Genomic DNA, 72,089 nt, shown 5'->3' with positions numbered 1-72,089 from the left:
TTACGTTTTATATACTGGTCATCCTTTCTTGCATTAACACACTGGAATTCCCTAACATTATCAGCCAACTTAGTACCCAACGATCAACATTTCCCCATTTCATCATTTGCTGGTTAAATATTTTAAATACGGTATTTCCCCCAAATTTCATGTATCCTATTAATAAAGTAAGTAAAAGATTTTCAGGGATAATTTGATGAGGTTCTCCTTTGCACATTTGTTTCATTTATTTATTCATTTGTCAAAGGAAGGCTCCCTCTGCTGTAGAATGACCTCCTGCTCTCTCCTCTTGCTTTCCTCTGTCAGCTCTTAGCTTGCACACACTGATTACGCCAGAATCCCATTCTGCTAAGTGGCGTGCTTTCTCATGGCTGACTATGTTAACAGCTTTATTTATTTTTCTGGAACTGGGGATTAAGTCCAGAGCCTCCTGAGTGTTTGAGAAGCGCTCTGCTCCTCACCAACTCCTCAGCACTGACCAGTTTTCAGAGAACTTAATGGCTGGGAAGACAGACTATGCCTCACAGCTTCCTCTGTCTTTCCAATAAAAGAAGCTTGGATTTAATTGCACAAAATTCAGAAGAGAGAAACAAAATGTCCAGTTTTCCTCCTGGTATGAGTAAACAAGAACTCTTAGGTACGGAATATTAATATAAGGGGTTTGCTACCCAGGGCCTGGAGGAATACTAGGACAAACCACATAAAGAAATAGCAGGAATTAGCTACAATTAATTGCAAATAAATGGAAGAGATTAGGATAACAGAGACTCAAGCAGGCACAGACCATGAGGCAGGACACTGCCCAGCTGCCACTGATGTCCTTGAGCAGAAGCAGGAAGTAGAAAAGATCGAGTGATGAAGACAGCTACAGTGCTGGGCATTGAGGGCAGAGGAGAGTAAACAGGAGGGCAGAAGTTCCTCCTACTTTCTAGACTCCTTCTCGAGTCTTCCCGTGGCTGACCCTAATGGGTAGTTACTAGCCAGGAAGGCCTAGCTAAGTAAGTCACAGAATTTCAGTGCAGTTCCCCAAAGCCCATTGTTGAAGGACTAATCTGAAGCTCATTGAAAGATAAAGAAAAATCTAACGCACTCTCGAAGAAACAATTGGCAATGTATATTAATTGTATTATTTGAATTTCATGTCAAATTAAGGTAAGACATGTAGGGTTAGTGGTACATGGATAAATGAGCCTCAAATACAATCCATTAGCTAGTTTTTAATTCAATTTTGATCATTGATTTTGGACAAATCTCTTAAAATTACCTAAACTTCCTATGACTCATTGTATTGATTTATTTGATGACTGAGAACATAGTCTAAGCTTCATTAGTTTATTTGATTCCATGATTTTCAGATGAGCAATTGAACACATTTTGGTTTTAGAGCCACGTAATATGTCAGGAGCCAATTTCCCCCTAAAATCATTACAGGAACCATCACCCTGGGGAGTCTGCAGAGAACCCCACACCCCTAATTGTGTTAAGAATGGTTCTATTGACAGAGCCTACCCCACACCCAAATTGGCTGTTAATGAGAGCTTTCTGTTAGGGGAACCCGCCCCACATTCCAAACTATCTAGGGAACTAGGTGTGTCAACTTCCAGGCCTACTGTGACTTGACCGAAGATAACCTCCTGCCTACTTGACCAACGAGGACCATGTGACCAACGTGAACCACGAGGCAAGAGCCCAGAACCCTGTGCCCATCCCCCAACTCCTTACCCTATAAAAAGCTGTATCTCGTCCCTAATAAACGGAGGCTTTGACAAACTTTGCATGGCCTTCTTTCTGTCTCCTAGCCCATATCTTCCAGGTAGTGCCTCTCCGTGACCCTGGAATAACTGAACTGCCAGGCGGGCTACTAACCCTAGACTAAGTAGCCCGCCAAGGCAATCGACAGTAATATGCTTTAGAATTTACGTGAAGAAACTTAGGAAACAATCAAGGGTGTAAAGTAATGTTAGATCAATCTGTTTGCTTCTGGGCACCTAAGCTAAGAGGACAGATTGCCTTTAGTTGTTGCACAGTATAGGAACTATGGCTTCAGTAGGGTTGTTCTCATAGTACATGGTAGGAGGAAGCAGAATTGTTCTTTGTCTTGTGCAAAATTATTGCAGTTTTACGGAAGTGGGAGAAACTGTAATTACTCTTTCCGAGAATCAGAAGAACATTGTGAGGTATTGTTTTCACGGTGCTTCTCTCCATGAGAGTTCTGATATCGCTGGGAAAATAAAGAGCAGTCATTATAGAACTCAGTACTGACATTGCTGAATAATCAGTCTAGGACATACATAGCAGGCTGCGTGTTGAGTCCATTTGCATCTGGAACTCTTGACATTATTCTGCAATGTTCACATAAAAACCAAAATGAAATTAACAAAAAATACTCATCTCTGAAACAAAATAAAACAAAGTAAAGGAGTAAAAATATTGGAAGTTGTGACTATGAACACAGAACAGAAAGACATGGAGGCTTACACTAAACTCCAAGACTGGGATTCTGGAATTTATTAAGCAGAACAATGCACAGAGCATTTGGAAGCAATCTGTGTGCTATATTATGCATTCGCGAACGAGTTGTTTGGATTTTGTGGCTACTTTTGGTCACTGCACTTTTTAAAAGATGTAGACAAACTGAAATTGATCATGGGAGGATGAGAACAATGAATGAGAGGTTAGATAATCGAGGCCTGGAGGATGTTTAAAGTCTCCTGGACAGAGAGAAGCCCTGAGGAACAGTCTGGGTGCTAAGATTGGATGCAGGAAGCATCTTTCCAATATTAGAATCAATTAATACTTCCCCTGCTGGCAATGGTACCTAGAATAAAAATGAGCTTAATAAAAGAACATTTTATTTTTTTTTGATTTTGCCTTTCTTTGTTCTGAGACGGAAATACTATAAAGAATGTGATCCTTGAGGGGACAAATCTCTCTAGAAATTGGAAAGTAGTTGCCCAGGTCTTTCTGAAGACAGTATTTATTCTCCTTAGCAGCAAAAAGACTGCACAGACATCTTACGTGTTTGGCTGATATTAAAAACCAGATACTTAGTCAATCATCTCTTACCAGGATAAGCAATATACTGCAAGGAAAAGGTAACCAGAACTCTCAGACTCTCGTGAAATCCAAGAAAATCTCTCTAAATCTCTACATAGGTCTATAAACAGTGGTTCTAGTCTGCTAAGATACTGCTAGAAAATCTTGAAAGAGTACTCACAGAGTCTGGGCCATGGCTGCCAATGGCTGAGGGACATAATGACAAGTAGCTAGACTGTGTAATCCCTGCAATGGGATTTCAAAATGCCATCCTTCTTGGGAGGTGCAAGGCTCCCTCACTTCTACTACGGTGAATGTCCAGTTGTCAACAGAGACACCATGTGGTAAGGAGAAGCAATGGCAGCCAAGATAGTGAAACCAGCTGCTCCACCTATAGGACACAGAGGGGCTTCAGAAAATGGAGTTTTTCTTGTAATCAGGGTATTTTGTACTGAAATAGAGATATAATTACATTACAGCCCAAATTGGAAGAGTAGCCATGGCGAGGAGCCACTGTATTAAGAGTACATCTTAAAGATAAAAGGGCTAGCTTAAATTCAATTTGAAAACATAATAATTTACAAATTACTCATAAAAAAGCATTCTAATATGCCTAGATTAGGTCGAAGTGCCTCATTTTCAACTCCCATGGATCTAGAAATTTCTACTTAGAATATTTTTTTTAATCAGAATTGAAATTTGGGATTTCTTGCTGGAAACTTGGTCTCCCCTTCAAAATGGGAATTCCACAGGAACACACATTTCTCACCCTGTTTTTTTTAGAGTAAACTCATGCTAAAAGGATTTCATAGACATATTCAATAATTATCCAGGGACCAAAGGCCAATCTTTATCCCTTTTAACAAGAAAAATTAAATAGTGTTTAAATACCTGCTCACAATAAAACCTTATCCCCTGATAATATTACTGGCACATCTTGACAAACATTCAGAGAATTAATATAAATAAGAACTTATTCTGGTTAAACATAGTTCTGTCAGGAAACAAAAAGAGAGGTATCAGGAATGGAAACTGTAGAATGGCTGTTGTCCTGCTAGTCCAACAATGGCCGTCTACCAATGGAAGGTCCAAAGATCCAGTAACTGTTCAGTCCTTGAGACTGGATATCTCTGGTGCTCTTCAGTACACATTGGAATTTTGGGCAAGGAGGCGTTTCTGCCTGTGGAGGAATGAACCTTGCCAGCATGAGTGACAAGCAGGCAGAGAGAGCAAAATTCATTTTTCCATACTTGTTATGTAGACTGCCAGCAGAAGGTGTGGCCCAGATTCAAGGTGGATTATCCCACCTCAATAAGATCTAATTCAAGGTGGGTCTTCCCACCTCAAAAAGATCTAAGTTAAAGGTGGACCTTTCCACTTCAAAAGATTCCAATTCAAAGTGGGTCTTACCACTTTCAACTGATTTAATTAAGAAAAAAAAACCATTCACTCACCAATTTACCCAGTATCTTGGGTTTTAGTTAATTCCAGATGTAGTCAGCTTCACAACCAAGAACAGCAGGCATGATTCCTATTTTTACTAGGTTAATATTCAAATCTTGATTCCAAATCCTAGTAAGGAAATTACAAAGGAAGTTACAGACCACTCTTGGGCATAAATTCAATTCAGTATGTTTTTACAATTATATAAATTCCAGTACCAGAGGAGGTCTTTCCATATGCAAAGTTGGTTTAACCTTTATAAGAATAATTTATCATTGCAGTCTACTACCTGAAGGGAAAATGGGGGGATGAGGAAAAGGACATAGTTAGCTTGACAAGACTTAGAAAAATGATTTGAGCAAATCAATATTTATCCATGGTAAAAATTCCAAATTACTAGGAATAAAGAAAAACATATCCACCTACAACCAGACAGATCTATATAAAATTAGCCTGTAAGATTTACAGACACATGCATAAAGCCACAGAAAAGTTTAAAGTTATGAAAAATTAAAAACTTTCTCTTAAAACTATTAAGTAATAATTAATTTATTAATTGAAATTTAAAAATTCACTTTCAATGTACCACTCAATACTTTGCTTGAAAGTATTGAAGCTATAGTTAGTAAAATAGACAAGAAAAATGATACAGTAATCAGAAAGAATGGAAATAAAACTATTATTCATAAATATAATGATCATATGGCCAGAAAACATCAAGAACTTATTTACTATTATAGTCAAATGGTGAATTTCTCAAGTGTTTTGAATACATGTTCAATATCTAGAAATCATTTGCATTCCAGAAACAGAACAACTAAATTAATATGGAAAAATAATAAATGTTATGTCATCATCAATAAATGTCAAGTATGTTTAATACAATGTATGAAAGAATGTACACTAAGTAAGTACAGGTATGATGTATGTTTATTGTATGGTACAGGGATTGAAGACACAATACTGAAAAAAAGGGGCCAATTTTCTCCTAAGTTTGTCTAGGTCCTATGCAACCTCTATAGAAATCCCCAAGATTCTATTTTCAGTCTTAAATTAAAACTGATAGTAGGGTGTAGTAATGTACACCTTTTATCTCAGCATTTGGGCGGCGGAGGCAGGAGGATAGAAAAACATCTGTGATTTCGAGGTCAGGCTGGTCTACATTGTGAGTTCTGGGACCATGTACAGGGATTTTGACTCCAAAAAAATGAGTCATTTTAAAGCCTGTGCAGATGAGTTTAATGATCACAAAAGCAGGACTGATGAAGATAAATAAAAGTAGAAACTAGACCCTACTAAATACCAAAAACTGTTGTAAAGACACAGCAATGAAATCAATGCAACACCCGTGCAAAGACAGCCCGGATGGGGCCTTGGAAGAGGACAGTTCTAAAATCCCTGTCTCCTCCCCTTAGTGGATGGTAGTGAACGTTCTGGGGCACATGCAACCCATTTACCCTTCAAAAGGGAAAGCTTTTTCTCCCTTCTGGCAAAGCTGCTTGAAGCTGACCTGCAAGTCTCCTCCTTTTTTACCGGGACACAAGTGTGGTTTTAAGTTAACCTACATTCATCACAGGGAGAGGAAGATGCAGCCACTCACTTGCTCTGGATAACTCTAGGGCCAAGGCATCTGTTATCTGACGGAGTAGCAGGCTACTGCAAAGGCAGCCAGGTAGTATTCCCATTTGCACCCGCAGGGCTAGATGTGATGATCCTCAGTAGAGCAAAGTAGCAGATGACTGTGTGGCCATTGGCTTCAGCTGTGCCGTTCTTTCCCATTCTCGCCTACAGGAGGGTCATAAACCTCCTGCAACTAATTAGAATCATCAGAATACTCATAAACATTGATAGTCCTGTCGTTGTTCTGTGTAACTTTCTTGTACTGTTTCCATGATCCAGCTGAAGAAGATCTGCACCTATGGGTGCCCCACAGAACAGAATTCACACTGCTCAATTGCCTTGATGCCACTATCTTAATTAGAATGCATGCCAGAGGTGGCCAGTGCTTGCAGGCCTTGGTACCATCCATATATTCCAATAAAAGTCACAAACAGTTATATTTTCCAGCATCAAGAGGTACTTCATACTTAGAAGTGAGAGAAAGACTACTGTTTCCCTTATCTTCTATTATAAGCCAGGACAATTCTAGACAAATCCATTTGTATTAAGGAGACACTATGTGTTAAACTTGAAAATGATTATGACTATCTTTTCTTTACCATTGTGTTCCCAAGTAACACAATAATCTACTGTATGAGTAGGACACACAGGGTTCTTTAGAAAAATGCTATGTTCTTTAGATGTAGTTGGTGATTTTTATCCTTAAGCTAGCAAATGTATCAGTTGTTTTTTTTTAAAAAAAAAACAAAACAGTGAGGAGTTTAGGAGACATCTCAGATGGTTCAACATCACGTGCACATGCAGCCTAAAGCTTCTATTGCAGGGCCCTGGACTAACCAATGCCTTTTGAAGAGCTACTCCTAGCCTGATATATTAATATGTGTTAGCATTCTAGACAAGCACTGGAGCATTGTAAGTGATTATGTGATTAAAAACCACACATGGTCATCTAGATTCTTCCAAATTGGCCATGAAATGAAGTCCGTTATGTCTGCCAACAATCCTCTTGCATCAGAACTGGTACATCTTGCAGATCAAGTCTGAGCTTATCAGAAAGCCCAAGCTTGTCATTGAGGGTTACTCTAGCTAGCTTGAATGGTCAACTTGACCCAGCCTGGAGTTGCCTGGGAAGGGAGTCAACACTGAGTGATTATCCTGGTCAGTTTGGTCTGTGAGATAGATGACTATTGGAGATTAATTTATTTAGGATAACCCAGACCACTTCAGGTAGTAACATTCCCTATGGTGATGGTCCTAGACAAAAAAAAAAAAACAACTTTCTTCCTGTAAATTGCTTTTAGTGATAGTGTTTATCACAAAAGAGAATGAAGGTAGAACAACGATGAAGCTCAAAGACCACGTTATCTATTACTTCCATACACTTCTCTCTGCTCACACTCACTGCTAAATTGACGCTTCAGACAAAGAAAAATTTCAAGGTTCTTCTGGAGTGGGCTGACTGTGTTAGAGGCACCCTGTGTAGATAAAGGTTCTGGGGACAGGGACAGTCCTCCCTTACTGCTGTAAGTCTTTCACCATTCCCACCCTGGTTTCTTGCTTTCACCCATCTCTCCCTTTAGGCAACAGACACCTCTGCTCTGACAATTGCCCTTCATCAATTCTCTCTGTCACTTCCATGACAATGCAGTTTATTTCTTTATCTATAGAAATTATTTTATTCCTTCTTATTTTATTATCTTTTTATTATTTAAAAAATATCTAAACTCTATTTTCATCATATTCTTTCACTCTCCCCAAACTTTTCAGGTCCCCTCCCTACACACACATTTTCTTTCTCAAAAAACAAGCAACAACCCGATACAACAACAAAAATCTCCAAAGCCAAGAAAATGAAATAATCAGCTCCCAAAACCAACCAAATTGTAATCATAAAAGTACAGAAAAAGCTGTGAAATCATTATATTTCAGTTAACTACTCCTGAACATGGGGCTTGCCCTGAGTGACTGATATGCCCCGTGCCACTGCTGTGGGAGCTCCATCAGTTTAGTCAATGACTTACCACGGGCATGGTTTTCTCTGGAGACATGATGGGATAAGACAGAGGAGAAGAGTCTCATCAGCTCCCTTGGGTGGTCGGAGTTAGAGCAAGCCTTGCGTTGGTATTCATCGCCCTTGGAGGAACGAGAAGACAACAGTAGCTGGATTAGTGCAGGGTTTACTTTGTTCTGTATTTGTGAATTTGTTTAGCCATTACACCTCTTAATAAATTGTTGGATAGTCTTCTGTGGGTTATCCCTTCGTCACTCAACTGGAGAAAACTGATATTCCCTCTTACAACAAGTATAAGTGATTATTTAGTTGTAACCTTTACCCTAGGTTTTAATTTATTGATTAATCAATTCATTCACTTTTTTTTTTCCAAGACAGGGTTTCTCTATGTAGCCTTGGCTGTCCTGGAGCTCACTCTTTAGAGCAGAGTCTGTGGCCTCAGACTCACAGGTATCTGTCTGCCCCTGCCTCCTGAGTGCTGGGATTAAAGGTGTGTGCCACTACCACCCAGCTCATTGACTTTTAAAATATAACAAAATGAAATACAATAAGATAAAAGAAACACACACATACAAAGACTCTATCACATTGAAGTGAAGTTGGACAAGAACAAAAAGTGATCAGGAGAAGGCAGAAGAATCAGAGACCCACTTGTTTGCACACTCAGCAACCCCATGAAGACACTAACCTGGAAGTCATAACACACACGCCTAGGGCCTGGTGCAGACCCATGCAGGCCTAGGCATGCTGCTTCAGGCTCTGAGTTCCTAAGAGCTGTGCATATTGACTCAGCAGGGATTGTTCTCTTGGTGTCCTCTCGCCCCTCTGGCTCTTCCACTCTTTCTGCTTCCTCTTATGCAGGGTTCTCTGCGCCCTGAAGGGAGAGATTGGATGGGGGCATCACATTCAAGGCTCACTATTTCAAGGTCATTTACTCTCTGGCTGTGAGTCTCTATAATTTTTCCCATCTGCTGCAAGATGAAGCTTCTCTGGTGATGGCGGAGATCCTTTCCAGCTGGCACTTGCTTTATTGGTCTTCGTCATTCTGACAGGTGTAAGATGAAATCTTAAAGTAGTTTTGATTTGCGTTTCCCTGATGGCTAAGGATGCTGAACATTTCTTTGAGTGTTTCTCAGCCACTCGGGTTTCTTCTCTGGAGAATTCTCTGTTGAATCTTGCGCCACATTTTTAATTGGGTTATTTGTTTTCATGATATCTATTTTCTTGAGCTCTTTATATATTTTGTATACTAGCCCTCTCTGAGATGTGTAGTTGGTAAAAATCTTTTCCCATTCTATAGACTGCTTCTTTGAATGACATTATCCTTTGTAGACAGAAGCATCTCAGTCCCATAAGGTCACATTTATTAATTGTTGACCTTAGACCCTTTGCTGATGGTGGTCTCTTCGGAAAGTCTCCTCCTGTACCGATGAGTTCAAGGCTATTACCCCCTTTCTCTTCTCTGGGTTTCAGTAGGTTTGGTGTCATGCTGAGTGCTTTGATCCTTTTTGAGTAGAGTTTTAGGCAGGTGATAAATATGAGTCTGTTTGGATTCTTCTGCAAGCCGATATCCAGCTTTACCAACACAATTTGTTGAAGATGTTGTTGTTCTAGTGTGAATTCCTAGGATCTTGATTAAAAAAATAAGGTGTAAATAGGTGGGTGGTGTCCGTGTGTCGCCTGGTGATAAAATCTTTTGTGGTCCTTAAGGGGGTGTGCCCACAAGGTGTTCCAGGTGAAATGTTTTTCTGGATTAAAGCTTGTGTCAAGTTGACCCCAAAACAGCCAATACATGGATACTGAGATCTGCTTAGTTGGTCCTTTCGATGGGGCAACAAGTGAGGTGTGGCCACAGCAGAAAGTCTGCTCTAGTGATGAGGATGAGGCTGCAGGGTTTGACTTGGAGGAATGGAGGGAGAGGTGAAGATCTTCAATGAACCGACTTCTTCCCTGTTCAGGGTGGCCTGTAGGATCCCAGGGAGTTCCTGCTGGAGCTGAGTGGTGGGGTAAAGTTAGGAGAGGGAGGTTAAGAGGGTAAGATTTCTGCAGTTCGCTCTATATCAGGGGAGGGGAAAGGGAGGCCTCCACAGGTTGTCTGCTGCAGAGTTTCAGATGAGACGCTGGAGATTGGACCTGGAAGGATGAAGGGAAATGGAAGGTCTGCATTTAGCTTCCCTGCTTCTCTGGCCAGAGTGCTCTGTGGGTTCCCAGGCTGGGCTAAGCAAGGAGTGGAGGAGGGGGACTAGAAGGGGAAGATCTGCAAACTAGGGGAGATCTCAGAGGGGTCCTGCCACAAGGCCCCATTGTCTTTAATTTTATGCATTGCATCTGTTTAAATGACTCAGACTGTGGGATTTTGTTACACCAGCAATAGGAAACTAACTTCTTACCAAAACGTTCCAACCCCTCCATAGCTGGTATTGTTTGCCCTGTAAGTGCCAGACAGTCATGTGGAAAGGAGAAGAAAGTACTAGCAAAGAGGGCTGACTCAGACACAGAGTTTCAAAGTTAAAAGACTTCCTATCCATTCTTTTTATCTTTAGGTCAATAGTAATTAACTTATTAATTTATTGTTAGTTTTAAACAAAAACTATAAAACATGAATTTTATAAAATGAACTGAGTATAAAAACGTACCCTTTTCTTGACTCTTTGGGTTATCCCCCATAGGTGGTAAAAGTGAAAATATAAACCAAGTTTATCTTTTACTTATTTCAAAAAGGAATTTATACAATGAAAAATGTTACCCCAGTAATGACTTCCTTGCAGAATGTAATATGTCTGCCATATGTTTCCTACCTATTAACACTGCACATTATTCTTTTGGCTGTTTTCATTATTCTTTCTTGGCCCAACTGCCCAGCCTTCTTTAATTCAGTAGTGAAGAGAAATACTCAAGAACTCTTTTGTTTTTAATTTCACAAATAGAGAAAGTATTTTGATGAGTAGGACAAATTATCTTCCAGGGACTGTTTGCTAACAGAGATAAAGAAGTAAAAGAATAAACAACTAAGACAGCTGCTGACAGGGAAAGGAATGTGCAGACTCACAGTTACTGAAATGAGAAATGCTATGCAGCGTTAATATGGGCGGGGTAGCCTGGGTCTCAGAGAAAATGTTTCTTAGTGAAATTTCAGGATAACGTTTTCTCTGTGTAAGAACTAGCAAAGTATGTTCTCCACAATTTTCATGATTACAAGGGTCTGCAGGGAAGGATAGGTTTGTCTTGTTGGAACGGAAGGAAGCTAGGGGACCAGAGTACAACCCGTGAAGTAGCAGGTGGCACATAATGCTTTGGGAAATGGAACTGGTAACGGTGCTTTTCTTTTTTTTTTTTAACTGAAATAATAAAACGTGGAGTATGGAAAATTTAGAAACATACTGAGAGAATCCTATTCCTCACTTGGAATCCTGTCTGTATTTACAATCAGAAAGGGCAAGGAGTCACTTGTTATACCACTCTGGAACTCTAAGAGAATTCTAGACTGTAGTGGAGATTTGGGTCCAGGAAACTGTGTTCTTCTGAAGACAAGGGAAAGGTGGCATAAATGTTACTGCACTCACCGGTAGCTGTGGGAAAGGTTATGTCCCCCAACCCCAAATTTCTGATGTTCCAATTCTTCCCCACTCTGTGTGATGGCACCAGAAAGTTGGCCTTTGGACAGTGGCTAGGTCATGATGGTAAAGGCCCTGTGGTAAACCTGTAATCAGAAAAACCAGCTGAGATGATATTCTCTCAGTCCTTTAGGGAGGCAGGGAAGAAAGCCATCTGGAAACCAGGAAGAAGGACTTCAGACATTACAGCAGCTGGAACTCTGACCTTGGGCTTCACAGCTTTGAGACTGCAGAGAAGAAATTGTTAAAGCTACCCAGGGTATGGGATTTTCCTATAGCTACCCACGGTATGGGATTTTGCTATAGCAGCCTGAACTAAGACATCCACATCTGGTTGGATGCTGAAGTGACCAAAGACAAGGATCTGTCAGTGAGGTTTGCTGAAGTTCCAGCTAAGAACAGAAAGGACCCAAAGCTCTTAAGGGCTGAAAGCATATTCTACTCCTCCCACTCTTCACCTGGACTTTGGAAGCTCAGTTCAGTGCTCTGATTCAGGTATCTGCCTCTAGTTCCATCAGTTGCTGGATGGAGGTTCTATGGTGACATTTAAGATATCCATTAGTCTGACTACAGTGCAAAGCCAGTTCTGGCACCATCTCCTCCATTACTTAGGGTCTTAGCTGGGGTCATCCTTGTGGATTCCTGGGAATTCTCTAGTGCCAGGTTTCTTGCTAGCCCCATAATGGCTCCCTCAGTCAAAATATCTCCTGCCTTGCTCTCATCTCTGTCCTTCCTCCATCTCGACTATCCCATTCCCTCAAGTTCTCCTCCTCTCTCCCCTTCTCCTTTCATCTCCCCCTTCTACCCTCCCTATTGCTCCCACCCCCATGCTCCTAATTTTGTCAGGTAATCTTGTCTATTTCCTTTTTCCAGATGGATCTATGTATATTTTTCATAGGGTTCACCTTGTTACTTAGCTTCTCTAGGTTCAATGTCCTTTACTTTACAACTAGTATCCACTTATGATGGGAACACCCACGGAAACAGTTTACCTGAGCTAATGGGAGTTCACCAAGTCCAACCAGACAAGGAAGGAAAAAGGTCCAAGCTAATCCCTCTGAATGTGGGCGACAGTTGTACGGCAACAGAAGAGGATTCTAGAGAACAGAAGTGATAAAATGAATAATCAACATGAAAGAAATCACCAAGGAGAACTTTATTCAAGTGATTAAAACATTACCGTAATAGAATAGCTGTCCTTTTCATAAGCCTGTAAGGAAAATGGCCATATTTTGAGACAGTTTAAGGTGTGCTATTTCATTTAGTGCAGAATTTAAAGGGAGCAACCGTGACCGAGCAGTGGCAATAATGACGGCTGGGAAGCAGACTGCTTTGTGAAGTGAAGGTGGAGGGACCATGCCTGTCTCATGATGTGTTGCAGGCCAGCACAAACAGCAGCGGACACATCTGTACTTCCACACACACAGTGCTGGGCTATGCTCCCTTGGGTTAAAGTCAAGTTAGGCTTTCCATGAATTATTAGCAGGTGGGCATGGTGGCACGGGTATAAACTGCCAGTAGCAGCCTGACCAACGCTGGACCATCGGGAGTTTGAAGCCAGCCCACATAGGGAGAGTCTGTTTCAACACACACACACACACACACACACACACACACACACACACACACACACACACACACACACACCCCAAACCTTATCTTTCATCCAAGAGTCTACATCCCACACAAAGATGCTTCCTAACTGTGGAAATGAAAGCAAGCGAAGTTTAGTGCCCAAACTAAGCATCCCATGTTAAGAGCGGGGTTCCCTGAGCGCTATACTGCTGTCATGATTCTGTCTAGATGAAGCCTGCATAGAAAGGTCACACTTCCGAAATTGGAATTATCATTCTGACAAGGAGCAGCCTGCAGAAGAGGCAGGCGATGGAACCACAGGAACCCCGTCCAGTTTGGTTCAGGAGGGCCAACTGCTGTCCCACCTTAGGTAGCTTTAACACATGCTGACCCTTGAGTCCTGCCACCGGCTTTGCCTCCTTTTCCCCCAAATGTCTCATCCTGGGGCCCCTGAGGTTCCCTCTGACCCGCCCCGCGGTGCCCCGCCAAGGACCTCGGTGTCTTTCCTGCCGCCCTCCCCTCGGTGCGGAGTCTGGTCCCTCCCGACCGCGACCCGCTCCTCCGCCCGCGGTCCCCGCAGATGTCCGCGGCGCGCCACGGCGCACGCTCGGGGGCGGAGCAGGCGCGTCAGGCTCGGCGGCAGCGGCGCGGGCGGCGGGGACCGGCGGGGACGCAGCTGCCTCTGCCCCCGCCACCAGCGCCGCCGTCACCTCGGCGGAGGGCTGCGGGGCGCCTACGGTAAGGCCTGGCGGCGAGGTCCCCGCGCTGCGGGCTCCAGGTCTGCGCACTGCGGCGGGGCCCGAGCAAGGATCCAAGGCGGGCTCGGAGGACGATGCGGAGTCCAGTGCCCGCGGGGCACGGGCCCATGGCCCGGCATGGGGACACGCGGCGGCCAGGGCCCAGGGGTTCTTTGGGGAGGCATCCCCTGGCCCTGCATTGGCCGCTCTGGAAAGCCACCTAGAGTTGGGGACAGGGGCACAGGAGCCTGGCTGTGGTGGCCGGCACCGCTCAGGGAGGGCAGGGGGCTCCAGCCGAGGGGGACAGCCCTACTGCGGTGCTGGGACTCTTCCCTGGGGGTGGTAGTGGATGCGGATGAAGAACCTAATAATATGCTCTTTGAGCCTGCGGTAGGGTGTAGAGGATAAATAACGGGTAAATCTGGGAGGGACATAGGCAATGCAGATACAAGAGTGGGATGGGAACGGGGTGTTTGGGTCTCGGGTTTTATGGCCTGAAAATGAAACCCGGAGAAGTGGTTTTAACTATGTGGCTACCAATAAATGCTTGATGGTTTGCTTTTTACGTATTGGAGTATGGCAGGAATAGTCTCTTCTGGGCACAGGCAGTGATATTCAAATGTAGGTAGGAAGATTATCTGTAGAGTTTGAGCCCACTTCCAGTTTTGTTTCCTCGCTATTACCCAGAATAATCTTTTTGTTGAGGAGTGTTACCCCAGTTCTCACATCAATGGGAAAACTAACAAGCCCACTTATAGTAGTGCATACATTTTCAGAGTAAAAAGCAGCATGTGGGTTTAATGATACAGAAAAAGCAATGGATGTAAAGTGTGAAACTCTTTCATGCTAATCGTCCTTTATCTCCATCAGTTGCCTAATACATTAAATTAAATACTGTGGTTATTTTTGAAAAAAAAATTCATTCAAAAATTTACACAATGTAGATTTAAAAAAAAATACATCAAATGTACTAGCCAGAGAGAATTATCCAAACAGTGTGTTAAACATCCTTACAGGTATCTGTCTGAACCTATTTTTGAATATTCTCTAATTTAATATCAAACTTTAATTTCATATAACCCCAGAGTTAGAAAGTGTAGTTTGTATCTTATTGAAATCTTGTTTTCTTCCTATGTTTGTCTGAAGTGAGTTTTACTGTGACATTCAAAAGGGTTTATTGCTATGTAAAGGAAACTTACACGTTCCATGATGTAGGGTTTGAGATACAAATACATTTACTTGCAGGGTCGCCGTGGGGACGCCCCTTAAAGAGAAGCCACAGGCTTGTTGCACGCTTCTTAGTGTGAATGTCTTCTTGTTTTCTCTTCTAGATTGAGCTGCCGACCCTTCCATTCTCAAGATGAGGCTTTCCTTGGCAATCTCCTTTTTTATTTTCCTGTCCTTGTGGGTTGAAGAAGCTTGTTCAAAAGAAAAATCGTCCAAGAAGGGGAAGGGGAAAAAGAAGCAGTATCTGTGCCCGTCGTACGTTCCTCAAGTCTTATATCCTTCTGCAGAGCCGTGTTGCTGCTGTTTGTAGAAAGTCAGACTACTAAAATGCCCGACCTTGACACTTTTCACTTCCAGCCGTGACCCATTGTGTCCTGATAGCAAAACACAGGGTAGACAGAGGTTTGGAGCGCGACGGTCCCTTCCTAGTGGTGAAGGCGGCTTTATTCATGCATCTTTACATATCATTCACTAAAGTGAAACAAGTTAGTATAGCTTTCTTAGGCCAGATATGCAAGTTTAATTGGATACTAAGAGTCCGTGTTTTGAGAAAACACTAGTACAAAAAGTAGATTTAAAAACAACCTAACAGGAAAATTCATTAAGAAACAGATAAACTACGATCTCGAAATCTATTACATTTGTATTGGTATACCACGATGGAAGCAAATTTATTTGCATGGTAGATTAGAGTTCTTTTTCAATATTTGTAAGGAATTTAGTGTATCCCTCCAAAAGTGTGTTATAAAATATAGAATGACTTATAAAAACAAAATCTAGCTACAATCTCTCCAAAGTCAAGGTTTATCAGCTAGGGATCTTTTCTGGGAAGGGTTAATGTTACTGGCCAATAAAAGTTGAAAATAACCATCAGATGAATGCTCTATAATGTTTTCTACATATTATAATGTGTTTTAGGCAATAATACAGCATTTGTAATTACTTGGCTGTGATAGGCCGTTTTTTTAATTACGATGGTTGAGATGTCATATTGACCACAGATATTTTATTTCAGCATCATAACCTGATGAATCGTGAACCATTGCAGTTTTATAGATGTCTGTAAGAAACACCAAATGTCTTAGGAAGAAATTTTCGCCAGTCAAGGACTTTCGACTTGATCCATTGCAGTTGATGCTTGTACAGACGTGAGAGACGGAAAGTCTGAAATCATGCCACGGAGAGTAATGTCTATCATTGACGAAGTTTCATGTCATGTCAAGAGGCATCTCCTATTGACCATTGACATCCTACTTATTTAACCGTATTATGTCAGGGTCAAATTATGGGGTGATAGACATAAAGGACAGCCTTGAGTTATATGCATGCTTCTCCTTGGCCTCTGTACCCTTGGGTATCTGCTGAGTGATGAAGGGCCAGGCTAAGGTTTACCCTCCACTTGCTGACATCAGGATTCCTCCATGATATGACTCTTGTACCTAATCAGGAGATTAACCTTTGAGGGAGTAGATAATGTTGGGCCTTCGTCTCCTTATGAGAAAGATGCATTTTCAAGTTCTAAATATTCCCTGTTAATACTAGCAAAGTTAATCTTTGCTAGTTTCTGCCATAGCCTTCAATTTTTTATTTTATTTTTATAATTTTGAGACTAACTTTTGCTGATGGTTATCCTTTAAATGTCTAGCTCACCTGTGCGCAAGTAGGGCAGGGATGATGACTCAGCAGGTGAAGGTGTGATCATAAGGACCTGAGCTTGCTCCCTGGAACCCTAGGGTGGAAGGAGAGGACCAATTTCCAAAGGGGTACCCCTCATCTACATGCATGCTGTGACAGGTGCACACACACATGATCATAACGATAAATTATATATATATGTGTATATATATTTTTTTTTCAAGGAAACGTGCCCTAGAAAATTACAGTTCTATATTTTTGGGTTGAATGTTTTTTCTTATGAATAAGTATCTCTTGGCGTAGGAATACAATTCTATAATCCCAGCAGATGATAGGAGGATTGGGAGTTCAAAGCCATTCCGGTCTACATAGCGAGACCTCGTTTAAAAAACAAACAAAGCTGAAGTAAAATAAATAGAAAATCTGAGTTAAGAACAAGCGCTTAGGAAATTCAGGAGTCATTTCTCTGGCTGGAGTTTGGTCCGCTATTTGAAAGTTCTCTAAAATCTTAGGCCAGAATCTCAGCCATAGTCGTGTACTGTAAAATAATCTAACTCAGCAATTTGTAGTTTAGAAATCTAAATTGTTTCTTTTGTGTAAATTTGTTAGGTGTTTTGCTCAGCAGAGTTAGAGTTAGGGATCTTAGAAGGTGAGGATAGAAAATAAATATGTCTTAATGTTGTAAGATTCTTCCTGGTGAGCTGGTTTATTTAACTATTTGAGGAGTGGCATTGATAAGCGATGGGGGCTAATGTGCCTAGCAGCCTATTTGTCGTGAGCGAGAATTAAATAGTCCTGTTTTTCCATTAGAGCAGTAGTTTCTCCCACTGAAAATCCCATTCTGAGAGTATACATTTAGGATATAGGAGAGGCACTGGGAGGTATCTCAATGTGATTCTCTCTTCTGCCTGTGAGATTTCCCCAAACTCCTGTGTACAACTAAGGTCACTCACTGTTACTTCCTAGGTCTTCATTTCTCGTTCAGAGCTGTGTAGAGCGTCATACCCTCTGCATCACGTTACAAAGCTCAGCTCAACCTGCTAGGACATGCGCTCAGAACTCTTCCATGCTTTTCCTCACATGGTTCCCCTTTGTTGGCAAATGGCCCCAACACCTCCTTTTCCATCCTAGGATTACTCTCGACCTACCCTTTTTTAGTTTCCCCAATTCAACAGTCACCAAGACCGAGAAGCTCAGCAGCTCTTCTCTCCTGTGTCTGGAGAGTCTTCATTTTCACTCCCAGAGATATTGAGTTATTTTCCCTAAAATCTCTCATCCATCTTGTTCTAATCATTCCACTTCTCGTTTTGTTTAGTTCTTGCTTTTATTTTTTTTTCTTGACCATTCCTTTGCCACAATGACCCTAGAGCTTTTCCACGTCTCCTGTCTAATTAAGTCATTCCAATATTGAGACACCTTGTGGGAACCCCATGGCTTGCTACATATGGCTGACATTTCATGGCTCTACACGAAGACTCTTGATCGCTAGAATTTGACATCTTCATCGCTGTCCTCTCCATCTCAGTCCTTGGACCGCAGAGAGCGCTCATGAGTCATTCTCACTCACACTTGCTCCTTCCCATCACTGCCTGTGTTCTTCTCAATAGTTAGAGCACCTGGTGCACTCCCTGTGTTAGTGAACTTCTGCCTCTACCTCGGTGCTCTTGCTCCAAATTCATGGCAGTAACTATTGCTTATACACTATTGATCCTCAGTCTGTCCACCAATCTTAAAACCATGACCTATTCTGAGAAGTGTGTGTGTGGGGGTGGGGTGTGTGTGTGTGTGTGTGTGTGTGTGATGCTGTGAATCAAGTAGTTAAGGGCCTCGTGCATGCTAAATTGGTACCATGCTGTTGAGAGGCATCCCAATCTCTTCCCTCTATACAGCCCTCTACTTCCGTGGTGATTATTCCCTGGAGATTATCAGTTAAACTGTGCGCTTGCCCAGCTCTTTGTAAATTCACGAAAGAACAATGCCTTCCTCGACTCATTAAAAGCGAACACTAGAATGCTTGGTACAAAATGAAATTTTCTTTAATGAGTGCAGGGAAAGCCGAACGCCTTTGTCTGCTTCTCACTGGCTCTATTATTGTCTGGATTTTACATCAGTTGATAGGGTCTCAGCAGATGAACAACTGGATGAAGTCACAACTAGGTTGCTGGTTGGAACATTTTTTACCCTAGTTTATGCTTGAATGTGGTGGCATTTTGACTTCATCATATTTAAGATTTTATCAGTGACTGGAAGGAAACTTTAAAGAAAAAGACTCATACAAACTGAAGTTTGTAACATTGGGAAATTCAGTGTGAGACAGAATTGGTAGCAAGTATAAACCCTTGCTATGGGACTGAGACTCAGAAAGGAGAGATTTGTATATTGATATTATTTGCAGAATCGTATATATTTGAATGGCAGGTGAAGAGGGCCTATCTTGCAGGAAGCCGGGAAACAGTAAGAGTAGGGAGGGCTGAAAAGAACGTGTACTGGGGTGAATGTGAATGAAGCACAATGATACACATGTAAGAAAATGTCATAATAACACATATTTATTTATGTGATACCAACAACAAAATAAAAAACAAAGTGATGGGCAAAACCTAATGAGGTAGGGAAATGAGTTGCCATTTGGTTCACCCATCATTTGTGCGTGTATGGATTAAGTAGACTACTGGGAAAATATTCGATGGCATTATCATCATGATATAAATGTGTGTGTGTGTATATATATATATATATACTTACATATATATAGTTATACTTGACACTATAATTAAAGAAATTTTTGAAGATGTTTAAAGCACAGTTTATGGGCATTTCTGCACTGTTCTCAACATTTCCAGGACAGAGAAATGATAGAAGCAATTAAGATCTTTTTATACTAGGAAATTCTAAAGAAACTGAGATAATTGAAGGTTGCTTTCAAATGTTTGAAAATTTGTGAGGTTAATAAGAAGCTATACTTTATGACTTGGTATCAGCCAAAACCCATGCTAATGATTCGATTGTAGGGAGTGAGATTTTGGCTCCCATGTAAAAATTCTGTATTAGAGATCAAATGAGATATAATTGATTAGGGAAGGGGTTAGGAAGTTGTTGTCATTAGAGCTATTCTGGCATGAAAGACTTGTTTGGCAGGCTTATGCTAAGGGATTTGAAATTGGATATCCAGGTAGACCATATGTTGTTGTTTCAGGCCGTTTCAACTTGCGAGATTTTTAAAATTCTGTAACCCTAACATTATATCTGATTATCTAATAGCAATAGGAAATGGAGTCTTCATTCTACAGATTTAAATTTTATCTCGGGCCAGTTAGATAAATCTGCCTTTACTCTGGGTGGGTTGACTTGGAAAGTTCTAGTATATGAAATGCATATGGCTTTGCTTGAGTTGGTAATGAAAATCTGAAGACCTTAATTAACAAAATTTCCCTTAAAACCAAGTTTGGTGATGCACACCTTTAATCTCAGTACTTGGGAGGGAGAGGTTGGAGGACCTCTGTGAGTTCAAAGTCAGCCAGATCTACATAAAGGATTCCAGTTCAGTCAGAAATACAGAGACCCTGTTTCAAAACCCCAAACCCAACAAGTCAAGCGAAACAAAAACAAAACCCTAATTTCCCTCTGAAATCTCATAATCACGTTTTTTATTGTTGTTGTTGTTTTAAAATATCCTTTAAAACCAGACAAATCTCTTCTCTGACATAGTCCAGTAGGAAAGAATAAGTCAGTCTGCCACGCCTCTGGAAGTGCCTGCAGAATGACAAATGGAAATCATCAACACTTCCATAGTCAGATGCCCGTGTGTATTGTAGAAACTGGATCAAGAAGAAAAATATACTTAATAATTCCAAGAACAACAAGAAAACAGTTTAAAAACACAGAAGGCCATTGATGTTCATCGCAGCTTTTGCTGGTGGGAGACAGAGTATCTCCTTTGCCCTGAGCTTGCCCAGCCTCCGACCTGGTGTCTACCACTGATTTTGCCATTGCTGAGCGACCGGTGCACATTCTTAGGCCGAGGCCTCTGAATTTCAAACACGTGGCAGCTGCTCATAGTATGTGTAACTAATGTGCTTCTGAAGTGCATCAGAGAACTGTCTTGAACCTCATGTGTGTGCCACAGAAAGGCAGACAATCTGGTGTGCTTTTGAAATGCATCATTTATTACTCATACTTTTAAAAATGGGGGGCAATTCACAGCAAACAAATCTAACAATCAACCTAGCTCTATGCGGCTTAACCAGTATCTGGGGGCAGAGTTCACTCACAGTCGGGAGAGGCAGCAAAATGAGCTGAAAGTCAGATTGCCTAGCGCGCAGCAAGCCATCAGGCCCCGGTCCGCTGGTCAGGAAAGGACAGTGAGTGGGTGCTGGCTCTGCGACAGACGCTTCTTGAGAAGTATGCTCCTAGAGAGCGCTGGGTGCTAAGAGTCATGGCTCCAGTTGTGCCTACCTAGGTCAGTCAGGGTGCTATACCCTTAGTGGTCACCAAGAGAGTCTGGTGGGAGACATGATCACTGTAAGGGGCCCTTTTTGCTAGAGTACATGTCTCATGTGTATTGTGGGTTTTTTTGGAGTCCAACATCAACTAAGATGCTTAGAGCCTGGATTTTAGTGGAGCGTCTGAGCTTTTCCTTGTCTTCTCAAACCTCCTCATGATCGGTATAGGTTTCCCATGCCCAGGGCATTGCTGGGTATACTCAGTTGCTCACTTCTGCCATTATCTAGTTCTGCTATCAGGACGCTGAGCAGGACAGCCACCATCTTGTGGAACACTCCGTTTTGTTTTCAGATTTTTGATCTAAGTGTTCACTACAAAATCTTTCTTCTGTTTGTTTTTTGTCTCATACTGTCTTCTCTCTGAGGAGCTTCCCAAGGAGCCTTTAGTGATTTAGGCGGCTCTTGTATGGGTGTACAGTCATGTCGCCTGCATTTACCCATCTCCTCAATACATGTTCTCAAGCCCTCAAAACTCTAGTGTTAAAATCACAACCTAAGTAATTCACGTTTATTTTGATTCTGTGCACACAGTGGAAAAGAATGAGGGTTATTTCTACAAACTTGTTCATAAGCTAAAAATATATGTATAAATATAAATGCACTTGATATCTTTTGTGAGAACTTTTGTCTCTTTCAACTTTTAATGCTAGGATATATGCATTTCAGTTGTGTATCTAGATGAGAGGGGGAGATATATGGAAAATCAAAAGCCATCATCTTTAGGCTAATTCATATGGTCTTCATTAGTCTCCGTAGTTTCTTTTATCTAGATTTCATTAGCAGACTGGATGGATCTTTACTTAGTTCCAGTTCCTTGCTTCCCTGTAGAAATGTTCAGGATGAAAATGTTGGCCCAAGATGAGAAGCTGATTGAAAAAGATAATTGCCTACGCTTTCATCACTCTATACCTGGACCAGGATATTTTTTTCCCTTGTGTTTGGTTATGTATTTTCATACCACCTACTTTGCAATTTCTCTTTGATGGCCTACTGTTATTTTGCAATCACTTGAATTAATGATCTTGTCTTTCCAAGTAATTCCCCAGCTTTCAAAATTGGCGTCCCCATTATTCCAGCTAGTCAGGCATGAAACTGAAATGGAACCCACATCTTCCCTTAGAGTGATCCCCTCTATCATCGTGTTCAGCTTTCTTTTTGATGCAGCTGCTCTTTCTACTATTGTCAAAAGAGCTGTTGTGGTATCTTCTCCTTTAGTCCCCTGGTTGTTACACATTTACAAAGCATACTGTTTTCATTTTCCACTTTCTAGTCTTATATTTAGTAGCTCTCAAGTGTTCATCCCCAAAAGTTTAGCTTATTTCCTTTAGCCCTAGATTGCAAGAAGCTCTTGAATTAATATTCCTGACTTTGGTTGCAGGGACTATCTTGTTTTAGAATGCTTGGTCTACCACCATTCCTGTCTTTTCCTTGCTTACTACTACCACTACTACTGCTACATTTGGAAGCATAACATCCTGTTTAACCGGATTTTACCAGTTCTTCAGGATTTAGCTGAGTAAATATTACCTTGTCCTACTAGGCAGAGTTTTATATAGTCAGAATTTTCATTTTTTGGTGGGGGATGAGTTCTGTGAACTAACAGCATTCTGTAAGAAGTGGGACTAGGTAACATCTGGGAAAATGGTTGAAGTTCAACAATTAGAAGGAGGAACAGTGTTCGTCTCCTGATCTTAGCTCACCTGCAGTACTTGTACTCAGTGCCTGCTGCCGCCATTTTCATCTCTCCTGTGATATGGAAGCCTGTTCAGAGAGTCCCAACTGGCACTTCCGTGGTCCTAACTTGTTGTGTATTGTTGGATGCGTTTTATTTTAGTTTGTTATCTTTGATGAATAGACGAATAAATAACTTCTAAGTAAGGTCCTGTATTATAAAATAGATTAGCCTCTTTTGGATAAGCCAAATTACAAAGCCAAGACTGAGGAGAGAAATGCAGAAGAGATACATAGATTAAAGGATGCTGGAGACGGCTCCAAAGAGAAAATGGACTTTTTTTTAAAGCAGGATTTTTTTTTGTTTTGTTTTGTCACCACAGTGATTTTGAACCAGAAGAGGTACAACCAAAATTAAGTGTCACTTAGACACTAATAGTATTTCCATTAATTTTCATAAGCCTGTGTAGAGCTGGTGTTGAACTCCTTCCTCTCCCAGAATCCTTTTTCTTTCACATCATATATTTCGATAGTTGACAAATTGAATCCTTCATGTGATGTCTTTTACTTTTTAGTTAAACCATGTGTGTGTTAACAGTCTATGTTGCAAACAATTAAGAGGAGGTGGCCATATATGGCTTTAGAACATGGCTGTTTCAAAGCTTTGTGCCTAAGAGCTCCATTTATGCCTGAAAGTGCAGTAGAATCCAATGAATATACCGTTATTCTTTTTACACATCCAAGGTTTAATGACTGTGCATTTAGAAGTGATATTGGTAAGGTGAATTCACTTTGCGCATCTCCTCACAAATGACAGGCAAGACATAGCAAGAAGAACATGATTGCACATGCTGAAGAACACTAAGTCCATAGGATTGGGCTTCCGTTTTCCCACGTGTACAGTGAAGAATTTTGATTTAATTCAGTCATGCACACACAGCTATTCACTTGAGGCAAGTTGATCTTTTATGATATTATGCTTTATAATTGGTTTGTAACCTTCTTTTCAGGGTTAGTTTTTTTTTGTTTAAATTGTTTTTGTTTATTAGCTTTGATATAATGAAGCCAAAAAAAGGAAAAGAAAAAAAAAACCCTACACAAAATTTATTTTCTAAAGCAAGTTAGTACTAAACGGATCCAGTTTTAGATTTGTCTTATCATAATACAAGTATTTCGAAGGAGAGTAATGCATGTGGGAGCTGAATTATTTATGTTACCAGTTTCTCATACTTTCACAAATTAAGGGAATCGACTTTCAGAAATGTGACCTCTTTTCTTCCTTTGAAGGTAAATAATTCCTTGAATGTGGTGAGGAATTGGGTGTGTTTGTACAAGTGTTTTTTGTTGTTATGCTAGCTCCTGACTAGCTATATTTCATGGAAATTTACACTCACAATTCAGAGGGCGAGTAATCTAAGTTTATGTACATACACATGGCCCCTCTGAGAAATAATGTACATATGAAATCAAAGTTCATAGAGCTCTCCTGTGAATAACAACGAGCTAAATAATAAATTTCCAATAGAACATGTTGGATAACAATTAAAATATCATCAGCTGTTTGTTGAAGCTCCTTTGGTGACTTGTCCTGTGCTGATTTGTTTCTTATCTCTTGATGTGCTTTGCGATGCCCTGTGTGGTCCTGAGGTCCTCCGCTTCTCTCCATCAGCCGTCTCAGTCTCTTTCTCGCCTTCTCCAGCACACAGCCTTTCCTCCCACCCGGTTCAGTTCCAGCATGGCACTTTAATTATTGATATAGAGGAAAGGAATCAAGCTCTTTGGTAGACCCTTCCTTCTTCACTCTGGAAACTGTTCTCCCTTCATCTTATTTATCTCTTATTTCTTGTATTCTTATGGATTTAACAACATACTGAAGGAGTACTGTCTGAAAAAAATATGGAGTATATTCATATTTCATTAACATTTCCATCTATTAATTGGTGTATTTCCTGAACTAAAATGACCTGTGTTCTGAGCTTCACTTGGCTGGTTCTTCCTTGGTTGGGTTCCTTAGTTACCAAAAGCATATAGTATCTTAAAAAGGAACCTCCTCCCCGTGGTCATTTGTTTGTTAATGTGCAGTTGTAGATCTACTTTACTTTTTGACTCAGATATTACTTACTTCCTCTCAAAGAAATCCAGCCACTTCCTTGATACCATTATTACTTGGTAAGAACCATGGGCTATTCTCTACACCCCAGCACACCCCTGAGTCCACTTACTTCATCATTAGCTTCTAGAATCTCCAACTTCTGAGTCTTTGTCCCCTACCCTTTCCCTCTACCCTTCTGACACTAGAACTCATAAGCTGCTTTCAGCGAGTCCTTAACCACTGACTTTTTTGATAGTCATTCTTGGTTCTTACAAGCTTCTTATTCATCAAATCTTTATCCATGGCAATTGCTGGTTGTGTATGTGTTAGGAATGGTTGCGTCTACATCTTTATCTCTAGGTGTATTTATTTTGTGTCATTCAGACATTCATTTTTCCATTTTCTACTATACCAGACTGTAAATGCACTGGGCAAAACTCAGTCACACAATATTTATATGAGGACCTGGTTTTAATCCCTAGTACAACCGACAAACAAAGAATTTACATTAGGTTCACAATGGTATATTAATTTGGCTGAGGTATGTGAGAAAGGAATGACCACATGCAGATGTGATGTTGGGAAAGGAAAGAGCGCTTAAATTTTGTTTCCCGATTGCGGATGTTCTTTAGTGTTGTGCCAAAGTTAATAAATGATAGCTACTTAGGGGAGAGTTTTTATGTGAAACCTAGAATCAGATCAGTGAACATTTTGTTCTGTTTCATTACAATTCACTGGTCTGGCATGCTCGTTGAATGGACTCTTTTGTTCACAAACGATTTTATAACAACACAGAACAGCTAGAAGATACTCAGTTGCCTTCTTTGTAAACTTTCCAGAAGTTGATTATGTCATTACACAGCATTCAAAAGTCTCTTCCACTTAGAGTCACTCTCTTCATTACTGGATAAAATATATAAATACTGGGAAGCACTCATGGGAGCTAAGGTTTTTCTAAGATTGTGATTCATATTTGAAAACTTTTTTTTGTCATTAGTGACAAATGCAGCCATTTTTGAACAAAGTTCTATGATCTTTTTATTTACTTTTCCGTAAAGAAAAAGTCCCAAATATTCACATCTGGAATATAGTTTTTTTGGTGTGGTATTAATGAATGATCTTCCATGAAGAATAAGAATCTAATTTAGTTAGTAAGTCAAACTTGGGTTCTAATAACAGCACTGAGCATGAGCCCGTATTGTCAGGTATGATGTTAGGTAATGCTGACTTAAGCTTTAAAATTCAGTGAAGTTACATTCCTCTTTGTGTATCTTTAGAGACATTACTTTGGAGCACGAACCTTTAAAACCGGCTTCAGTTGCTGTTACGTTGCTGATGTTTGCTTTATTTCTAATGTTTGTCGTATAGTGTATAATTTGTGTAGGTTCATGTATTGGTGGTATGTGGTATTATGCTTTGGTGTGTGGTGTATATGTTGGTAGTGTGTGATCTGTTTGCATGGTGGATGGTATGTTGTGATGATATGCGGCATTATGTATTGGTTGTGGGGCTTTATGTGTTGGTTGTGTGTGGTGTTATGCATTGGTACTGTGTGCTATGTTGTGGTGGTGTGTGGTGTTATATATTGGTGGTGTGCAGGGTTTTATGTTGGTGGCATCAGGGTTTATGTATTGATGTTTAGCGCTATGATTTGGTGATGTGTATTGTTATGTTTTGGTAACAAAGCGATTATGTTATGGTGTGTGGAGGTCTTAGGTTTGCTAGTTTGTGGTGGTGAAGAATTCATTGGCATTACAATTAAATGTCTTCTTAATTTCTGCTAATGCACTAGCGGTTTTATCTACCCTTGTTTTACCTCTGCTAGCACAATTGTCAATATTTAGCAATTGTCAATATTTAGCAAAGTAAATGATGTGTCACTGGCTTTATGAAAACAGTTTTGACTGTGGTGTGGCCAATTTTCAGAGTCAAGCCAGGCTCTGGGAACTGTTATTGTGGTGTGCAGGCATCTGTGAGGTTTGGAATAGACACAGCTGTTCAGGTTTCCGCTCTGGCCAGCCTTTCCTTCTTCCAGCTTTGCCATCATCTTTGGTTGGGATCTACTACTCAGCTTCCACTTTACTGTGGAGTATTCTATACCTTCTTCCTGAAATATGCCCTGCTTCTTTCCCTTAATTTGCCTCATCCCTTCTTATCTTACGACTTTCAATCAAAAGTCACATATTCTTCAGAGTCCCTAGCTTGTAACCTGACAAGATTCAGTACTAACGATACAATGCTAATGATTTCAGGTTCCAGGTAAAACTGGTGGAGTTTTATCTGAGAGAACAGATAACACTAAACTCAAGTGACACACAGTCCACTTCTGTTTTGGCTTATGTGCTTTCACTGGCCAGATCTGTAAAATAGGGCTTAATGAATTTCTCAGGGTTATAGGAATAAAATATTTTCTGCATTTTTTATATGAAATAAGTGAGCATCTCATATGGAGATGGGAACAGGATTCTTCACCATTGCTCTGTAGGTGTTGTTTATTACAGTTGCTGGGTTTCCTTAAGTCATTCATGAACTTTAACGTGCAGTGGGCTGTTTAAGAAGAATAACAGAATGTTACTCGCTGAGTATACAGTTTACAAGATTCCTTCTCCCAGACATATGATCTGTTATGTGAGACCCAGTTACTGTAGGCTGGTGGAATGGCTCCGTGGTTAAGCTCACTTGCCGCTCTTTCAAAAGATCCAGGTTTGATTCTCAGCATCCACGTTGGGCACCCATAACTTCCTGTTATTTTGATTCCAGGGAATCCAGTGCTCTCTTCTGGTCTCTGTGGGCATCTGTACCATGAGCTGCACACCAACTCACACAGACACACTCATATATACATTTTTTAGTGGGCTTTACATTGATGGATACCCACATTGACTCCTAGTGGTGATGAACAGATTTGGATAGAGAAGGAGTCTTTTGGAAATTCCTATATGAATTACCAATTTGTGTTTAAAATATTGATCTGGATAAAACTTTAATTAACAAGTTACTAAATTTTAATATGTATTGCTTATTTAAATGTTGATTCATATGTACATTCTCAACTTCTTGCTGTAAAATGTCTGTCAACTTCATGTCCTCATGGTATGTCCTGCCAAGATAGAGCATTCAAGAATGTTTGCTGGTTATTTGATATTATGGAACACTTTACTTGTGGCTGGTGCCTGGACACACCTTCCCAGAAGTTTAGGTTCTTGAGGCTTGGTCACCAGTGTGGTGATTTGAGGTGATGGTATTTTAAGAGATGTTGCTTGATAGAAGGTGATTGGGTCCTGGTATCCTCTAGGAAGTAGGAAGACAAGTTTTGTTGAGAGAGTTTGCTTTCAGGACAAGCAAGTTGCTAGAAGCAAGACTGTCTGTCTTCCATTGGTGACTTCTGTCAGTTTCTTGGCATGTTTGGCATTCTGCTCTTGAACCACACGACAGAAAAGATAAATGATCTTCTTTTCTTTACAAAGTACTCAGATTCAACTATGTTTATAATAAAAGAATATATTAGTACGTTAATGTAATTACTTATATTTCATTTTAATTAAATATTAGCCTTTATAGTAACACAAGTTATTTAACATAAGGGAACGTTTGTATTTTCTGTTAGAAATTCCATGGAGGGCACTTAAAAGTTATCAAATTGATGAATAGTGTATCAAAAAAATAAATGTGGGTGTGTTAGTTATGGCTAAAGCCCTAACCACCAGGAGCAAAGCAATAATCTCAGACCCTGCATAGCAATGGTAGGAGTCGGGTCTCTTCTGTGAGCATAGTCAACAGGAAAGGAAGCCTGGCTTGCTGGCTTTCACTCACAGTCTTCTCTTTGGGCTTTGTTAGGGCCGAGGAGACTAGGGGAGACATTGTTCACGGAAGCCCACAGTGTCATTGCCTCGGTACCGGGTGACCATGGAGCTGTCTTTTGACACTGTGAGAGGGACACGAGGAGGCTCATGATAGACTGCTTTCAATTGTTGATGAGAGCTCAAGAAGCAGCCTGGGGGCCATGGGACAGAGAAAGGGACTCTGTGGACTGGGGAGGATTTCTGATGCGAAGGGGAATACCTAGTATTTACTCTTGTTCAGATGTGGTTCATAGGAGGGAGAAGAGAGCAGAGAGAGCTGGAGAGAACATAGAGGGTGGGTAGAGAGAAGAACCTAGGAGGGGGCTAGAGTCCCACAGTGCCCATGTGACTTGTGGGCTGGGGGCAAGTGGGAGCTGAAGCTGGAGAACAGTCAGACCCTTCCTTGGAAGCTGATGCAGAAGAATTGCTCTGAGCTTGAGGTCAGCCTGGGCTGCACAGTGGAATCTTGCACACAAGAAAACATCAAACAAACAAACAAGCAGACAGAATCTTCAAAGAGGGCATCTGAGAAATCCACAAAGAAAGTGTACATTAGAAAGTCAGAGGCCGGCAAACCTGGCCAGGGCAAGATCAATGCTCTTCCCTTCCTCTGGGGAAGCGGCAAGTTTGGGCTTTTCCACAAAGCATCTAGTTTTGCTACCAGTACTAGATGGGTCCCATACGCCATGACAATTTTGAGTGGTAGGACAGTGGCTGAAGGCCGTTTTCATTTTTTGAAGGTACTGAAAATATTAGAAAAGCTGCTGGGGATTCTGTCCAGGAGAGTACTATGACACAGAGCTATTTAGGACACAGTGTAGAGTTTCTTTGTAAGGAGGCCTGTGGATTTTAGTTTATTCAATCTGAAGTGACTGGTTTCTAAGCAATAATTCATAGAGACAGAAAGGGCAATCTTTCTTCTTCTGTACTGAAGAGAGATAGGGGATTCAGTATTCAGGATAACATCTGTATTTGCTTCCCCGCCCCATAATGGGGTTGGTACATCCTTGTTTCCATAAACCTGCAGGGGTATAACGAAGGGAGTAATTCAAAAGAAATCCTTTTCTTGTCTCTGATAACAAATTATTTGCACGTAGGATCTTGCATAAGGGAAAGTGACAAAGCCATGGTAACAGAACCAGGTTAGGTGCTAGGGGTGGCCTTGAGCTTCTCTACTGGGTTCCTGACAGGAACAAAAGCCCCTTCATCTAAATGATTTGTGGTGTCCTTGGAGTGACTTCCTCAAAGTGCTTTGAAGTCTAAATTATTTATTTCTCAATTTCCCTGCTTTAGTTCTTTTTAAAAATTGGCTTGTAGTGGCAAAGAAAATATTTCCTTTCAAAACTCAGTCCCATCAATTTTTAGAGAATAGTGGAATTAGAGTGGGGATTTGGGGGAAAGAAGATTTGTGCATATATATCATGCGTTTATATAAGAAGGGAAACACGCTGCATATTTCCTCAAGTAAATCACATGCCCAAGACTTTCTTGTAGTTGGGAGTAAATTGTGAATGTCTGTTGTTTTCCAAACAGTTGTTGCTCTCTTTCCCTTTCCCCATGACACAAAATGGGCTCCTGGGAGTTGTCCGTCCTACAGCACCATGACTGATCTAGGCCCTTTATTTATGTGGCCACCGTTCTTTCCACAGACTGGTCTTTTGTGAACTGGTTTTCTGCAGTTATCTTCTCTGCCTACAGAGAGACTCTCAGAGGCAGATACCAAGTGTCTAGAGATGTGGGCCAAATCTGCTGTAAGTCAGGCACCCAGTTCAGCCAGCCAGGCCTGCTTGACCAACTAGGGAGTACAGCTCTAGAGTGATTTTCTATTTTGTTTCTCCTCCCCGGTCCTCCCCTCTCCTCTCTATCCCTCCCTTCTCCTGTCTTCTCCTCTTCCATCCTTCGTTCTCTTCCCTTACCCTCCCCTCCCCTAAACAGAGATGGGCAAGGTGCAGAATGAGAGCCTTTGGAGCGCTCAGTCCTTTCTCTATCTCCCCCTTCTTGAGACAAGTGCAGCTAAGAGCCTAGGCTGGGCTGAGCTCACCATTATCTCACCTCTTACTCTCAAGTGCTGGGATGGCAAGCTGTCACCATCCTGGGCTTTTTTACTTTATTTTTTCCATCAGAATAGAGAGCAATCTTGCCTTTGAGGTACAATTAGGAAATCTCAGAATGATATGCATACTATAAAGCACAATAGGTAACCACATGCAATTTAAAAAGAAACAATAAACATGTATTACCTAGTAGGAGAATTGAACAGTGACATTCTTGTTATTTTTTTCTGTATAATACACATTACATGTATATTACAAATATGAGCTTGCAAATTATATAATTAGTGACTCTACATTCAGAGATCAATTTACATGTGTTTTATGTGTATACCTCTTCTCTGTGTGTATGTAGGTGCACAGTGTCAATGCAGGAGCCCACAGAGGGCATCTGATCCCCTGGAACTGGAGGTACAAACGACTGTGAGCCACAGGGTCAGTTTTGGGAACTGAACCTAAGTGATCTGGAAGAACAGCCAGTGCCGTCTCTCCCGTTTCAGGTTTTGATGGATTGTGCGGTTTGGAGCCAAAATTTGTCCGATTAATCCTTTCAGTATTTCAAAGCCTAGTTATGGTAATCAGCAAAGCATGCAGAAAATTGTGGTACATTTAGATATGTATGAGTCCCACTTCCTGGGAATTCTGATATTTCAGTGCGTTTGCACCTGGCTTTATGTGGGTTCTGGTGATTTCAGGTCTTCGTGCCTTCTGCTCTGAGCCTCCTGTCCAGGACAACCTTGTTACTTTCTGAACACTGTCCTTTGAAGAGCGGAAGGACTCATTTAGATCAATTCTTCTCTGGGTCTGTTCTTCTGAGATAGTATTTTGTAGCTTCATAGGGATGAGAGCAACATGATGGATGTGTGCAATGGGTAGCCAGCCATAACATGAGTCAGCCCTCCGTCGTGTTTCTGTCTTGGGAGCTTCTCTTCTGGTTATGCAGAGACAGAGAGTAATCTATTGTAAGCAGTAAGGGCAGTGTTGTTCTGTAGAGAGTGAGAACTAAGCGTCTCTAGCTGGGTTTTGATGGGTCTTTGCCTGCTTTATTCCTTTGCCCAGCTCCACTGAGCCCCTCTGGGGTTTCAGTGCCCACTCCTCCACTGCCTACTTTTCTAGGAGCTGCAGTTCAGGTTTTGTGAATGAGAGAGATAATGTGCTACTAGACTTTAAATACCCGGCGCATTTCATTTAACACAGTGATCTCCAGTTCAATCAGAATTGCTTGAGGGGATAGAAATTCATTCTCTCCTTTTAGGTGCATAATATTATAACACCTGTACATCTTATAGATATTATGCTCATGTACATATGTGTATATTATATACACACTGTCTTCTTTATTCTTCGATTGAAAATTACCTGGCTGGATCTTGGAACTTGACTACTGTATATAGCATAGATGGGGCTGCCAGTATCTCTTTGATAAAGTGATTTTATTTCCCTTGGTTATATATGTTGGAACTGCTGGACCATATGATAAATATATTATTTTTAAAGGACTCTATAAAATCTTTTTCATGATGTCTATACTAACATCTTTGTCAACACTGTATGAGTTTCTCGCTAACCATGTTCTTGTAAGCATTTGAGTGCATTATTTTTTGATACTATCCACTGAAGAACTTTTTTTTTTTTAAGAATGACTGATTTCTTTACTGTTTCTTTCACTGTTGATGCCTCTGCATTCTGTACAATATTTTCCTCTAGTCTTGGACCTGGAGGATCGGTCTGCACACAGTTGCTCTGCGGTCCTTCACTACCCAGCTTTGACTCCTGCAGCCTGCACTTGTGGTGTCCGGGAAATCATTGCCAGGAGCAATGTCACGAGGACATTCTTCTGTGTTTTTTTTTTGAAGTCTGAGATTGCATATTTAAGCCTTTAATGAATTTTGAGTTGATTTTTGTGTGAGCCAGAAGGAAAACATCCAGTTTCTTTCTTTTCCTTGCAGATGTCCAGCTTTCTCTACGCCATTTGTTAAATGCCATGTTTTCTACTCATTGTGCATACTTCCTGGCTGACTGACTGAAGATCATTTGGCCATTTGCGTGGTGTTTATTTCTGGCTCTCTTCACTTGCATTGGCCTATACTATTTTAACTACTGAAACTTCGGTATATGTTTCAGGAGAAACACATAGACACACGGGGATCACTCTCTAGATACAGCAATGAGAATATTAGATTGAGAAGGTTCAAGTTGGTATATAGCAAATTATTGAAGAGTTTCAATAAGAGAAGCCTCTGGTAAAATGGATATGAAATATGAAATATTCTTTGATGGGAACCAGACTTTAAAATTAAAAAAAGACATTAATTACTTTGAAAATTTTCATACTATAGCTAATGACAGTGGAAATCGGCCAGCTTTTATAGGCTTTCTTCATGCAGTTGTCCATAATCTATTTCTTTAATATACCTTTTGCTTTGCAATGTATTTTTAAGGTAGGAAACATACACTTTCGTAAACATGACCTTTCTATAACATGTTTCATTGTTTTGTGTCTTGATGCTGTCTTAATTACTGGATACCTTGGACTGCGAGTGGCTTATATCCATAAAGCACATCTGTGGGTAGGCCTTTGAGAATGTTTTCAGAACAGAGTCAGTAAATGAGGATGTTGTTCTCAGTATGTGGGCAATTGAGTCCCAGAGCCCAGGTGTCTTGAAGGAATAATTGGCAAGACAGAGGGAGGGAAGAGGCTATTGCAAGATGTCCGCTCTTCCTTGGCTTTCTAGACAACTCTGCACACCCTACATATCATGGTCTTCTGAAACTAATGAACCTTTGAGTTTAAAGAACTCTTTCTTTTTAATCTGTGTCATTTAAGTGTTTGTCTCAGTGTCAGGGTCTTTATTGATTCCTCGGGAATTGTGAGCAGTTTGGGATTTAGTCCTATAATCATTTTCATCAGGTTTTTAGATTTTTTTATTTTGTTTATTTTTTAGATAGGATCTATCTCAAATATTCTTTGCTGTTTTCATACTTGCTATGTAGTCCAAAATGAACAAGAATTTTAGATCCTTCTGTCTCCCCCTCCCAAATTTGAGGATTATGGGGATTATGCCACCGTGTCCTGTTTTTACAGTGCTGAAAATTAAACCAAGAATGAGCTATCACCCAAACCTCTGTCATGAAGATTTTGATAGGTGATTGATTTTCACCTACATCTCTATGAGTAGGGTAAATATTTTAACAGGATTGTTTTCTAACCCATAAACTTGGCTATCTTTCTATTTGTTGCTGTCTTTGATAATTAAATTTTTTTACAGTTGTTAATGTAAAAATGCTTCATTCCCTTGGTCAGGGCTAAGGTTATTCATAAATATCTTGCTCTCTTTGATGCTGTTGCAAATATGGTAATTATCCAAATTTTTATTTTATAGTTGGTTATCTACAGACATGTATATATGTAAGTGATTTCTTCAGTCAATACTGTTTCCTGCAGTGTTAGTCTGCCAGTTCTAATAGGGTTGTCTGTGCAAGTGTGTGACAATGTACAAGGAATTCTTTTCACAGGGCCAAGTTAGCTAAAAACAGAAACATGCACTTCTGCAGTTGGGATCCACTTGACTGACTATCTGGGAGTTCTGGTATATCCTGAGTCGATGTGGTAAGAGAGGATGTCTTGCTGGGTTCTTAATCTTTGTGTTGCAGCTTCCAGTTTTTCACCACAAACTGTGATGCTAGGTGTGAACTGTTCCTCCTCGGTCTCTGCTGTAGACAGATTGTTTCCTTTCTATTTCTAGTTTTTTGAAATGTCTTTAATCCAGAAGGAATGTTGAATTATTTCAGATTACTTTTATGCACCCTTTTCTATGGTCCTATGGATTTTACCTATATTTCTGTTGAGGAAGAGTGATGTATAACAGTAATTTTCCAGTGCTGAGCTCTCCTCAAACCTGAGACGTATGCTCCATTGGGCTGTGGCGTGCAGCTGTTGAAGGCGCTAGTGAAGTTGTTTTCCTGTCTTTGGTAAGGATGCTTGCTTCTGAGGGACACTGGCCTGTAGTTTCTTATGTGTCACATCTGCTTTAGTGTCAGGGTCACGCTGTCCTCACAATGTCCTTGGAAGAGCTCCTCCTTTCATCGTTTGGGTAGATTTGGACAAGTACTGGCTTTGATTTGTTTTTTAGCAGTTCAGTAGAATTTGCCAGTGAAGTCATCTCTTCTTGGATTTTATTATTATTTGCTATATAATCCCCTTTATGAGTTAAAGATCATTTCACGTTTGTATTTCTTTATCAGAAAGTCTTAGAATGTTCTGAGTTAACCAATTCGTGGACATCTAGTGGTTCATCAACATCTTTTATCAGCCTTCTCAGTTTTAATGTCTCACCTTTCATGTCTGATTTCATTTATTTATTTATTTTGTTTTTATTTCCTTGTTATTCTAAAGATATGTCAGTTTTGATTATGTTTTCATATTTTTCTATTCTTTATTTAGTTTTATATTCTCTATTTTATTTATTTCTGCTCACTCTTGGTTTCTTTTGTTCTTTTTCTCTATCAGACAATTGATATTTATGTATATTTTCATAGCCCTTATTCAAGGAGTTTTATCCTGTTCTTTTAAATGGGTCACATGAATCTCTTTGGTATTTGTGTAATAGAAAATCCCTCGACATTTCACTGCTTTGTTTGCTGTCCTCATGCAAGAGAGGACCTTGTTCAGTCAACTTGTCTACTGTTCTGCAGGTATAAAAAGTTCATGGTAGTGTGAAACCATGGTGTTTTCTCTCTCTGCTTGCCAAGTATATTATGCTCTCCTTGCCTTCTGTGATAGGCAGGCCAGAAGCTTTTTCCTCTTAGAAGAGTTAGAAAGCTGAATCTGTGTCCTTCCTACCTTGGAAGAATTGAGCTCATGGTTTTTATTTGTTTGTGCTATGTTGAGTTAAAGGAGGTCTGGTGTTTAGTCCTGTCTCTTGTTCAAATGACCACTTTGTCCTCCACAACTTTCAGTGATTTAGGAATGCTGGACCTTGCCAGTGCTTGAGGCAGATGACTTAAGTCTAGTCCTTCGGGAGCTCCAGAAATTATGTGGCTAGATGTGTGATTCAGATGTTCCCTGCTGAGATGAAGGGCAAGTGTGGGCTTTATTGCTTATGCTGTTCTGAGTTATGCAGAGTGTTTACATGAGAAGAAATTGCCCTATGCAGGGACCCATATCTTTCCAAGAGAAAGCATCAGGATCTCGGGGTAGCACATGAGCAAATCAGGCACCAGGTACCTGGTCTAATTCCTTTGCTTCCCAGGGAGATGCTGACTTGGGAATTTCCTGCTGACTGTGTGCTAGGATGAAGACTATGGTATGAAAGCATCTATCTCACTTTCCTGCTAGATACATTGTGGATGATTTCTCAGTGGCGGGAGATGCAAGAGAACCTCAGCTAGTTGCAGAGTTTTTCTAGTTGCATGAACCTTTATGTTCACAGCGGGAAGAAGAAGCCAGACTTCTTCTTGTTAGGTGGGCACATGGTGTCTGCCTATTATCCTAGTCTCAGGGCAGCTGGGTGGATGGGTAAGGAAGAGGAACTGTGAGTTCCAGGCCACAGCTCTGAGGCAACCGAGTCAGAGCCTCATCTCAAAAACAATAGAATAAAATCAAACTTTTTCATGCTCTAAAACCAAACAAAAAAGCAGAACTCTCTTTATTGGAAAGATATAAACAACAGCTATAAATAAGAGAAATTAGTTTTTGCAGGACCGTTTGTCATGAGAGTAGTTTCATACTTGATGTGAAAATATGCTGTCTGTAACCATTTTACTTATCTGAAAAAGTATACACCGTATGTCTACGTTATTATCGCATGAAATGAAAAAATGAATGAAATTTATGCCCCGGCAATGCTGAAGCGTGCATGGGCAGCCCGGAGATGGTGGTTCTGTTGAACTTGTGCATTTTGGGTTTCATGGGCTAAGCGAATGAGGTCAACTGACCAGGTCTCATCCTGAAAAGGGCACCAGATCTCATTACAAATAGTTTGAGCCACCATGTATTTGTGGGAATTGAACTCAGGAACTTTGGAAGAGCAGGCAGCACTCTTAACCACTAAGCCATCTCTCCAGCATAGTAGTATTTAGGTATGGAGAGCTGAAGAAGCTGCTAATCTGATAACAGTGATGATGCTGTCACATTTTAGGACCCTTTCCTAAGCATGATTGTTTATAGTGTAGAAATAGGCAAGAACTGGAGTTCAAATCTCTAAAACCAACATTTTTTTAAAAAAATACATGTGGTAACATTAGCCTGTAACACCAAAGCTTGGAGACAAAGACAGGAGTACTGTGAGGCCGCACTGCCAGGCACCCTAATCCATTGCTTTTCTTTAGATTTACTGAGACTCTCTCTCTCCTTTCTGTCTCTCTCTCCCCATCCATCCCTCCTGCCTCCTCTCTCTGTGTGTATAGTTGGAAAATGGTACCAGGAGATATCCAATGTCAACATCTTATCTCCACATGTGTGCATGTATGGGCATGTGCATCTGCACACATCACACACATACACACACATACATACACATACATACACACACACATACAAACACACAAATCTAATCCAGTTCTTTTCGTTAAACCAAGGGTTCTTTTAAGGTCTTTTCAAGTAGTTCATGAATAAAATAGAAAAAAATATTTTGTCATCATCAGGGTCCCTTCAACTTTTAGTTGATGATCAAATAGTATGAATATTCACTTTAGCTAGATGGATAACAAGAGCTGCTGACATTTAAACCTGATGTTCTCAGGGAGACATGGAGGATAGCTGCCTGCCAGGGGCTGAATTATCTCCTCGATTTAAAAGGGCATCTTACATTTGTTCTGAAGCAAACCAGGTTAATGTCTGAGAGAGGCCGTGTCAGCTCACATTTTCTTGCCCTTGAAACAGTTCTCATATGCTTTTAGACTGCATTTTACCCTGAATATTTGTGGAAGCATTTATTGGTGGTTAACCTTAGACAATCGATGGTGTGCAGGATAACTTCCTATTCTTCGTTTTATAAATATTAAGTCCCCAGTGAAGACTCTCCAGTCTTTTAATTTAAAAACTTATTTTTCATCATTGTGTGTTCTCATAATGTATGTGGGAAGGGCTTGCATGCCACAACAAATGCGTAATGGGCAGGGGACAATTTTTTTGAATCAATTAATTCCTTCCACCTCTATGTAGATTCTAGGATTTAAACTCATGTCACCAGGCTTGAGAAGCAAGTACCTCTGTTCTCTGAATCGTTTCACTGTACCATTCCTTGTTAGTAAACTACCATCTGCTCAGCTGGATGCTTCACCTCAGTCTCCCCTCCACCCATCTCTCTCTCTCTCTCTCTCTCTCTCTCTCTCTCTCTCTCTCTCTCTCTCTCTCTCTCTCTCTCTCTCTCTCCAAACCCTGCCTGTCTCCAAAAACCTCCAACCACAGAAATGACCATGATTACATGGTATTTAAACTGCCCTGTGGAGACTGGCTATGTGGTTATCTGATTCCTTCCCCCTTTCTCCTCTCTGGGAGCTGGAAGACCATCCAGGAGTATTTTACCAATAAACTTAGACTTTTAATTCTTAATTAGCTTGGTTTAGTTTGCTGTGTTGGTGGAGAGACTTAACCTTTAGCTATCTGCATTTGTTTCTTTTTCTTGGAGAAGTCTTCCATGGGGGGTGTGTCATTTAGTAGCTTTGTTTCCCAGAGTGTTTGGAATGATGGCCAGTGGGTACTTCCTTAGTGCTTTCACGTGGCAGAATCCTGCAGAAGAACCGGGTGCAATGGTACCTTCACACTCTTTGTCTTTTGAAGATCTTTATATGTGTGTTAACCATTGGGGGTAACACATCATATCTCCCTATTCCTAATTTCTGAATAGGATACTGACAACTGAACAGTGACAATTTGTTGTAGGAAGCTGCTTGTTTATTCCCAGCTGCTCAGCCCCGAAATAATCACACAGAAATCATATTATTTACAATACTGTTTGGCCAGTAGATTAAGTGTAGTTCTGGATAACTCATTTCCTAAATTGAACCATCCCCATTCATCTGTGTATTACCACGAGGCTGTGGCTTACGAGGTAAAGTTTTCCAGCATTTGTCTCTGGTGGGGCTACATGGCTTCTCACTGACCCTGCCTTCTTTCTCCCAGCATTTAGTTTAGTTTTGGCCACCTACCTCTTTTCTGCGCTGCTCAGACCAATGCAGATTCTTTATTCATTAACCAATAAAAGCAACACATAGACAGAAGGACCTCTGTAACAACAGTTCTCCTGACATGAGCACTGATTGGTCACAGCCTTATCATGTGGGTCCCCTTCCATCTTGGCATACTGATCAATAGGCTACCAGATAGGTCTCTGTTCCTTCTTTTAAAATCTTTGACTTTTAACGCATAGTTTTTTAATATTTTGGATTAGAACATTGGAGATTGTGAACACCATTGGTCCCAGTACTTTGAGACGTTTAGTGGTTTTAGAGACGATACCAGTTACTTTCTCTATGCTGCCCAGAGTCAGTGTGATGCTACAGATTGTCATGATGATTGTTGACTCGGTCTAAAAATGCCAGAAATTAATTTTGCAGATAGTTTATCAAAAGTTGCTCCTCTGAAGTCGGTGAGCCCAACTGATTACAGATGGCCCCTCCTTTTTCTGACTAAATCTGATGGACGTAACGTCAAGAGATTTATCAACTAATTTTTGTCCTAACCTGACACAGTTTCTGTAGGAAGGTCATTTCTCTGAAGTTGCAAGACTTGGTTTAGGGGTACACAGACTTTTTTTTCCCCAGTAAGTCTTTCAACAACTGGCTGAAAAATTTCCAGCCATTCTGTAACTGGATTAGGCATCTCTCTGTAAGGGTCAAGCGTCCTCCATTAACAAATACCAGCTGCTGGTGCTTTTCATTTGCATCTCAGGCACTTGTAAATTTCTAAACTCCTGAGTTTCCTGCTTCATTGTTCCCAGTAAACACTAAATATACTCTTAAATACCTAAGCTTTGCTCTTTCATTCTGAGCTTGAAGTCATTTCTACAGTTGCTTAAATACAATGTCAGTGTGTTTAAGAAATGAGAAATGTCCCTATAGACTCAGGCATTGGAACACTTGGTCCCCAGTTGGTACCACTGTCTGGAGAGGTTATGGAGAAAGTTTGTCACTGGGGCTGTTAAAAGTGTACAGCCCCTTCCAGCACAGTCTCTTCTACCTGATGTACTTTCTTAGCCTCCTGTTCCTGCTACCAGGTCTACCTCTAGGTGCTTTGCCTCCCTGCTGTCTCTCTGGAACCATAGCGCCAAATAAACCCTTTCTTCTATAAACTGCCTTGGTCATGGTGTTGTATCAGAGTAACAGAATAGATTTTTGTTGTTGTTTTTTGTTTTTCAGGTCATGGTTTCTCTGTGTTGCTTTGGAGCCAGTCCTGGAACAAGCTCTTGTAGACCAGGCTGGCCTCGAACTTACAGAGTTTCTCCTGCCTCTGCCTCCCAAGTGGTGAGATTAAAGGTGTGCACCACCACCGCCTGGCAACAGAATAGAACTTAATACAAGATCCAAGTGTACGATGATGCTGGATGAAGAACTTTTTATTGACACCTTAATATCATGTCTCTGTGTTGAGTCCATGTCTGTCTCAGCCTCTGTCAAGTGGGTAACTAGGTCATTGTTACCTGCAAACTTGAATTGCTATAGACTGCCTTTGGAAACCTTGTTCCATCTCACTTCCAGGGTCGCGAGGAGGAAAGTACAGGCACTCTTCTCACGTGCATCCCTATTTCTCTGGCTCCCCACCCTGATAGGGTGAAGCCGTCTGTTCTCTGGGTATGCTATTGTAGTGTGAAGATACAGGAGGCTCGCTAAGGTGGTCTGGTAGGATCAGTCTCCAGTGCCGTTCTCACCTCAACTCTCTCATTCCCATCCAAGGAGACTACCAGGATGCTCAGGCTCAGCTGCATCCTGTGAGGAGCACACCTGCGTCAGTCAATTCCATGGCTCCAAAGACCCACATCTTGAGTCCATTCTGCCCTTAAGGCCACATGACTCCTATTTCACCCTCCTGGTACCACTAAGATGTCCCAGTCATTAGATGCCCTACTTTATTCCATCTTCTCACCACATGCTGTTCTGTCTATGCCCATCTTGGCCCAGCCTCTCGGCTGAAACACAGGTCTCATTAAATCCTGTGTGAACCCTTCATTTCAGCAAATTCTGCTGCAAAATCTTTTTGTGTGACTGCTGTTGAAGCCACACCCTTCTGGACCAGATTATCCTTTGAGTTGTTGACTTTACCTTCTCTCACTGAGGCATCAGCAGTGTGAGATGCTGTTTGGATCCAGGGCATGGTCAGTGCAGAATTACTGGATAAGTTTATCCGAAACTACAGTTTCGAATAGCATTTTCAAGTCAGAATAAGAAATGTGTCTGTTCGGTTCTCAAAAGGCAAAACCAGTATAGAGTAATGCACACAGCACAGAGCAAATACTCAAAAATTATTAAATGAAATAAAGAATAATGAAACTAAAGGAAAATTATCATTTCGGTTGCTGTATACTTAAGAATTTTAGTTGTTTTTCTGTTAGGAATTGTAGTGTATTAGTGCTTCTATTTTTCCTGCTGCTATTACAACCTACCTGAGAATCCTTAATATCTTAGAAAAAAATTTATTTAGTTCATAATTTCAAAGCTAAAAGCTAAGGATTGGGCAATCTTTTTCATTTATCCTGCACTGATGGCCTATTTGCCATCAATGAGACAAACACCAGAAATTTTTGGACAGGTATGTGATGGAGGTAGAGAGGGGGCTCACTTGGTGAACCAGGAAGTAGTCGACTGCCACATTTTGCCAGATCACCCCAGCCTGGCCATTGGTAGCCCTGTGTGATGGCTCCGCAGAGCCCATCCTTGAAAAGGTTTTCATTGTGAGTTTAGAGGTTGTTTGTAAGTCCTTGTAAGTACCTTTGAAGAAATCTCCCATCACTCTATAGGAGAAAACAGCCTTAAAACCTGACCAATGTCACTGTTTGCGCTTGCATCATTGCCTTTGATATGATTTTTTATGATTTATTTTTATCTTTTTTTTTTCATTATACATTCCAACCTCAGTTCTCCCTCCCACCCCTGCTTCCTAAGAGCGACACAAGGATCGCCCTGGGAAGGGGAATTAGATAGATGACTGCTTCCCTGGAAAGACAGGCTGCTGGTTGCCAGCTCCTGGTCCCTGTGCTTGGGAAGGAAAAATCCAAGCCCAGGAGGTGGAATTCCTTGCTGCAGGCAGCTCAATGATCTCGTCAGGTTCTGTAACCGAGGGTCTTTTAGCCTATGTTCCACAGGTTCGAGAACCCCCAACTCTGCGTGTGTACCGTTTTCAGAAGTATGTAGCTTCCTTTCATTAGATTTTTGTGAACATCTTACCCAACGAAGACACACCATGGCCTGTGCTTTCCTGTGCTTTCTTCTTCCTTTATATTTGTGCTTTTGTGCAGGAGTTAGGTCATGGGCAGGTTCCTCTGACCATGCTTTCTGCCTGAGAAACCGTGTACCATTTTGCTGTGCTTTTTATACTATGAAAAAATTAGGCAACCCGTTGGCTAGAGAGTTGCTGTTTGAGGAAAACTGAGGCAGTCTGCTCTTGTGTATCTGTTTTAGACTGACCATTTAGAGTGGCCATGTAGTAATTTTGAAGATTAATCTACATTAAGCGGTAAATGGAGCCTCTCTTTAGAAAGAGACTTCTGTGTTTTTCTTTGTGTGCTGGAAAACATTACATCATACAGCCATATAGACTGTCGGGACACATTCTTTGCATAACTTTCCCCCTTAGTCATGACTTTGGTTTAAGTTTAGGCTAGTGAACAATACAGGGATGGTTGTAAAAATTCTTGTTATATAAGAACGCATTTTCCTGCTTATTTGATCACTTTGCCTGAGAGAGTTATTTTCTTAATATCATATTTCTAAAGAAATAAACCCTGTTTTGTGATATACTGGAATTTTTGATAGATTAAATAGGTATAACATTCAAAACCTTAACACTCTGTTATGAAAACAGTTACTAATTGTGCTCCGTTATCACAAATACCACATTTTACAAATAGTGTGTGTGTGTGTGTATGCAGGTGTGTGTTTCTATGCAAACAATCAAATATGCTGTGTACATATTTTATTTTGTCTTTTAGAGAAAGTCGCTGCAGTCATCCAATCCCGCCCCCAATTAATAGTATTTTTATGTGATTTTCATATTGGTAAGCTAAAACATATGATTACTATTTTATATGTGGGAGAAAATTCCCTGTGAATATAAACTACTCTTGATTCTTTTACATTTTAAAAAGTTTCTGCATTCCTAGCATAGGAAAGATGAACTCCTTATTAAATATTCAGGTCAAGTTGTATTGACACAAGTAACGAAAAAACAGGGCTTAAAAAGTTTTGGTGTATTCCTACGTGTGTGTGTTTATACTTGATTTTTCAACTGATATTGATGTCGTTTGTTACAATACAACAATTTATTTTAACTATAAGGAGAAATGAAAGTATTTGGGAATAGATACAGTATGACACTCATAAAGTGCAAATAGGCTAACTTTTAGAGTCTTATTTTTAGTATCGGTTTAGAAAAGTGACTGTAGTAAGAGCAATAGAACCCTGGTGGAGAATATGTACTCTGAAGTGTGGATGGTGCTCGGAGAAATTAGAGCAGGGTATTTCTTTGCACCAGTGAAAACGTCAGAGTGGTTCCGTGCAGACTAAACCCACAGTACAAACCCAAAGCTCTGAGGCATGTTTTGCCTTTGACCGAATCAGGATTGCAGAAGTCACTGCCAGCTTCCTTCCATGACCAGTTTCAGTTGGCATGACTGTGGGGTCCCTCCTGCCTTCTTACACAGCAGGGCTACCCAAAGTAACCCGATATCAAGGAGTTATTTTTCTTGCTTCTGTTTCTGTGTCTCTTAGCAAAGAAAGTAACCACAGTCTATGACCAGTTGGCATTGTATCTTTTTGTTTGTTTTCTCGGTTTCTCTCTCTCTTCCTGGAGCAGGAGCTATAGACAGCCCTGACCTGGGATTTTGTTGTTCGGTCTAGCTTCAAACTCAAGGTGATCCTTCCAACTCAGTTTCCCTTCTGTTGGGATTACAAGTGTGAGCCACTCTGCCTGGTTTGGACTATGTATTTCTCTATAAAACTAACTTCTTGTGCGGATTGGTTGGAAATGTTGTGTTTCATGAAGAGAAGCTCCTGTTGATTCTGCACTTGAAAGTGTGAGCAATTGCAATATTAAAGTCAAGTGTAGTCATTTGGCTTGGACAATGGTAATGAGAAGGTAGATAATATTCCGCCTACACTCTGCCAGGCTTTATATGGGATGAAAATTCAGCTAAAACACTTGACCAAGCTTTACATTTTCAGTATTTATTTATATATCATAATACTGTCTTCATTATTATCATTATTATTTTCTTGAGGTGTTGATAAACTATCATCAAGCTTGCTTACCACATCACATTGGCCCAACCAACACCAATCTTTTTTTTTCTCTCTCTCTCAACTGAAAAATAGCCTTCTGCTTAGTTAAAGACCTATTTTGTTTAGTCGAACAATCCTATGTTTGTCAGTTTAGACTGAAATGGACACATGTCTGTTCTCCACTACCCATCCCATACTGGTACATGGATCTGAGCCAGTTAGGACTGGTGGGAAGTGTTCAGTCCTGTTTGTCTCATAGTAGAACAGGGAGTACGCTGATGGTCCCTGCATAATCATGGTTTCTGTGTTGTGTCTAGTTGGTACTCTATAAACAGGTATGGAAGGAAGTGACAGACTTGTCATCAAATGATGCCTTTACTCATTTGTATTACCTGGAATATGATTGGATGGACGAGGCAAATCTCTACAAAGGGTAATGAAGGTTCAGGCACATTTAAAGATGGTGTAGATTTAGATTGGTGCAGTTGGAAGGAAGAGTTACAGTGCGGAGTGGCGGGGCTGATTCCATAGGAGTGGATAGGAGAAGGGCCCAGTTCGAGAGTGGCAGAGCTGAAATTTGGATTTGATTGACCTAGTTTGTGAGCAGGGAAAAACAAGATGTCCTGAACGTTCCAAACAATGCAATTAGAGTTAATTGTCTTTATGCCCTCTTTTCTTTGCTCTGAAGGAATGTAATTGTAAAGGATTTTATATCAAGAGACACAATAATAGCATCCCTTAATTGATTCAATAAAGGTATATTTCATAATTAATCCTATTTTCCATCCTTGAATGAGAAAATCCATAGGTAGGATTGAACACTAATTTGCATCCTAATATCCAATTTCTCCTCCCAGCCTCGTTCTCCTGAGAGTGCAGGATCTCTTGATAAGGGATGACAGTTGGCTCTAAGGCGGTTAAAATTTTACTTGCAGTGAAATAGAAAATCTCATTCCCTTACCAATGCTCAGATCCCTGGAGGTGTGATATTGGAGTTGATAAGACCATGGAAAAGCAATTTAAGAAATCTATGCAATCTCTTGCAATTTGGGAAATTTAACTAATTGGTTTTCATCTGTGGCTGGATATGTTGCACTTGGAATGATTTCTATCTGAAAGTGTTGTTTCCAGCAATTCATAGTCATTTTAGCTCTCTCATAAACTTGTGTTGCCCTTGCGTCTCATCTCTAGTGGCCTCCTGTGTCAGAGCAGAAAGGGCTCAGAGGTGTTGAAGTTGTGATAAAAAGTTAAGCAAATTGCATCAAAGTTTGCTTCACATAAATGAATGTGATTCCTCACCATTTCAGAGCATATTTAGACAATACCAGATGGTGGCTCCTTTTAATCTATCTTGTGGTCATGATGGAGATTTGTTTTGTTTTTGTTATTGGGTTAAAATTTCATGGGTGGTACAACAAAACAAACAAACAAACAAAAAACAAAAACAAAAACAAAAACCCAGAAACGTATTTCCCCTTGGCTACCAAGGAAGTTCCTTTTATAAAATGTGGACTTGAACTATCAATTTAGTCATGACTCATTATTCAGAAGTAATGGCAAAATGGATAATTAGTTAACAGTAAAATTAAAAAAAAAAAGCATGGCAGCCTATGCTTTTCTGAATACTACTTCATTCAGCTAGTAAATTAATGGTGTTTTTTTTTCTTATCATCTTTATACCAATGATTTGGGCTCTGACAGTGTTTGTAACTCTTTATTTACTTCCATTTGGGAAAGCCCTGGTGGAGTTCTGTCTTTGTCGAGAGAGCCAAGCATCCTGAGGAAAATGGAGCTTTTGTGTGCTATTTAGTACTCACCAGCTTTTTCTCTGTCTTCTCATTAGTCAGCAGTCACCAGAGGACCTTGCGCGTGTGCCCCCCAACTCCACCAGCAACATCTTGAACAGGCTGCTGGTCAGTTATGATCCCAGGATAAGACCGAACTTCAAAGGTTTGTTATCTCTCTGCACTCCCAACCCCCTTAGATCTTCTGCTTTAAAACTCAGCTCCACCTATCTAACACCGTGCTGCTAATGCAAGAAGGAATAGGATTTCATGTTAGCTTTTAACTGTCCGGCAGGGTGCTAAGCATCAGAAAAACTTAATGCTAAAAATACACTTTGCTATTAAGAAAACCATAAGTCTAATAATTTTATATAGTTAGCAGTTGAAAAAGTGAAAAGGTATGTCCTGTGAATGAAAAGGCTGCTCTCTAAAATGGATTTCTTAAGTACTATGTGTCCCTAACCTCAGTGATTTAAAGATCAGTCTAATGTCTGTTAATAGACATAACAGTTAGTAATTTGTACAGTAGCCATTTACTCGGGGAAAAGAACAATTACAATTGTATGTAAGCTCTTTTATTAGTATTTCATATTTATAAAAATACTTCTTTTGCTCGAAGAAAGATGGCCACCACGTTTTAAAAAATACATTAACTTTGTGAATACAGATCTCCAGGACAGAAGCTATTATTTCAGCCAAGCTGTCCACTTGTCACAGTTTTAAGGAAAAATAAAGCCACGCTTAAAATAAAAAGCTTTGTGACCTGGTTGCATTTTTGTTACAAAGCTTTCAAGAAATCTTTTTGATAAATTCAGAAACCCTGCGTGAAGCATGCTCTCTGGAAGACCATAATCCTTGCTGTTGGGAAAGGCCAGACATCAGATTAGCATTATAAGGCTTCATATTTTTCCCCCTTTTCAGAAAAAAAAAATGTCTGCAGCTGCTTCTAGTCAACCAGCGTTCTGCAGCTATGTTGTAAAAACAGGGATTTTGTTCATTACCGGAGCCTATTCAGTCACTCTCCCTAGCAGCCGCAGCCTGGGCTGTCACATGCCTACCGCACATGGCTTCACACCTGTTTCTCATCAGCCGTGCTTATGAGGCTAAAGGCTAAATTCACGTGTTCTCTTTGATAGGCACAATGAGTTAGAAAAGAAAGAAAATTGCAACATTATACCTCGGTTCTCACTCCATGAACTTCCAAATTATTTTCCAACAGGTCAGACAGAAATCTTTATAATGGCTCCATTACAAGTCTGATTAGCTTTGTGCTTTGATGAAATAAAATGGAAATCTAGCAGTTATCAGTAAAATTCCTTGAATACTGTGATAGCAATTAATTTAAAGATTTGAAATGATTAGAAAATGCAAGAAAATTAAACATCTTAAAAGTAAATTTTACAGACTAATTTAGTAAGTATTTAATTTAGTATACTAATTTAGTAATTAATTTACTAAGTATTAAGTTATGCAGGTCTTAATTAAAACACGTATTACAGAGTTTATGCAACTGAAAGAGGAATATTTATTCAAGTTAAAAAAAAGAAATATTTCTGAATAATGCATGCCAATAAATATAACTGAAGTTAAGTTTCATTTGTCTTAAAATTTATATTCAGAAAATGAAATCAATAGCAATTGTCAACATGTTATATTAAAAACAAAGTTTTTGCATGGAAATGTATGTTTTAAGATGCAAAAATTAAATAAGTATACCATATTATAAGAATTATCACCAAAGGTTTTACAACTGCTAAATTTATTTTTAATTTTTATTCATAGGTATTCCTGTTGATGTAGTAGTCAACATTTTTATTAATAGTTTTGGATCCATTCAAGAAACAACAATGGTAAGATGATAATTTCGTAGTTATAATCCTCCACAGTCACTCCACTAAAACTGAAAACTATGGAGTGTGGAGAAAAATGCGCGTAGCCTAGCGTGGAAAATTACAAATTCCCAGGTTGTCTTAAACAAGACCTTTCAACACCTATGTAATTTTGCAATTCAAATTTAGCCTTGAAACTTTCAGACTTAAGAAATATGTATTCACTCTGAAAAACTGTATGCTGTCTGGGGAAACGTTTTATGTACCTAAACATTCTCTCTCCCTTTTCTTCTCCCTTCCCTCCCTCTCCCACTTCTCCCTCTCCCCTCCCTCTCCTTCTCCTCTCCCCCCTCCTCTCTTCTCCTTCTCCCTCTCTTTCTCTCTCTCCTCTCCTGCTTCCAGCCCCTGTTCCTCTGTGAGTGCACACTTGCATATGCCCATTGACTTCTTCAGTCATTCCCCCTTTGTCCTTATTTTTTGAGACAGGCTTTCCACTGAACCTGAAGCTCACTGATTCAGCTAGATTCAGCAAGCCCCAGGCATCCTTCCATGTCCACCTCCCTAGTACTGGGATTACAGATGTGGACCACTGTCTGCTGGCTTCTTATGTGGGTTTTTTCAGGATCTGGACTCAAACCTTTGCGTTCATTGTGAACACTTTATAGAATGAGCCATTGCCCCAGACCACCCCAACCAAGAAGCCATTTGAATGAGAAGCTCATTGAGACATTCTCCGGTCTATATGAAGTAATGAAAATTCCCAGGAAGCACTCTTTCCTTTTAGTTTTTAGATGTGTGAATTTGTAGGTAACGTTTTAAGTTTGGGGAGGAGTCTTGTTTTCCTTTATGCTAATTTTGAGAGAACTGGGATGGCCAATGTGGGAGAAATTATTTTCCTAAAACATGCCTGAAATTCCTGGCAGAGGAACAAGCACAGAGGATGAAGGGGGAGCACTGTCTGCGATCCTGAAGAAAACAGAAGTTGTAGATTCTCTCAAGTATGAATATTTTAATTGGCAACCTCTACACACATCTTAAAAAGCCCTTCAGCAAAATCTACACTATGTTCTTGCTCTCACAAGCAGGTGTTTGTGTGGAATCCTCTCCTTTTGGACAAGCAAAATACTGAAGTGATACTGATTAAGTTGGAAAAAAAACTTTCCTTTTTGTTTTATTTCTTGGGATACTTATATTTTAAGTGATGCTGGCAGGTTTGATTATAATGGTAGTAGAGCTACTACAATATTCTGTAATCTTCCAGAATATCTCAGGCTCAGACCGCGGAAAGAATGATCTAAAGTGCTTTGTCAGGAGCCAGTTTCCTCCTAAAATCATTACAGGAACCATCGCCCTGGGGAGTCTGCAGAGAACCCCACACCCCTAATTGTGTTAAGAATGGTTCTATTGACAGAGCCTACCCCACACCCAAATTGGCTGTTAATGAGAGCTATCTGTTAGCGGAACCCACCCCGCATTCTAAACTATCTAGGGAACTAGGTGTGTCAACTTCCAGGCCTACAGTGACCTGACTGAAGATAACCTCCTGCCTACGTGACCAACTCGGACCATGTGACCAACGTGAACCACGCGGCAAGAGCCCAGAACCCTGTGCCCATCCCCCAACTCTTTACTCTATATAAAGCTATACCCCATCTGTAATAAACGGAGGCTTTGACAAACTTTGCATAGCCTTCTTCCTCTTTCTTAGCCCATTATCTTCCAGGTAGTGCCTCTCCGTGACCCTGGAATAACTGAACTGCCAGGCGGGCTACTAACCCTAGACTAAGTAGCCTGCCAAGGCAATCAACAGTGCTTACTCCATTTTTAGCTGCAGAGCTGTAGTATTTTGGTATAATAGACCAACTGTGTTGTGTTTACTTTCTAAGAGGTTTAGTAGCAACTGTGATGGGTTTATTCTTGTGGAAGTTCATATTTCAGCATATATAAGCTCCTCAGAAGTTGATAGTCATAGTTAGATATATGGTATACATAATGCATACACACACATGCACACACACATACACACATGTATATATGTAAAAAGAGTGAGAGGGAGGGAGACAATTATTGAAAAGACTTGGGATTGAATCCAAGTCTCACTTAAACGGCATAGATGTACATTACAGGTCACTAAAACACAGTGTTTTATACAACTCTGAAAATATACTGTCATTTGTCACTTAGGAGAAAGGTGTAGCTCTTAATTCATTTCAAAGATGTTTCATCAAGACAAACTATTCATTTTCCAAGAGTAAGAGATGGTTTTTGAAAGTGAAAATTTGAGGGTTCTGTTTGGTGTCCTTGGTCTCTGCATTCCATCCCTGTACCTTAGAGTTCACCCTTGGCCCCTGAAACTAATTATAAAGCTCTGCTCTCAAGAGTTGGCCTTCTCTTGGAAATATTCTGACTCTTCTTGTTGCTCATCTTGTATCCGAAAACAGGTCTATAAACTCTGGGGGCAGATAATTAAATGGTCTGTTTTTGATCGTTGATTTTTTTTTCATGTACGTGATGTAACCCAAGTGTTTGACTCTGAGACACATTTATCAAGTAGATTTGTTCTACTCCTCAATTGCTCTTATCAGTGCTGGCTTCTTATGTATCTACAAAATTTTAGAGGTATGTCTTTTGAGGGTGTCATATATACCTTCTCTGGACATTTGCTAAGTATTGTTGCTTATCAGGAAAAGATATACCTCTCTCTCCTCTCTCTCTCTCTCTCTCTCTCTCTCTCTCTCTCTCTCTCTCTCTCTCTCTCTCACACACACACACACACACACACACACACACACACACGTCTTCTAAGAATAATTGTAACTAGACCGACCAGTCCTTCTGTTTGTTTTTGTTTTTTTATCATGAACAGTGGTCATAAGAGATAGAGCTGACTCTGGAGTCATTCAGGGGGAATTCATACATGGGCAGGAGTGACAGCAAGTTAAGGGTGACAGTGATGGCTGCTTAGCGAAAGCAAGCTAATAGAAACACAATTCTCCCCCAAGCAAGCTGGGAAAGCAGAAAGATTGGCTTCATCGTCATGTTGCTTGCATATTCACAACAGTGTGATGCTGAATATTTGAGTTGTCACCAAAAGACTTGAACTTGAGCCTCCTGTGTCTTTGTTGTGTGACACCTTGCAAACAGAAGAGACTAAAATACAGAGCGGCAGTGTTTTGGCAAGCCTCCTAAAGTTTCAGTGATGATAACTTGTTGCTTGTCTCACTCTTGCAAGTGGCTAGAACAGGTGCTAAAGAGCATGAAATAGCTTCAACGGGACTTGCAGTTTTGTCAATTAATGAACTAGACTCTTCCCTCTGAGAACAATAGAAACCTTAACATTTTGGAAGTCCAACATTTCACCCACTTATTTTCAGGATAGACAGTTAGTTGTTTATTCAAATCTCAATGCAACACATGGAGCTGGGGGCTGGATAGGACATTAATGGCCTCTAGTCAAGTGGCAGACAGATGTGGGGGCGGCTTCTGAAAAGAGAGGACAGCTCTTCCTCCAGTGCATAAAATACGCATAGCAACCTTTGTCAAATGCTCTCAACACTAAGGAGGTGAAGCAGGGGGTGGGGGGATTCTCCCGGGTTGTTCATTCATTTGTTTTTATTTTGGATGTTGCTGCATAAACTAAGTCATCTCAATATCTTTGCAAATTGAAGTTGTGTAGTGAAGGAAGCTCCACACCATATCAGTCTTCCCTGCCCTGTTCTCATCTCTGTGAAGCTGTGCCTTTCTGGCCTGTTGTTTGGTCTCACTCTGGGTCTCTTTATACCGACTTCCAGCGTCTGTGTGGTTTGCTTGCTGCACCTTACGTTGTCCTAAGCTGCCATTACCGATGCTGTAAGTGATAATTGCTGACATTAATAGCGACATCACACAGAGCAACAAACAAACATTACCTCCCCAATGTGAGATTGCCAGAAGGAACGATTCTGCTTTCACCGCGTTCTGTGGTACTGTTTGTGGCAAATGAAGTAAGAGCCCTCAAAGCCGTGAGAAGATTGTCTAGGAAACATGTGCCCTGCAGTCACACTGTTGACACTTGTTGATTTCTCTGTTTGTTCCCTGCCGGTTCCCTAAGACAGTGGGTTTTCTTAAATAAAAAGCGAACCATTACCCACTGTGGAAAATTGGGTATCATAGCTGATTGCAATATTCCACGCACGAGCACTGTATCTCATCAGAAACACACAAGAGCTCCTTCATGGAAATAAAAGCCTGTTTATACAATCCATTTTCTGTCTTTAGGCCTTCTTTGTAATTATGTTGAATTATTGCTATGCTACAATTCACGGTCCCGTCAGGTTTCCTATGCCATTCTGCTGCATGACTTTCTGTGCTTTTAATAATAGACTTCAGCTCATCCTGGGCAACACAGCTGTGCTGCTTGTAGAGAAGGAAAAGCATGTTTGAGATCGACTTAAAGAGCTTATTTTTAATTCCTTCCAACTGCTCATCTTTGTTATTTGATTTTACCTTTTCTTGTATGTATAGATTGAAAATCTATTTTAAATCCATTCTTCAAAGTCCATCTCACAGTACTATTCTTTATATTCTGTTATTGGTTTTCCAGCATAGTATTGTTTTTTTAAATAATACCATCTTTCAATTTTTCTTTACTTTTTTATCCGATTAATTTTGTTTTCATGTTAGGTATAAAATCAGAAGTTATAAATAGTTTTCCTACTGATTTCTTTTTAAGACAAATCCCCACACTGTATGTGTGTGTGTGTGTGTGTGTGTGTGTGTGTGTGTGCATTGCTACAGTATGTCTTTGGAGACCAGAGGAAATTATGAGGGAGTTTTTCCTTTGTGTGGTTTCCAGCCATTAAACTTAAGTCAGCAGGCTTGGCCACAAGAGCCTCTGCCTGCTGGACCATATCCCTACTCCCTTGTTTCATTTTAAATCCTTAGTCTTCAAGGTTTCCCCTGTGGTTTACCATTGCTGCCCCTGTCTTCCATGACAGGAAAGAGGCTCTGGTGGTGCCAATGGACAAGGAGTGTAGCAAATACTGTTAAATTTATAATCTTAAGAAAACGAGTGGCTGGTTCATTGCAGTGGTCATTGGTACCCGCGAGAGATATGATAAAAGAGATAGGAAGATCAGAGTATTGATCACAACCATAGTGGAGAAAACATGGATTGGAATGCCATGTGGAAGGACCATAACCTAAAAATCTAGGTATATACTAAAGCTGAAAGAAGGAGAAAAGAATTATGTCCTCAACTTCTGAGACAAAACCAGCCTGGTGGACAGAAAGCTAGAGTTTCCTGTGGTTATTTTGATATTTTGTCTAAGACATTGAGATTATGATATTTCCCTCCACCACGTTTTTGTTTGACAGCAAATAAAACATTAATACATATGTTTCTGAATGTTTGTAAATAATACTTTCATGGAAGTAAATCCTGCTGGAGGAATATGTGATCAAACAAAATGTATTCCTTGTCCTGCTAGAGGCTTATCCAATGGTGTCTGACTCTGTGTGTGCCAAGTATGTCCCTTGATTTATACTGAGTAATTTCTAAAATATATCCTTAAAGTAAATCATACTAAGAAGTGAAAGGGGATCTATTTAAACATAAATCTTTAAAATTACAGTATCTCTTTGGCAAAGTTACTCTTTTAGTGCAAGAAGGTTGAAGGAGTAAATTTGTTTTTAATGGTTTAAGTTTGGTTTTCTCTGTCTAGTTAGTCATCATTGTCAGTTCCTAGGAAGGAAGTTAAGTTTGACACTTGAAGACTGTTAAACTTTAGCACCTGTCAAACTACCACAGACTTTGCCTCTTCTCTCCTGTATTTAATAGAAATATGCTGAGGGCTGTCTGAACACACAGTCCCAGCAGGTTTCTGCTTGTCATCTACCCGCTCTTCAGGTCCTTCCAAAACTCATGTATGTAAACTAAACACCAGTGCAATCGCATTAAGAGGTAGGGCCTTTGGGGATTGAAAGGGACTTAAGGTGGAGCCGTCAATAATGGCATTCATACCCATTGAAGGGGACCAGAGGGAGCCTGTTTTCCCATTTCATTTTGTCCATTTGTGAATTGGACAAATCAAGAAGTTGCTTTGAGGAACAGACCTTCATCTGCCTTCCAGTCTCAGAACTGTGTACAGTACCTTTCTGTTCCTTAGAAGTTGCATAAAGTATCGTGCTCTTACAATAGGAATGGATAAAGATGCTAATCTCAAACGGTTTTTAGTCTGATGTTAGTAGTCTTAGTGAGGAATCGCAAATACAAACAGGGAATTGGTGCAGGTCTGGAAAAATGTACATATTAATAAAATTAAAATAAAAACTTCAATAGAACTTACTAACAAACTTTAAAAAGTGGTATTTTTGAGAAAAATCAGTGAAGTATGAATTAAGAGTATTTAATTAGTATTTTCATAGCCCAACAACTCTCATGGGAAACTTCTGGTCGCACAAAAGCCTGTATTTGGCATCACTGTGGATTATGTTTTAAGTAATCATTGACAGAACCTTAATTATAAAGCCGCCAGATGCTGCAGTTGTTGGTCTTCATTTCCTTGCACACTAATTTCATTTTCCATCACAATGTAAAGAAAGGAAATGAGTTAACGATTACTAATATGGGAACCAGGTAAAAGTGAATCACAAAAAAAGAGTTTGCCTAATAAATTTTCTGAAATAAAGATAAATAGCCCTACTACTAAAATATCATTAATGAAACATAACTGGCTTTAGTGTCTCATTGTGACGTCTTTTATTGCCTTAGAGAAACAGTTTAATTTGAGTGTTAATTGGTACTGAGAATTTGGAGAACATCCATTTTCCAAATAATGAATAATAGTGAGTTACTTAAAACAAGCAATGGGTACTATTTGTCAACAAGCGCTTTAAAAACAATCAAGCCATTCCTCGTGGATAACATGCTCTGTTTCTGATGGAAATTGGTTTATCACAAAATAAGCGATAGCGCTATAATTATTGTGATGGAGCAATTAAAAAGGAAAAATGACCAATTTCAAAGAAAGTTGGTAGAGAATTTGAAATGCCAATAACTAGTTTTGCGTTAAGCATTAAACAAATGAGCCAGGCGGTGGTGGCACACGCCTTTAATCCCAGCACTCGGGAGGCAGAGACAGGCAAATCTCTGTGAGTTCGAGACTCACAGAGCCTGGTCTACAAGAGCTAGTTCCAGGCCAGGCTCCAAAGCAAGTGCAGACTTTTCTCTGTTTGGCCACTCTGAAGAAGTGCAGATCTTATTTCCATGCTGCCTTTGTTTTAGTTATGTGTGCATTTTTTGGGTTGGTGTCTTCCAATAAGAGCAGCAGCTTCTTAGTGTCGTTCTTTCTGTATTGGTCTTTGTGCTGTTGTGCGGCACCTAGGGAGTTCAGGCCATGGCATGGGCAGTGTGTGGTATAACTACCATCATCTTCCAATCTCCAGGGCCTATGCCAAGCTTTCCATTTGCACGCCTTTGATGCGTTTCCATTGAAGCACTTGTCATTATTCTTTTTTCTCATGGGATGAGTCACACTCTGTTCTGTGGTTCAGTTCTGCACAGTTCTGACTCAGTTTCATTTCTATTTAAGATAAATACATTTTGCTGGTCACTCTCAGAGTAGTCCCTGGGTCCTCAGAGTGGGCCAAGCAGGGAGGAGAGGGACCTTTTCTCCTACAGCCACCCAACTGTGGACTCAACAAGGGTCTTTATGAAACTTCCTCTTGCCTTTCCTCTGATCAGATATCAAGAAGAGAGATTTTTCCTGCCACTTAGATGTTGTGTAGACCTCAAGATCCGTGTCTGTGCACAGGCCTGCTCAGTGATGGTGTCTATGATGGTTCTGTGTCTTTATTTCATTTTCCTTTGGTTTTTCCTCTCCCTCCCTGTTGCTTTGGCTGCCATGAGAATTTGCCTCTTGCACTAGGCTTCAACACTCTCCTCTAGGAATTATCTGGTTCTGAGAGTCAGGATTGAATCTACTGAGGCTCTTCCCCATTTTAAGCTGTGCATCCAACTGTCTCCATTTGAAGGCTGTCTGCCTCCTCGTTGCAGGCTTAGGTGCCATAAGGATCTTGCCGTCCTCCTCCTCAAAGCTTTGTGCCTGTCTTTAATACTGAAAGTGTTTATCTGCATCTTTCACCTCATATTCTAGCTGCTCTCCAACTGTCCCCAGTTTATTCCACAGAGATTCTATCAGTCAGTGTCTGGGTGTCACTTGCTACTTTCTGCTTCCAAATTAGTGTCATTTCTGAAAAGTTGTTTGTAGACAGCAGGCCTTGATTGATACCTGATTTTCCTAACAGGAGGGTTTTGTTTTTTCAAGATTCCTGATGCTGTGTGGGAATTTTCTCTGGACTCTGCCAGTGTCTGCTGATAGAAATAACAAGGAGAAACACTTTTAAAACTGTTGTAGTTGCTCTTTCAAACGTTAATTTTGCATGAATTAGCCCTACAGCTTTGTAAACGGGTAGGATATAAAACTGGGATTCCAGAAGTATCAGTTTGTATGTGGAAACTTCAATATAATAAATAATAAATCTTGAACTTTAACCCAAAACATTAAAGAGAGCTTATTCTGTAATTATGCGAATTATGCTGAAGTTAATTAAAGGTTAGCATTGCCTTAATCCCTCCAAGATATTATATTGAATGTTATTATGAAATATTGATATAATATCCTAAAAATTAATTAGCAGCAAGCAAATTGGCAGACATATCCCAGAAGGTAATTGTTTTAGTGTAAAGAATGCTAATGGGTTTTTAGAATTGCTATCTCTTTATGTATATGTACTAGCCTATTAAAACAGGAAAATCTAATATTAAAATAAAATAGGGCTTCCCTGCTCTGAAAACCTGCTAGGCAAGTTCCTGAAGCTGTACACAAAAGATGGTGGGAGACTCTGTAAGTACATGCTACTCTAAAATGTTATTTTGTCTATTCTTCATTCATCCCACTTCTGGCAATGATTTGATGTGTAAAATAGTAATAAAAGTAGAGGAAAACAATTGAAGCCAGACTGTAATGGTAGCCAGGTATGAGACAGGAGATATGAGTGCAGGTGGCTATGAGGTGAGCTCTCAGTTCCCTGGCCTCCAGACAAAAGAGCAAAACAGAACGAGACACTTAAACATTACTCTCCTGCAAAAGGAGGTTTTTAAAAATCTCTAATGATTAGGTGTATATTTTTGTAGTGTGCTTCACTAAATTTGCTTTCCGCATAGGAACTAACTAGAAAAGGATGTGGTCGTGGTATACCAATTAAAAAATAAATCTCTACGTAATGACGACTCCATCTGGGAGAGTTTCCTAGCAGTGTCATAGACTGAAGACGGGACTGCAGTGTTTCTTGTATTGACCCTGGTTAAGAAGGCATTATCTATAAGACAAGGAATGCATATTTAAGTTTATGAGCTTAAATATATATTGATGTGATGGTGTCCCTTAGCAAGGCACAGCACTTGAAGAAGGTGATTAAAATCATCTTTGAATATAGAACTTTAGAATGTCAGTGATTTGGGCAGATCATGTCAGGGATGGCCAACAAATTGAGATGAAATGTTTTTGTGTGCTTAGTATGATTTCAAGTTGAATCCCATCCTGTGCTTCGGTAAAGTACAATGGCCAAAATTTTATAGGAAATTATCTTAGCATGAGGTGTCTTAGTCGTGAAGAGGAAGTCATGAATGAGTGTGGGGAGTCGATATCTACAAAGTTTTGTTAGAAGCATTGTGTCTCCTGGACGTTTGGAGTTGTCCCAGCTGTTTTAGTAAGTAGTTACTTAATGTTCTTTTCACTTTTCCATAAGCCATAATTTATAACAGCTCTTCACTGTTACAACTAATGGTTTAAATGTATATAGGATTGCATAGGCCATATGCAAATTCTAAGCCATTTCATATAGAGAATCTGAAATCCACATGAAGTCTTGGAAATCATTACTAGTAAGTATCAAGGAACAATGGAATATGTAGAGTTATTGTATGTTTGTATGCACTTACTTACATTTGCTATTTTATTACTTACTTTTCTACTTAACAAAAGACAAATAGAAATGTTTTTCCTCTGCTTCTTATCTATTCTTAGTTTTCCCCTACTTTGAGAGCAGGGAAAGAATTACTGGGATTTTAGAAGTTCTCATCTTTAGACAATGCTATCACCTGGCCAAGTGGAATTGTTTGTTAGCTGGTAACAGTAAAAATGCTTTTGTTGTTGAGAAGAGCTATAAACATACACATACATGCATTTGTTTTAATTTTACGCAGCTATATAGATATAAGCATGCAACATGCTTTCTCCCCTCCAGGACTACAGAGTGAACATTTTCCTGAGACAGAAATGGAATGACCCCAGGCTCAAGCTCCCTAGTGACTTCAGGGGTTCCGATGCGCTGACCGTAGATCCCACAATGTACAAGTGTCTGTGGAAGCCTGACTTATTCTTTGCGAATGAAAAAAGTGCCAATTTTCATGATGTAACCCAAGAAAACATCCTTCTGTTTATTTTTCGTGACGGAGACGTCCTTGTGAGCATGAGGTACCCTTTTATATTTAATTCCTGTGTGCTTATATTTCCTTTTGTCAAATCAGTGTGCCACATAAACGCATATTCAATGATTCCAATTTCTCTGCCTCTTCCCTCAGGTTGTCTATTACTCTGTCATGCCCTCTGGATTTAACTCTGTTTCCCATGGATACACAACGCTGCAAGATGCAACTTGAGAGCTGTATGTAAATAAGGCCATAAATCCTTATATCTAGATGATATATTCTATTAGTTAGTATCTATAACTGTGGAAACCATAATGCTTTTGGTCATGTTAATACCATACTAACTATGGTAATCTTGGAGATGAGAAATCTTTCTGTTGCTGGCTTTTTAGCGAGTTGACATTGGTCAGTGTACTTCTTATTCTAAAGACTAGACTTAGTTAGATTAGTAATGCAGAGAATATACACAAATTATGATCTTCTAACAACATAATTTCTCTGATGTTAGTATTTTTGTCATAAAAGAGACCATTGAAATACACTTAAACCTAACCAAGTGCCTTTCTTAGGGAAGTGAAGAAAAATTATGTTTTATAAATTGCATGTCTTATGTTCCTATGATTGTATTTTATAGTATATAAAAGACATACTAAATGTTTTAACTGTAATTTTCTGTAAATATATTAATTAATTTTCTATGATAAATGTCTTTATAAAATAATAAATCAGAAACCTTGAAAAATGAATATATTAATATTATAAAGAATCTTTAGCATGGATGCTTAAAGATTAAGCTATTTCTATGAATAATAACTTTATAAAATATACTTGTATGTTTGTATGAGTATATGTTTAGTAATTTTTTTAATAGACTAAAATAAATCCTAACTTTTAACAATATTTCTTCTTTTCTAATAGTCAGATTATGTTTTGTAAGTCTATGCAAAGTTTCAGTACCATATATACATACAAACCAGAGTATATTTAATACATATTTACTCAATGTTCTCATTTGATACACTGTGTAGGATTTCAGAAACTGATGGTCTTTGAGATCCAATGGTAGGTTAATCTAGGATGTAGTCCTGAGTTGTTGACACATATCCTAGATCCAGGCCCTGGACTCCTGGTTACTTTAATGAAGCTATTATGATGTTCGCTTGGGTACAGTCTTACTGCTTTTTTGTCATGGTGCAGTTCTTTCAAGGAACATTGTAGTTATTTATTTTAAATCATACCTGTTTTAAAACTTTAGCTTTGTTTTATTGTTTTTGGTTTTTCTTTTAAATTTTGTTTTGTTTTTGGGAGATGTTACAAGGGCCAGAGGGTGGATGCTAGGGATGAGGTTGCAAGGGCAGAGGGTGGATGCTAGGGATGAGGTTGCAAGGGCAGAGGGTGGATGCTAGGGAGAAAAGTGGGATCAGAATGTATGATGTGAAATTCACAGAAAAATCAGTAAAATCAAAAACAAAGTTTAAAAGAAAAATAACTTTAGGCACATAGTTAATGATTGAAAATGGACTTAGGCAGAAGCAGCAAATTTTTTATCTCTCATTGATAACAGTTGTGAATGCTGATCAGAGAAGAGATTTTCTATACTTGGTGACCTTGGATTATATCTGATTTTGATGATTATTCAACCTTATATTTTTTATAACGATGACATGTTATTGTTAAGCTGATATTTTGTGCATGACCATAGAGTCAAGTGCTATGAACTTTAAATTACAATTCCATAACAGCATGCCAGGCTTTCCCATATTTTCTATGTGTAATATGATTATTAAAATAACAAGAAAGTATTGATAAGTATATTTCAATCAAACATGTTCATGTATTTATTATAGTTGGTTATACAACCGATGATTTGAGATTTATCTGGCAGTCGGGAGATCCTGTGCAATTGGAAAAAATTGCTTTACCTCAATTTGATATTAAAAAAGAAGATATCGAATATGGCAACTGTACGAAATACTATAAAGGCACTGGTAAGTGATATTTTAGGAATTAAAAGTAATGCAGGTTTCAATGTTTTGTTTTAGCTTTAATATAGACTAAGGAACAGAAAGAGGAGCAATGATAAAAATAAGCTAATTGTAAGAAATGTATTCTCCTAACCGCACGCTAAAACCTTTTCCACAACGACATTCACATAAGATGACTTACAATAATGGAATCGATTGCGTTTTCTCCATGTAATTCTGTTGGTGAGAAGTTGTCAATATTTCATTATAGCAATGAAATATGGTAATGAATATAGTAATGAAACAGACTCGTCCAGGAAATGGTTTTCATAGATGTTGACAAGTTTCGAAAGCTTGCCTTTGACACTAAACAGTTGCTATAGTACAGTATAATCTGTCTGTGTTCATCTGTTGTCTGGTGGTCAGTTTTATTTATGTGGCAGTTTTCCTGTCTTGTTAGTTCTAAAATCATTGACCTTGGTGTACATGGGAGGCAGTAAGAGTGTGAGATACTTCAACAGCTGTGAATATTCCCTGGGTAGTGTTATTTGTCCAGGTCATGCAATAACTAATTTTAAAAAGCAAAACAAACCAACCTCAGTCATTAAAGTACAATAAACTTTTGGAGAAACTACAATAGTCAATCCTCCACTCTCGGAATATATAGCACTCAGCCTTGGCAGTGGCATTATCAGCTGTAGGTCACTGAACAGGTTCGGCAGTATTCGTACATTTCACTTCACAATATAAAATTAAACAATACAGAAACTTAATTGTGGCATTATTGGCAATGATCATGTCAACTTGTAAGCTGCTTGTAATTCTGTATTGAAAAGGAAGTCATAGCAAAGGTATCCAGAACTAGATGGAAGCTGAGTTTATGATTTTAGAAGCATTTATAATATGCAAAAGTCCACTATTTGATATCATCAAAGGGAAAAATAAAAATCAGAGTGAATTAACAAACTGCATATATACAGTCCTATAATAAATACATGCAAGACTAGGAAATTAGGTGGTAAACATAATTTAATTTCTGGTTGTTGTTGAGTACATCTGTTGTTCAGTATCAAGTATATTGATAAGATTATATACTTTTATGGGTAGACTTAAAGTCAAATATAAGAACATCATAAATACAATAGTAAAAGTTCCTGGACTTAAATATAAAATAATCGATTTTTTTTTATTTCTTAGAAGGAAATAAAGGCATATTCTGCAAAGAAACAGTTTAGACCAGTGGTTCTCAACCTTCCTAATGCTTCAAACTTTTAATACAACTTCTCATGTGTTGGTGACCCTCTGCCATAAAATTATTTTGATTGCTACTCCATAACTGCAATGTTGCTATTGCTATGAATTATAATATAATTATATCTCTGTTTTCTGATAGTCTTAGGTGACTCGTGTGAAAGGGTCATTAGACTCCCAAAGGGTTCACAACCCACAGGTTGAGAATGATTGATATAGAGAATTGCTATAGAGGTCCTGTGAAGTTCTCCGAGAGGTTTTATTTCTTTTATTAATCATGAATACAAACTAACAATCCTATCATCTACAGAAGACAGCATAAGTTTATAGCTAACATACTTTGGGCATTTACCAAAGTATTTATCAGATTTTGTATCGATATTTATATAAATCAGAAAAAATATATTGTTTGGATAATATTAACGAAACTTTCTAAAATTAGATAGCTCAAAATATATGTGGCACTAAACATGCATACTTGAATAAAACACACGCACACACAGTAGTGGCAGAACTTTAATATGTAATGAAATTTTGACCTGGCATTTGCTTTACTGAAATGATATTGTTCCGTGATTAGCAGACAGTGCAGGCGAAGACCATGGGGACACAAAATGAGACGAGTTAAATCGGGTGCCCGAAGTGAATAATGAAAGAAAATGACACAGGAAATAGAAAGTAAATTGAAATTTCCAAATGCACATTTATATCAATTAACTGCCCACCTGCCTCTCATAAATATAACAGACTAGAGAAAGATCAAACAGGATCAAGAAATGTTTCTCATAAAAGTTTACGAAGCAAATCACTGTAATACCCAACATGCCTTTTCCTGCTGGATACATAGGCAGCTCGTGAAGTCCCCTAGTGAGCGCGTTTATGAAAGGACATGGTGGAGCTTAAAACACACGACATACGGCATCTAGTCAGGCAATTTTTAAATACTGTGAGGCAGAATGTAAATTTTCATTTAAGTTATATTACTTTTCGGTGACTATACACTACTGTGTAGTATATATGCTAATGGAGTATGTAGACCATACATGTGTTACTCTTCATTTCATGTGCAGTCGGTAAATGAAAGAGTGCCCATCTCGTTGCTGATGTGTTGGTTAGCATTTGCTCCCGTTTCTACCAGCTAATTGTTTGTGTTCCACATTGATGTTGCCACCGTCCTAATCTCCCTGAGATGGCATTGGGTTTAATTCATAATGTGAGCAGAACAGCATTCCCACGTAACTTATGTGAATATCCTTTTTAGTTAAGACTTAAGATTGTGTTTATGGAAATCCTGCCAAATATGTTATGTTAGCGTGTGAAACATTTTTGTTTTTTCCGATTAGACTGACTGGGTAGATATGATTCTTTAACTACAAGGCAGTGGGACATGGCATTATCCTTCTAGCTCGTTTCATTTATGGATTGTTTATTTGTTTCGATGTTTTAAAGCAAGTATGCACAGTGTCAACTAAATACAACTAAAGGTCCTTTAACCTTTGTTGCTATACACAACCTTACTTTTATTAAATGGCAGATGCCAGTTTTTATCTAAATAAATTATTTTCACTGGGTGTGGAGGTGCATGCTTGTAATTCCAGAACACTCAGGCAGAAGGATCACAAGTTTGAGCTTAGCCTGGTCTATATAGAACTTCTTGCTCTAAACAATTAAGCCATTTAAAAAGTAAGCATTTTATATAAACTATTTACCAAAAGGACCAAAATATTTGAAAAACAATTCCTTACATGAAACTATGTTTTCTTTTGGAATATTGTAAGAATATTCCTGTAGCCTCTCTCTCTCCCTCTCCTTTTCCCTCTCTTCCTCTCCATCTCCCCCTCAAGACAATAAAAGCCATCGTCAGGGCAGACTGCCAGGACTCATGAATGAATTTTGGAGCTCCTTGGTGTTTGGAAGCTCTAGAATGATATTCTATAGCAGTTTCTGCATTTTTCCTAGCATGAAGAAAACGAATGTCCTTTCCCAGGTAGAAATTTGTGAGCTTGGGGTGCAGGAGGGAAAGGGGTGAAGAGGCACATCCCACCTGTCTTGCATTTTCACAGCCATGGGGCCATCACAGGAAGCTTGCTGTCCCTATGGCCTGAGTGAATGTTTACCCAAAGTTTTCAGGGTTAACCATACTTGGGAGCTCTTGGAGATAGGCATCCTTTCTCCAGAGGAAGGGTTCACATGGCTGAACAAGACTCGGTCCAAGAGGGTTTCCTCTTAGAATTAGCCTGCTGCTTTGAGTCGGGGCTCATGTCTCACTGGTTACTCTTCTGTGCTAATGTTACTTCAGAGGAAAAGTTGAAGGGTTGCAGGCTCTCACACCTCTGTAGTGCTACATCAGCCACAGAGCAGCATGTGAGCTCTGCTCCTAGGTATCACAGTGAGGCGGTGGAGGTCAGGGAAAGCATACCCCACCACCCTTTTTATGAAATGTCATCAATGAAAGGAAAATGCTTTGCAGTGTTTACTTGGCCAAATTTTCGGAGGTAGAAGTGTCCTGTGCCTTGCAGATCCTTCTGACTTTTGATTCTGTGTAGCTATGACCCTCCCACCTGCCACTTCTCTGATTGACAGGCTACTACACTTGCGTGGAGGTCATCTTCACCCTGCGAAGACAGGTTGGGTTCTACATGATGGGTGTTTACGCACCAACCCTGCTGATTGTGGTCCTATCCTGGCTCTCCTTCTGGATCAACCCTGATGCTAGTGCTGCCAGGGTACCCCTGGGTAAGCCTCCCTGCTTCTCTGTCACCATGGCTGGTTGAGGACCCCATGCTGAAAATGTGAGGCTCCAAATGTTCCAAATGCAACAAGTAGAAAATTACACACGTTTGCTTCCTGGGAGAGCACAATAAAAACACCGTGTATTCAAAACATATAAAACTAACCTCAGGCTTTGCATTTAAGGTGTGCATGTAAATGAAATATAAATGAATATTTTTTTGGAGTTGGGTCCTATTCTTAAGACTTCTATAAATACATACAAATATTTAAAAGTATGAAAACTCTGACATTGGAAGCTCTTATGGTCAGAGGCATACTAAACTGTGCTCTTCTATGCTGAGTGCATTACCAACTCCTGTTCAGTGATGATTGCCTGTTATTTGGAGGGAGGCATCCTTCAGGATTGGATGCACACTGATCTATATTTTCTCAATGTTTTTGCAGTTGGTAATTAAGTTTTTCTTTTCCTATTCTGAGAATTGTGCAGGAGTTGATTTATTCTATTTTTTTCCAGTAAGTACTTATTGACTGGATGTAGTCATGCACCACTAAAATATAAAATTTTCAGTAATGCCAAAGTTAAAGACAAATAATCACTTTGTTGGAAATTATTGTAAATAATATGCATCTCAGACACAGAGGCGATGGAATCATACTTACTTGATATTTCATCAGTAATGGCTGCGTGCATGATGGTGCATACCACATAGCCTACATGTATAGCCGGCTTTCCCATATAAATTTGTGTAAGTACACTCTGATGTTCCCACAATGACAAGGTAACTTGATACATTTCTCCGAACATATTTTCATCTTTAAATGGCATTTGAGTGTCATAGTATGATCTATTCCTAAAAAAAAAAAATCACTATGTAGTGCCGTTCTCTTTCCTTTTAATGCTCATATCCTACAATTTACTATTTCTAAGACTGTTGACAAAGAAAGACCGTTGTGCAGCCATTTGAAAGTTGTGTTTGTTTAATGATTCATAAGTATTTGCATCAGCCTGCGATAAAGCTCCCTGGTAAAGAATGTGCCATGCATATGTGAAGTCTTGGGCTCCATCCCCAGTAACCTTTGCCTCTCCTTCATGAACACTGATTCATGAGAAAATAAGCAAGAACTCTTTCTACAAAGAAAGTAGGTAAATAGTAGGTAAATGTCAAAAATTAACTCACCAAGGCCAGCTGGCCTGGGTCTGGAAAAGCCTGGGATAAAACCGGACTCTCTGAACATAGCGGACAATGAGGACTACTGAGAACTCAAGAACAATGGCAATGGGTTTCTGATCCTACTGCACGCACTGGCTTTGTGGGAGCCTAGGCAGTTTGGATGCTCAACTTACTAGACCTGGATGGAGGTGGGGGTTCCTTGGACTTCCCACAGGACAGGGAACCCTGATTGCTTTTCGGGCTGGGGGGGAGACTTAATTGGGGGAGGGGGAGGGAAATGGGAGGCGGTGGCGGGAAAGAGACAGAAATCTTTAATAAATAAATAAATTAAAAAAAAAACTGTCTATGGATCAAAAAAAAAAAAAGAGTTTGACTTGGAATGTTTGGGAATTTCTCATTTTGTGTGTTTTCAGAATCTCACCAAGACCTCACCATAGGAAAAACTCTGGTATACATGGCCTCCCAGCAAGTGATGGCCTGCTAATCTTAGTTTTGTTCTTCTTTCAAAAAGCTTTTGAGTGTAACTCATTCAGAAATTATTTAAGGGAATGACTGAAGTACTGAGTTTTATACACACACATAGCTATATATGCATGCCTGTGCATGTTCTCTGTTTCACATACATATGTAAATATATGTATAGCCTAAATGTTATGTTTATGTAATATTGTAATATGTACAATATATGTACATTTAGAATATAAGTATTACATTTTCATATGTAATATATATATGCACTGCAGTTACTAACTATATATTGTTATACTGCTAACAGTATTCTTTGGACATTTAAATTTTACAACATATATTTGTTCTGTAGTGACTATTTGTTGGTATTAATCAAGAAGGTGTCAATTTAGTCATAAACATGAGTAACGATTGTTCATAAGACAGATTAAAACGTGTCAGCTTTAATGTGTTTATGTCTCTTGAAAAGAAACAGATACCAAATAAGTATGATATATAATACATAAGGTAGCGATATGAGGGAGAACACATGCTTGTCAGGAAAAAGTCTCCAGAAGAATAATTCTGTCTAAAGCAAGGGAAGAAATGAAAGCAATTCATGTTATCTAGGAGAGAGTAAAATGTGGACTTGAGTCTTGTTCACCAGTAATAGTGAGATCTGAACCCTTGGACACCTCTTATGCACTCTGTTGTTAAGGTTCTTACCAAGTCAGACAAGAAGCTTTTATGATCAGACTCCAATTTTGATTATTTATAACTTTAATCACTGCCGAATTTATTGTGGACTGATGGATGAGAGAAAGGTAGAAACGGGGAGAACAGTTAGGAGAGCTCATGGGGACTACTGACTGTCACCTAGGGCAATATTTGATAATATTCTAGACTATCCTAGACTTGTTTGTCAATATTCTACTTAGAGGTTAAAAAATATTGAAACCTATGCTGACTACTAAAGGTACAGCTCACAAATACTTTGCCTGAAATAGTAAATTCAATACCAATGAAGTCATTATTCCAAAAGGTGTTGATGATCTAAGCAAAAAAAAAAAATACAACCAATAGGGGGACTCTATGTGCCCAGTGAAGATGAGCATCTCTTTGTGGATATCACTGGAGGTTTCTTAGTTAAAGAAAATTGTATTTCACTACATCCCTCCTGATGGTAGAGAGAGGGAGAGGAGGGAGTTTGACAAAAGAGATGAGGAAGAGATGCAACTGCAGCAATCCATATTTCTTGTTCTATGCTTGCTTTCATTGTTATATATTACATACACTTAGTTATCTTATCTTGATTGCATGTGTGTTTCTATGCAATGTTGCATTGTTGATTTCACCTGTAGCATGCCTTTAGTATTCCTTTTCTGAGACTTTCTTTCTGTAATAAACAGAAACACTCTGTACTTTATCTTTTAGACATTATATTGTTAACGAAACAACAAGGACAACCAAGAACCAAAAAACGTATCAAAATTTATGTGCTCTAGTCTTCTTCATGGGCACCAATTTCTCATACAAATAAAATCTGTCTTTAAAAAAAAAAACTGAGAAATCAAACAAGGAGTCCAGTCAGAGAGTTCTGCCATTCCCCCAGAGACACTGTTGAATGGTTCCTGACATCATTGATCCTCAAATCAGATCCACATTGTCCTTCCAAATCTTGACTTACATTTACTTATTTCTAAACTGATGCTTGTTTACAAACATTTTCTGACCACAACGACTCCTTCACATAGTACCCTATATTTCTTCCAGGCTCTGTCTCTAAAGACACCTAAGGATTACTTGCTGGCTATTGACAGTCCTAAGAGAGTGATTTTAATGAATGACCAGTGGTTGTAGAGCATTTCACAGGCGTAAATGTGTCTCCTTGTGTTGCTAGGCATCTTCTCGGTGCTCAGCTTGGCCTCAGAGTGCACCACCCTTGCAGCCGAGCTTCCCAAAGTGTCTTATGTGAAGGCCTTGGATGTGTGGCTCATCGCATGTCTGCTCTTCGGCTTTGCTTCCTTGGTGGAGTATGCTGTTGTCCAGGTGATGTTGAACAATCCCAAAAGGGTTGAAGCCGAAAAGGCCAGAATTGCCAAGGCTGAGCAGGCAGATGGAAAAGGTGGGAATGCAGCCAAGAAGAGTACCGTGAATGGCACGGGGACTCCTGTTCATATCAGCACTTTGCAGGTAAGGCGAGTAAACCATGAAAGTGAACCGCCCATCCTTTTCTGTTCCAGGAAAGAGACATGGTGAAATAAATGGTGGGGCTGGCACTTGCTCTTTATAAATGAGAAAGAACCAAGACCAACATAATCTTGAAATTATTTTCAGAAAACATATAAAACATGTGAAAGACTACCTAGGGTAATATAATATCTTAGAATTTTGAAAGCTTTCCCCTGAGCTTATAATCACAGCTTCACTGTGATGCTCATCACTGAATCGGGAGATTTCTGGAATGTATGCATCCCTATTGATTAATATTGGATCAGCTTTAGTGAGAAGCCAAGGGACTTATGGGGCTTGCAGGACTTTATTTGGCTCTGAGACGTGAAGAGCCATGCTGTTGGTCAGTGACTCTCATCTTCCTACTGAGTGAGGCAGCTTCTGATAGCTGTCAGCAAGACTTCCAGGCTGGATGGCTGGCCCTGAGGGCATGTCTACACACTGCTAAGGGTCTGGCTAGCCTAGCCATCATGGTTGCTAAGGACTGGAGAGGCTTTCTTCTCTTGGTGCTGCCTTGTCACACATCATGGGCTTACAACCCAGTCCCAGAACAACTGGCTGCTTAACAATTTAGCTGTGCCTTGATCCTCAATGCTTAACAAATTAGCTGTGCATTCTTACTGATGTGATCAGATATTTAAGTCATCTGGACATTTTGTGGCTATGATTTAGAGGCTGACAGTCTTAGTGCCCCACCGTTTATTAATCAGCAATTCCGTTCAGAGACAGGAAAGCAAAGATGAAGGTTCTGAATTAACACTTAGAGTTAATTGTCTGTGCACATACCTCATAGTGGATCAAGGAAAAATTCTTACATTTTAGTATTTAAACTGAGAAAAGTCTTACAACCCCGATAGTAACCTAAATTGATGTAGCTTCATGCTTTATTTATTTATAAGTATAAAATAATAAAAAAATACATTTGATGGTATGATCCTTGTTATTTGGGCAAAATATCAGAGCCTATGAAATGTTTAATAATTTTAAATGTTTAATTAATCCAGTGGATTCATCAGTTGACTTTTGTTCCTGCTAATTTTTAAACTCGATTTAAAAATATCTTTTTGAAGAGATATATGTTTATAATTCTAAAAATTCTATTACACCATATTTCATTTATATGCTTAGGTTGGTGAGACCCGATGCAAAAAAGTTTGTACTTCTAAGTCTGACCTGAGATCCAATGACTTCAGCATTGTTGGAAGCTTGCCAAGAGATTTTGAATTATCCAATTATGACTGCTATGGAAAACCCATTGAAGTCAACAATGGACTTGGGAAATCCCAGGCTAAGAACAACAAGAAGCCTCCTCCTGCCAAGCCTGTCATTCCAACAGCAGCCAAACGCATTGACCTCTATGCAAGAGCATTATTTCCTTTCTGTTTCTTGTTCTTCAATGTTATATATTGGTCTATATATTTATGAGAAAACATTTCCATTTGTATGAGATACAATACCATTTCATTGTGACCAATGCAATTCATAATTGCTGATCTGTGAAAACTTGGCATTGTCATAGCAATATGTTGCACTTTGGATGCCACTTAATTGTCATAAAATACAGCACCTTACTTTTGAATGGCAGCATGATCCTGTAACGTCTCTGCTCCAAACATGAGCTAGATAGATAAATGTATGTATATTCAGCATAGTATTTTAGGACTCAATGAAGAGCAGGCATACTACATAATCTCTATAATGTACTCTTCAGCTACTGCTACTCTGTACCTGCAAACCCTTCCGATAACATGATGAAAACATGGCGTGCACGCTGAATCCCGTTATGGTGACCCTTCTAATGTATGCAGTGTCTTATATTCCCCTCCTCGTAACTGCCCAAGAAAGCCATCTTCTCCTTACCTATTTATCAATAGTATTATCACAGATTAAGCAAGATTGTATGGCATATTCTTTAAAGATTTTAAAAGAGGTAGAGCAGCAATAGTTATGCAGGCTCATTGAGAAAGAAAACCAAAATTATACATTTATAAAATCAGCTTATTTTTAAGTGTGCGTGTGTTGTCAAAATGCCAGATAATAGAACAGTAAGCATTTTTGAAGAAAAGAGAAATCGGGCCTAGTTTAAATAATACTGCATTCTGGCATATGACAAAGTACAAACAAATAAATGATAGATGTATTAATTAAATATTTTGGATAAAAATAAATGATTTAATCCACCCTAAAATCTAAATCTATTTTCATGCCTTTCATTTTCTGATATGGAGAGCATTAAGCGTAAGCCTTAAGAAGAGTTGCACATGTTTCCAGTCTGAAGGGAGCGGTGACATGTGGTTCCACATCACTGTCAGGCTCCAAGAGGAACTGCTAACATGAACTTGAACTGGAAAAGTCGTACTAATTGAAGAGCATTGAAGAATTTAGTTTGTTCGTTTTATTAAGATGCTTCTATATTTCAAGTAATTGTCAACTCTTTTGGGAATTTTTTTTTTTAATTTATCTGAATGTATTTGGATATGTTACAAAACAACGATTTAGTAAATAGAGATTTTTATTTAAATTCTAGACTTAACTTTTTCTTCTTGCTAAAAGTCTAGACATTGGGGGCTGACTAACTTTATCTTGTTCTTACCTGAAAACAACTCCTAAGTCCCATCTTCCAAGACCCGATTGTCTGACAGTGTCTCAGTGTAATTGTTTATTTATGTCTCAGCTAAAACTGCAGCTACTGGTAACTAACATTGTAAAGATAAGACCAGGAAAGTATTTTACATTCTTTTGTTCTTGCTGGTGATTTGTGTGGCCAATTCATGATGTAATGCATTAAAATTATTACTTGTGCAATTACCATTTGCAGTTCACTGCCAATTGATTTATTGAAGATTGTTTTTACTTAAAATATCCTCAATAGTTATAAAGTTCTTTTCAGTGGTATATATACGCTGTTGTCTTTCAGGACAATACAGTTATGACCATATGAATAATCTAGCCTGGCCATCTGAATAATTTTTAATATGTCACAAATAAAATGCTAATGAATTTCAAAATTCTACCAAGACCAAAAGACATATTAGTTTAATGGGATGGCAATGGAGAAAATACTACCTTGAATGTGTACCATTTTAAAAAATCTGTTTGTAATGATACTTTCTTACATTTGCTTTTATAACTTGGTTTCATATTAGGGACTCTGATCTAGGATATTTTTAAAAGATGTCTTATAGCAAAGGCAGTATCATTATATAGAAATATATTGGTGAAAGTCGTGCAAAATGATTTTTTTCATGCAATACAATATGATAGTGTCCTAATACCAGATCCTATCTTCAATCTATAGTCTCTCTCCACTATTTATTTTTGAGCTAAATGTGTTGATGTCTTACAAATCACACACATCTGCTTAGGACAGGTACATAGAATTGCTATACTTGCCTCTTTCTCTTTTTGCTTTCCCCCAGGGGACATGTGGTAGGATCCCAACCCAGACCTGATTTCAGTTATTTCCGACCTCTGTCTGACTTGAATATAAAAATTAATTTAGCATAACAGTATACAAAATAAGTGGTATTTAACCTTCCATTATTTGGATTTATCACATTATATGTATGGGATTCTTTCCAGGTGGAGACATGCTTACGGTCACATGTCTGGCGTGACTTCTGCAGGTGGAGACACACAGTTATATGTCTAACGTGACTCCTTTTCTAATACAAAACAGTATCCCTACAGTTATTTGTGTATGGATGTGGTTAGAT

At 39.5% G+C, this 72,089-nt stretch overlaps 1 protein-coding gene across 1 annotated transcript; it reads left to right on the top strand.

The window, feature by feature from the left end:
* Positions 1-13,909: 13,909 nt before the first annotated feature.
* Glrb (glycine receptor beta) lies at positions 13,910-71,181 on the top strand. Its single transcript, XM_075950489.1, has 10 exons — positions 13,910-14,037; positions 15,368-15,518; positions 46,334-46,440; positions 48,057-48,124; positions 58,391-58,620; positions 58,728-58,810; positions 60,422-60,562; positions 64,373-64,525; positions 68,042-68,334; positions 69,502-71,181. The coding sequence occupies exons 2-10, from the start codon at positions 15,397-15,399 to the stop codon at positions 69,796-69,798; spliced, it is 1,494 nt and encodes a 497-aa protein (XP_075806604.1). The 5' UTR covers positions 13,910-14,037; positions 15,368-15,396; the 3' UTR covers positions 69,799-71,181.
* Positions 71,182-72,089: the final 908 nt, after the last annotated feature.

The sequence above is a fragment of the Microtus pennsylvanicus genome, chromosome 16, assembly GCF_037038515.1.
Source record: "Microtus pennsylvanicus isolate mMicPen1 chromosome 16, mMicPen1.hap1, whole genome shotgun sequence".
NCBI lineage: Eukaryota > Metazoa > Chordata > Mammalia > Rodentia > Cricetidae > Microtus > Microtus pennsylvanicus.
Note: the sequence above shows the minus strand (reverse complement) of the source record. Positions and strands in the feature narration are given on the sequence as shown.

What these genes read in the sequence shown, in the direction of transcription:
- Glrb (XM_075950489.1), top strand. Translation starts at nt 15,397, where the DNA reads ATGAGGCTTTCCTTGGCAATCTCCTTTTTTATTTTCCTGTCCTTGTGG. An exon ending in GAAATACTATAAAGGCACTG is followed by an intron (nt 60,563 to 64,372) that starts GTAAGTGATATT and finishes TCTGATTGACAG; the next exon opens with GCTACTACACTTGCGTGGAG. An exon ending in TTCATATCAGCACTTTGCAG is followed by an intron (nt 68,335 to 69,501) that starts GTAAGGCGAGTA and finishes TTATATGCTTAG; the next exon opens with GTTGGTGAGACCCGATGCAA.